Source organism: Apteryx rowi, unplaced genomic scaffold, assembly GCF_003343035.1.
Source record: "Apteryx rowi isolate R43461 unplaced genomic scaffold, aptRow1 scaffold_288, whole genome shotgun sequence".
In the NCBI taxonomy this organism is placed as follows: Eukaryota; Metazoa; Chordata; class Aves; order Apterygiformes; family Apterygidae; genus Apteryx; species Apteryx rowi.
The window spans coordinates 285,535-357,623 of record NW_020449285.1 but is presented as its reverse complement, the minus strand read 5'-3'; positions in this window follow the sequence as shown (position 1 = coordinate 357,623).

The following is a 72,089-nucleotide window of genomic DNA, read 5'->3' as shown; positions in this document are numbered from 1 at the left end:
GACTATTAAAACTGCTTTTCTCTCAAGAAAAATTGTTTGAGGATCTGTCAGCATCAGCTGTAAGCCAACATACTGATGAAACCTGACATGAAATGTCAAATACCATGATGTACCAGCTGGGAAAATGAGAAAACAAAACATGCCTCTTCCTGAAAAAATGAGGGTGAGACAGAGACAAAGCTTCTCTGCTCTCTGACTTACAAGCAGTGTACAGAGACCTTGCCAGACTTGACACTGATTTAATTTGAAAGTGTGGATTGAAAATTAAAGTATAATAACACTTTGATTGCTGATATCCTGGTGTCCTTATAAGAAAAATGCACTATACTACATTCACAGTTTCAACTGTGACATTATCATAGGATAATAGGCAGATGCTTTATGATGTTATAACTCACTTTACCCTGGGATGCCATCAAAGCAGCAGAACTTGCAAGGAAAGGCTGCCACAGCTTCTTTTTTTTTTTTTTTTTTTTGGTTTGTGACATATTAAGACGTAATGTCATTAATTTGTTGCGGGGGTGAAAGAATTGTGACTTCCTCCTTCTCACTTTTCATCCCTAAAGCACATATTTTTGGAGATTAGAGATGCTGCTCAAAGTTGTCTTAAAATTGGAGGCACATTTTCAAAATACGGTCAGCTTTTCCTCTTCTTAAGTTGTGTCATCAGCTTCTATTTTCAGTGGTACTACTGCCTCTTTTTCTTTTACCCATTCTAGATATTTGAGAAACACTTTGTAGTGTGAACTGAAATAGAAATGTTTAAAATCATACTGATTTCTTTGGGAAGGATATAGTGCAGTTTTGCCCTGTTGTCTTAGGGTTCCCCTAACAGACATGGAGAAATTGTAGTTACTACAGTGCCTCATTGCAGCAAAGGTAGCCCTTCAGCTAGCACTGTATTATCTCTTTGAATAATTTCTAAATCAATACCAGAAGCAACTTCATTACTGAGTGGAAAGCTAATGAGAAAGATAATCTCCTTATATTTAATGTGGTATTTTTCATACGTTGCTTAAAATATCCCTGCTCTGTAGAGGACAAACTGGCTCAGGTACTTCCTAACTATTCCACATTGTACTAGTTTCAGTACATCATTCTCTTAGAAGGCAGAGGGGTTGGAAGGGATAATAGTCTTGGTTTCTCCCTAGCTCTGGGACTGATAACATATTTTGCACTAAAGAACTAACAGATAAAATATAGCACTGGAAAAGGGAATAAGGYGCCAAACACTGGAGTACTATCACTCTTTGATTTTGTACATCTTGGGTTCCTTTGCACAGCTTCAAAGATGAATGGTTACTTGGATAGATAAACAACTCCTTTGGGAAATACAATTTTTGACCCCCTGGCTTTCAAGAGCATGGAAACTGGATCAACCCATTCGTAACTGTGTAAGTTTTGTGTTTTGAAGGAAAGGAGCCTGTCAATCAGATGTATTACAAAGAACAATTTAGGAGCCAAATACAGGAAGAGTCAGGCTGTGATTCCTGGACTCAAGAAGTCGCTTTTAATTCAGTTTTCACCCACATCTGGAAGAATGATAAAATTTCAGAAAAAAAAATCTCTTTTTAGTATTTCTTATTGGCCAATTTACTTGGCTAAATTTTTCAACTCCATTCTCTCTCTCCCTATTCAAATATTGATTCCAGTCCTGTCTCTCCTCAGTCACTGTATGTGAAGTGCCTGCACCTTTGAATTCCATTTTCTGGGGAAAAAGAGATCTTTGCCTTAAGTTTTAACTGCTGTAATGATAAATCTTTTTTGTGAACCTCAGGTGTAAGTAAGTCATGGAAGTCTGGTCATTGTCAGAAAACATGAATTAGTAACTAAGAGCAGAAGGAAGYATTCTTTCTTTCATCATATGAATAGTGTAGTATATTAACAAAATGTGCTTTTCAGCATTKGCTGGAATCAAATACTCATGTCTGTTTGGAAAGTGTGTAAGTGTTTGCCAGATGGAGAACTAGTACTAGKAGATGTAACAAACAAAGGTTCACCAGTGAAACTGATAACTGTTAGTTTGTATGATGAAGGAAATTTCACCTCTAGTTAATCTGGATATTATCCTTTCAGCAGACAGGAAAGGACATCATCTTTGAGTTGGTTGAAATGTTATAGAGCACAATCTAACACAATCTTACTTTGAAAACAGCACTTCCCTAGTTCCTGATATGAATGCTTCAGAGAAGCACTTTTTCCAGTCTGTATTTGGGCTGCATGCAATAATGAACATTCTCTGAATGAGACACTTATTTGTTCAGCTTGCAATAAATCAGTAAAGAGAACATCAATTAAAGCTTGATTAAGTAGTTGAGGTGTACATCAAAGGAAAATTGGTGTACTAAAAAGATTAAGGTCTATTCAATTGACTCATACAGTTTACATGTATATAGGTCTTCAGATGGATTAGTCATGTGTGTAATATTAATATTTGTGCCAGCAAGAAATCATAATAGCATCTGTGGGACCTATTAATGGTACAGTGTTTCTTTACTGAAAACCTGAGCTCATATGTATTATTTGCAATTAATATAAGTATTTTTAGTACTTATAATGCCACACGGAAATTTGAGCTGCAGTCATTCATGGACTTCTGGTATGAAATAATTTTCTAAGCACAGTGAACACTAGGACAATTAGGAAGTGATGTTTAGGGAAATTAAGGCACCTTAGTATGTGAACAAAAGATGTCAAATATTCAGTTCTCAAATCAATTGGGAATTTTTAGCTATGCTATTTTTTAGAAGGTTTTGGGGCTGCTTCAAGTTTCTTTCAAAACAAAAAACAAAAACAAAAAAAAACCTTACCAATGTATATAGAATTTAACTTTTGAACTATGAAAAAGTAAATCAAAGACTCTTTATAAAATCTCTTTTATAACCTTAAAAAATCAGATATAACACCTAATAGTATTTTATCAATAGAATATTAAAAAAGGCCTTTTGCTCCATTCTTTTACTGTCCCAAACATTCTTTGTTTTCCTGAAAGCAACCAGATAGATTATTGGTGAGAGCATTTACACTGTGTTTTACCAGTTGAACAATGAGTAGGTATTACAATCTTATAGCAGCTTTTATCATTTTTTGCTGTGCGAATAAGACTTGTTTCCATTGAACCTAAGACACCGGTTACTGGACTAGAGTTGTTTTCCCTGACGTTTATTTTAATGACATTATTCAATCTAGATATTCATTGCCTATTTTGTTTGTTATACATAGGTCTGAAGTGACTCTACTGGTCTCTCTCAATATATGTGTTCCACTTCATGGTTATCCTTGGAGATTAAATTGCTGTTGAATAAAAGTAGCTGCCATTCTATCTTGCAGGTCAAATTGTATAGGTCATGGATTAAAACAAACAGACAAACAAAAAGCACTTTGTATAACCATCACAGTACAAAGTCTTTCTGTTTTCTTCACCTTCACTTGAAAACTACACTTTAGAAAAGAATAATAAAGAACTTCGATGGATCTGAGCTGAGAACTATGTTCCTGAGTTTATCTGAAATACAGCAGCATAGACTCACAGCTCTCCTTTTTCCATACCTTATGCATCACCTGGGTAATTTCTACCTATCTGAGCTTCCTAGATACATTTTGCTACATACCTTAGTCTCCTAGGTTCCCGTTAATACCACAGGCAACTGGGAGCTGCAGTTTTGGGGGTGGAGGGGTAAGGAAAGGGGCACAGATGGAAAAATTTCATTTAATTCCCTGGGAATGAAAAGGCTGAAAAATATGGTCTAATTCAATCTTTTGGGAGCTGAAGGAAGGCTGGAAAATTTACTTTTTTTCTTTTAACTTTCATGTGATGCTGTTGCACTCTTTTAAATGCAGAAGTTTGGTTGCCTTCTAAAAACCAGAACACTAATAAACTAACTGAATGATAAGCTGTTTTAAACAATTTATGACATGGAAAACTAAGATTTTGAATATTTCTTAGCAATTTTTGCCCTTTTATGTGGTACATAAATTCACTAGGTAATCACTGGAAAGAGGTCTGTTTGCCTTGTCTAGTCTCTTATCAACATTTACAATCACAGCTTATTTTAAATAAGCCAATAATTGCAGTTTTGAGACATTAGCAAGCTGCACAGGAACATTTTTGCGTACTGGTTTCACTGAAGATCTCTAAACATATTCCTTGGGTAAGAGACAATTGCAGATCCCCGGAATTTTCAGCATTCGTAATTAAACATTTTAGCATTCAAAACTGACTGTTTTGTTTAATCAGGACTGCTGTGACAAGAACTCAGGATTCAAAAATGATTTCCACCGACGGGACAGCGTAAGAGACAAAATGCACCACTGTAATTTCTGGCTGTGGCCAAAAGGCGGCAGCACAAAACAAGCTGGCTAACAGTTTTTTGGGGCTGCCAACCTACCAGTCTAATATCTAATTAATACAGAGAAGACTCATTAATAATACAGTTAGAGCTATTACACACACACACACACAAACACACACACACACACACACACACACACACACAAAAAAAACCTGTCAAATCCAAACACCCTCTCCTAATACTTACCTTTTTTATCTTTTTTAGTAATACGCTCCCCCATCCAGTGCTCCTCAGGGTCCCCAGCCCAGCATTTCAGTCTCCCTTGAGGACACAGGTGGAGGCCAACCCCAAGTTTCCCACCTCTTCGTGTTCCCTCACCACAAGGCATATGAGGTCCATGGCGTGGGTTTTTTCCTGTCTTTTGACAAGAAAAGCACAGCTTCGGTACCACCTCTTGCTTCCTCCTTGSCTTTGAGGTCTGCTTGGGTTTCTTATGGCAACCCACCTCCTTTCCCAAGGCTGCCAGGCAGCGGCAGCCACGATGTGGGCAGCAGGGTGAGCAGGTGGCAGCGGTGGCAGCCATGATACCAGCAGCAGCCAGGGCTGCCAGGCCTGTGGAGAGCCACACRGCGCCAGCGGGCTTTTACCGCAAAAAACACATCTACAGGGTGACAGCRTTCAAAGTTTTTCGTAGGATGATAATTAGTCCTTTTTATGTTTTGTGAAACTGAGGAGCGACACGTCTGCTTTCTACTTTCCTGTTTTCTGGGTGACCACGCTTGCCGTCCTCCCAGCACTGGCCTCAGCGCAGGCGGTGCTCCCGCTCACATTTGTCTGCTTGGGCCTGCAAGGCTCCCGGTAAGTGGATTATGCGGGGACGTAATTCGCTTACTCAAGGTTGTACCGTCTCTCGGGTGGAAGCAGGTAATCTGCTGGTACAGGGCCCATGAACTCTCAGTCCAGTGCTGAATGCATGGATTTCTGCTTCCACCTGTTGTAATCCCTGACCTTGGTGCAGAGAATGCAATTTAAAAGAAAATGACATCATCTGAGTGAATGGAAATTCTTTTTTTTAATTTTTTTTCAAAAGGGGAAAAAGGATTAGATTTGGGGGAGGGGGGGGACCTTCACGGTTGGGTCACAGTGTGTTTACATTTTTCACAAGCAAACTCTTGCTGTCTCTGACATCTTGTTTCAATGCCAAATTTATTCCTGAAGGATACCTCCAGGAGTAAATTAAGCATTGCTTTGAGGGAGTCCACCACCTGAAATATGCATGTGACTGCTAAAGCTCCATTTAGCAGGTGAAAAAGGTGAAGCATAGTATTCTCAATTGTTAAATTTAGGGGGTTTTATCGAGAGGTTTTTGGCAGTTGACTGGCAGGTTAATGGGTAGAGCCAGCATGTCAAGCAAAGTGAAACAACTCATAAAGGGCCGGTATTTTGCATTATCTAGTCACTCTCCACATGACTTGGATCTGTGTTCCTAGCACTCTTCTCTCATTCCTTTTTGCTCTCTTTTTCTACTATAMAACTTTCATCTGAAAGGTCCATTAAAAAAAACAAACAAAAAAACCACCTCACTTGTCAAAAATGGCATCGAAAGAACAAGATGTAGTTCAGGTGCAACTCTAGGTCAAGGGTAATAAACATTTACCAACAGAGACCGTTGACACACCTGTGCGGTGCTGGTTGTCCCCAGCCAGGAAATTTCTGGAAGCTGAAAGCACCTGTTAGCTCTGCAGAGTGAACCCCTTGCATGAGTTAGCACATTGCTATAGTTTTATTCAGCAAGAGCTGTTGTATGTCCTCAATTTTACTTCTTAAGGCTGCACAATAGCCAATCACTCTAGAGATTTTTAATGTATTTTCTAGTAYGGCTAACCTTATTTTTTTGTGTACAGAGTTTTAGATCCTTAATACAGTATTATCACATATTTTAGTGTGTCTGATGTAGTCACATCTGCTTGATAGTGACCACTCCACAAAAAACCTTCCATTCCTAGCATTTTTACCAATTAACTTTCTATCATCTCATTGAGAATTAATCTAAAAATTCTTCCCTTTCAAATGTTCCCCTACAGCTGCTTCTGTTGCATTACTGGGCTGTGTAAGCTCTATGCCATCCTGTGAGGTGCTTAATGGGAGCTTGGGAGTCCAGTTAGCCTTGATGTACTACACCTGCAGGCTGTTGCCTAGGGAAAAAGCAGATCTGGGCTTCCTTCCCTGTTGGTGAAGGGACCTGGTTAGGTGTGGTCAGGTACTAGAGGTGGCTAGGTAATCATGAGTTCTCCTGTACCTGTAGAAATCATCTGAAAAAAATGAAACAAATCTGTTTGAGTATGGAGTCTCAATTGGAGAGGGCAACTTTGCCAAGTAACTTCAGTTTTGGGTTTTCTCAGTGTTTTCTTCCTGAGCAAGAGTATTTTGCTGGGTTCAGGTTGGAAGGGACTTTAGGAGGTCTCCAGTCCAATCTCCTGCTTAAAGCAGTGTCAGCCAGATCAGACTAGGCTGGACTTCCCTGGCAGTTGTACCCAACAACTGGAGGCCCTGAAGCAGGGTAAGTCATGTTTCACTGTGCTGGAGAGGTCTGACATGGAGAGAAATGGTTGCTGGTACAGGTTTTTGCTGCTGTGTTAAAGGCTGCTTGCTAGCGACTAATCTGTTAAATGCTTTGGTACTTACAACTAAGAAATAGCACTTTTTGCAGTGATTAAGAATCCTCACTGTTACTGTTTTATTGTAAAATTTCTTTACATGTGTTTTTTCTTTAAAACTTTTGAGGGAATGAAATGAGAGTGATTTAAATTAAGCCATCACTGGTTTTAGTGCTTCTACTAGTAATAGGCAATAAAGCAGCTCCTGTAGGAAATGTTTCATCGTTTTAAATAAAGAGAATGTTTGAGGTAGAGCTTCTTAATAGATCCTGGATGTAACTGAAGAGTAGAAAAAMAAGGCATAAGTCTTAGTTCAGTAAATTGCTAATGCTCTCAAAAATGCTATTTAGGAGCTTACAGGCTTTGAAATAACCAAAGATCCAAATAACACTTGCTAAAAGAATTTAATTATTTGATTAAAATGAGTGTAGCAATAACTTTCTTACTCAAGTATTTGAGTGTCAACTCCTTTAAACCTTGTTTTAAGCATTTTTAAAAGTGACATCTGACTTTGTTTCAGTACAAAATTAGTTTTTCAATTCAATCATCAGTTGCATTTCTATTTTTGCAAATACACAAAAACATTAAAGAAGTCAGCTGTGGATTTAAAGCACCCTAAGGGCCTGGTGGTGCTGGTATTTTTCCTTCAGTAAGTTGCATTTTACTATGTTTAACTAAGAAACTCTTTTCTTTCACTCTTTTTCTGAGAAAAGTTTCATTGTCTTCTTGTTGCTTTTCCACTTGAGTGAAGGCAAACTTCTTTTGAAGCTTTTCCTCAGCAGTTTATTAAGTACCTTGCTACTTACAGTTTTTGGAGAAGTGGAATAAAATTGCTAATGTTGATATTCATTCAAAGGGATGTCAACAGGTAAATAGGGGTCTTTGTAAAATGAGACAGGCACCGCAAACTATATCCTTTCATTTCTTTGTGATAGGCCTTTGAAAATGTTAGGAGGTCACTACTGGTTTGCTTTTAATTTCTTCATATCACAGAATAGTTGGAGTTGGAAGGGATCTCTAATGTTACCTTTCATCTTTTTCTCTTGCATGTTGAAGTAAATACTTCAAGTACTTTGTATCAATTAATCTCAACATACTTTTTGATAAAAATCAAGTGCATATAAGTGAGTGATTAAAAGGGGAGAATATTAACCTGACTCATTCAAGATCAGAAGCAAACCATAGCAGCTTTCTTCCTCAAGAGATTTGTCCAAATATCAACGCTGGAGTCTGATGTCTCAGCAGCTCAAACCCTTGGTGTGTTTCAATTACTGTTTGTTTCAGCCCATTACAAAGTTAGAGCCTGCTTATAAACTTGGAATATTTGGATTTTTTTTTTTTGGTTTGGATGCATTTCTAAATGTAACACGGTTTTATGAGCAATAAGCTATATGTTCTGTACTAAACCATCTCTCACGTATGTGAGATACTAAAAGATGAAAGTGCCTTACAGGGCCCCGTGCATGTTGCTGTCAGCATTTTCCTCCTCTTTTAAAGATGGTTTTTTTCCCTATGTCCCCTCCTTGGAGTGTTATCAAATCAGGGGGAATAGATGTAGTTCATAATTTGCGAAATTCATTTTGATGAATTCCCATCAGCAGTTTTCAAAACCTCTTACCATTTACTCTTCAAAGTGTTTATAAATCCTCTAAAATTATCATTTGTTTCCCAAGTCACTAGCAGTGATCCTTGTGATGTTTCTTTTTCAAGTGCCAATATAGCTAATTTATGCTCTTTTTGGAAATCTTCCCTTTTGTACCAATGATAGGGCAATTGTATTTTGCTAAGCAGTAACATGCTGAAAAACTAATACACTTTGTTTTCTATTGGCATTGTAAGCTATTGAATACTCCAGGCTGTAGCTGATTTTTAAACAAAAAATGTAACCATCTCCTTCTGAATGTGCAGTGGTTTATTTGCATGAAGGCTGTTAATCTGAGTTATAAAACTGGTTGATTTTTCTTACTGTTTCATATGGAATTCTTTAAGTAATAGTGGTCAAAGTACTGGCAAGGCACAAAAGGGAGAAGTGAATAGATCAATGAAGAGATATGTACTTTTCCCCCCTTCTAAGGGGTAGAACTATCATCATCGATAGCATAAAAGTTATTGTTTAGTCAGTCAGTAAAAGTCTGTTTACTGTATGGTCCTTAGGGAAAGTTAATTCAAAATCTGTTGACTGAAGTGATCCATTATGGATCTCTGAATGTTGACAGGCTGTGATTAAAGCTCAAATCAAATGGAAGAATTTGAATTTACTATTTGTAATATTTGTAAACAACAGATGAAATTCACCAAGTAACTCAATCTATCAATAAAAGTTCTTGAAATTCCACTGATTCTTCTGGAAAGGTTCATCCCCTAAATTTCAGTGTGAAGCTAGGACAAAAGAAACTTAAAAAAAAAATTCCAAACTACTTTAATGGCTAGAAACTTTCCTGCCTTTTCAGTATTTTATTTTTGAGGAAGAGGTATGTAATCATCTCTTACAACTCCAAGATTCCTTTCAACTGCTATTAGGTTTCATTCAGGGTCATTCTTTTCCCCTCTACTATATCTTTAGATATTCATGTGCTGCATGGCTTTAATTCTAATTTTTATTTCCAGAAAAAAAGAAAACTGCTTCTCTGATGATTTTCTAAGCCTTACAGTGTCACAGATGGAAAAAGGGTTTTCATTCTCTTCACTTGATCAGCTGGTTACTCTACTCTTTCTTCAGGTTGTGTTGTTGCTGGGTTTTTTTTTCCTCCTGCTTTTTTGAGATTCTATGCCAAAGGAAAATGTGAAACTGTGAGTGAGTATATTCTTCCTGCGGATGCCAATATGGTTGTTCTCCAACTTTAGTGTATGAGATCCAGAGGTTCAGAGGCATCACACTTCATTTTTTCCCTAAATCTCAGCACCTCTGAGCAAAATCTGTCAAAGTGCTAATGACAACACCGTGCCACTGGCCCTTACAAAAAAGGAACTGATGTTTGTAGCAAAACATAAGAACAAGAGACCCTGCCACTCTAAGTTTCCTACTACTTATTAGGAAGTTGCTCTATAAGCAGGAATCCTGTCATAGTATTTTATCATGGCTTCTGTCCCAGCTGCATGCAAATGAGACTTGCAAATCCAAGATRTGGCTCATGCATGTATGTTAGGAATTTATTCCAGAACAGAGGAGTTTTTTGGCTGCTACTAGAAATAAATGTATACAGACATATTTAGGCGCCCTTATTTAGGGCTGGCACTGATTTGTTGCTTTTAATTGCATGTAGTTGCCATGGTAGTTTTTTCTTTGCAACTGAAACAAGTTAATCTTCCAGCATACCTGTTATTTTTCTTGCACTGTTCTTTATATTTCCATGTGTGGTGGGGGGGAGTATGTGCTTGTATGCAAAATTCCTTGTATGTTGCCTTTGCTGTCCCCCTCCTCTCCGTGCTCAGCTTCCTCTTGGCTCCCAAACATAATCAAATGACTCTTTATTTTGAAAAGCTGAGAACTGGTAATGCCTATGAAGCTTTCTAGCTATCTGGGAATTGGTGTTACCTTTTGAGGCATATAGGTGAATTGCAGTATGTTTTCTTGTAGTCTTCTGCTGTACTTATTTTTAAGTTGATCTCTAGATCACTTGAGGTAAACTTGAGGTCATGCTTGTAGAAACAAGTATTAACTAAGGTAACACAATAGTCTTCAATTCATTATCATGTTGCTGAAAAGTGGAAAATCATCTTGGAAAACAGTAGATGAGCTATAATTGCGAAGACGTGATATCAGAACTCCAGTCCTGGGTGAAAATTTCATAGCTGTGTGAGGGCTAGGAGTTGAGAAGAGGTGTGGAGAAAGGGATAGAAGACAGTGGTGGAGATTGCTGGAGGACAGACAGAAATAGTGCTTGCTGAGATACAAGCTAAAATGGGAGTTATTTAGAATTTGCCCAGAGAAGACAAAATTTATATGACAGCTGAATGTATATACAGTTTTGCATCTGAATCCTTTACTTTGTGTACTTCTGGCTCTTGCTTGACTAGTAATATGCCACAAAATATTTGTCTTGTTAGTACAGCCAGATGTTGTCCTGCCTTAGTTTCATCTCATCCTGAATTGAGACATGCTTAGAAGAACGATGATGACATACAATTAAAAAGAAGTTTTGACCAGTGTCTCTGTCAACCATTTCTTATTATAGAATCATTACTACTAGTCTTGTTTTACAAAATCTTGACCTTAGGATTCTAGACTTCTTTTGCAAATTACATTACGCTGACCTTTGGACAGGTCTTTGAAACTCCTGAAATTCTTCACTTACCCCCTCTCTAACATTAGGAGTGTATAGTTAGCTTACTGTGTTTATGTACTGGTCTCTGTTAAATTATAATTTGAACAGATCTGTTTCAGATTAGTGCCAAAATTGGTTCCCAATGACAGCTAGTCATATGTAGTCTGCAGCAAGCACAGAAGCCATAGATGAATTTTCAACAAGCTACCTTGAGGTACAAGGATATTGGATTTACTGTTAGGTCGGAGAACATTGGTTTAAACTATCAACAATACATTTCCTATCTGACCCCGCCACTAAAAAGCAGTGTTGAGTCCTTAAACTTGTTGTCCAAAGCTATATTCAGTAACACTTTTTTCTTTCCAATGTCCTGAGATGACATTAAAATGACATTTTAAAATATTTGGAGCATAGTTACAACTTATAAATTCACCTGTGTTAGAACTTTTAATTGTAAAAATAAATACTTAAAGGGGTCCTGAAGGTATCAGAAATATTGAAAATGACATAGCTGTGCTCCTGACATATTTCCAAATATTCTGTGCCTAACATAGCTATATTTCTACAGCCTCGCTTCTGGCCTGTGTGCCTCAAAGGGGAAAACTTTGTTTCCTTCCACAAGACTTCTGCCAGCATGGTAGTTCCAGGGATTTGTTATGAAAAGGCATGGTAAGAAATAAGCTTTGGAGCACCCTTGAAGAAAGCTGCTGGCTGGGGCTTCCTGCAGGAAGGTGGCTGAGGGCAGGGCTGCCTTCAGGTTATGATGCCAGTGAGACTGCAGGAAATTCGCCCTTTCCCTCAAGAACAGSATGCAAGCAAAGGATCTCCATGTTTAGCCCTGTAAATGTAGTTTTTGATGTCCCTGGCAGCAGGACCCGGTGCTGGGCTGCCTTGAGGTTGCAGGGTCTCTGTCCCATGGCGACCAGCCAGGGCTGGAGCCAGTGGYGCTTGATGACGTGGCTGCCTGGTGCTGAGGGACTCTGGCCTCCCTGGCGTGAGCTGGGCGATGCCCTTGGGGATAAGGGTGGGAGCAGACATTGCTGCCATAGAGCCATGGCCCTGGGGCCCGTGTGGTTGGTGTGCACCTCTCCTCCTTTGCTGGTGGCCTAGAGAGGGACCAGCCATGCTGGAAGAGGTGTGGGAATAGCCCGTGTAGGGCTAGAGCTGAGGAGGAAGAAACCCCCTCCATGATGAACATCCTGTTCTTCTTGGCAGCAGCCTGGGAACCCAGAGAAGCACTGGAAAGGTGAGTAACACCAAAACAATGGGGTAGAGACTAAGCTGGGTGTTTTTTGTTTTTATTCCACACACCCCCGCCCCCGGTGTAACAATTTTAGTTGTCTTCCTGTGTTAATTTGGACTATGTGTATATTGTGAGTAGACTGGTAATTTGGGCTACTAGTCTGTTAAAATGTAGCATGTGTTACTCAAAATCTTGCTATGAGACTCCTCCTTGTGGGTTGTTTGGATTTCTGAGATCTGCTCTTTCCAACATCACAAAAGGAGCTGGCATAAATTTYTGGTAGGAAATTTTCTTTGCAGTGTGCCTTCCCCAAACAGAAAATTCTGGGTTATGTGAGCTGGAGAGAAGGTGTAAGCTTCAAAGTCTGCATCAAAAATTCAAGTTAGATGCTGTTGGAAATGTCTGTTTAGAATACTATTTTTCAGATCTGCAAGTTTAGATAAACTGTAGGCAATGCTTTGTGATGTTTGACTCATTAATCTAGGAAAACAATAAAAAAACACATAAGTATGTGAAGACTTTTTTTGACATAAGTATGGAAAGCTATGTATAGCTGATTGTTATGTGTATCTGCTGCACTGAATAAAATGCAGGGCACCTGCTACCTTCCTCTTTAATGCAAATACCTAGCTATCAGCAATGGATAGTACCTTTGAACCTTATGAATGTAACTTGTGCTTCTTGTCTTGGCATATTATGACAGTTAAGCTGTTGAATGACCTAATTTACCTGCCATATAATTTGCTTAAAAGCTATCTATTTCTTTTGTTTTGGGAAGCTACTTGTTCTGGCAACTCTATTTTGTACAGATCTATTTATATAAGCTGTTTTGAAAGTCTGATCTTGATCATACTCAGCCTTCAGTGCTGATTTTTAAGAGAGCAGAATTGGGAGTGAGGAGCTGATTGGAAAGAGTAGATTGGGAAGGATGGAGAGAATCTGAAATATTTCTCAGTAACTTCTGTGTTTGCTTCTTTTTGCATTTTTTCCAATCTTAACATACTGACACTTATCTTGGTTAGATGTGACTTATTTACTCTCCTACAGCACTGAAAACATCCTACTCCCTCCCCCCCCCCCATGACTTTGATCATTTATTCAAACTTGATTGTAAACCTATGGGATATCTTATCATTCCACCTGTTTAATGTAATGGGTTAAACTGAGTGCTGTTGTAAGCAGGCACTGTTACCACCCCTCTTCTGGGCCACTGTATTCAGGCATCTTTAGCTGGATGCAGAGAGCCTATGCAAGCAGGATATAAACAGCTTTAAAGGATAAAGCATCTGTTTACCGGTGAACACACAGGTACACAAAAGATGGTCGGGGCTTAATGAGCTGTTAGGCTAAGTGTTTGTACGCTCACCACCCCGATAAGGTTTCCAGAGAGGCTTTGCTGGCAGGCATCTGTCGGGAGAAGGGCTGAGCTGTGCATCCTCGCTGTTCCTGAGTTGCTTCCCACCACTAGCTCTGATGCTGACAGCCTGACCAGATGATTCCCAGCTAGTCTCTGTGTTATTTATTTATTGAGGATTTTAAGCCATTCCATGTGGATGCTTTCCCTCCTGAATCCTTTAGCTACTAGTGATCCCCCTTGCCAATTTAACTCTGTCTGTAGTTTTGCCTTATCTTTCTACAAACATTCTCACAGCTTTTTCTCACCATTTGATCGCCCAGAACTTTAAGCAGACAAAAAACATTGTTGTTAAATACCCACTTTTCAGTGATAGTAAGGGGGGAGAAGAAGAAGAGCAGAGAAGGGGGGAAAAAAAGAAGAGAAAAAAAAAAGGGGGGGGAGGAACTCCCCTTGCCCAAGTCTTTGGCTTTGGGGGAGATTTGCATCTATCTACTAGGTATGCAGCTTCATTCATTTCCCCTTCTATGTTGGGAGGAAGAGCTAAAGAATGTAGTGAAGTTATGAGAGGAAAAGGTGTGTGTGTGTGTGGGGGAACTGAAATGGCTGAGAGTCGTTTCAGAATAGACTCTTTTACATGTGTGTGACCCATGCTACTGCTACAGAGCAAGTAGTGTGGGTATATGTAGCATTGTGTGCAATGAACCTGCAGGCTATCAGTATGAAAATAAGATAATAAAACTTGCCATAAAATACCCAAGTCGATAATGATACATTCTGAATACATGCTTCTACCTGATGGAAAAAAATCAGCCTTCTGTTCTTTTTTTTAAAAAAAAAAAAAAGGGAAAAAGATTCCTTTGAAAGATCTTCTGCATTCATCAATAATGTCAATGAATTTGCAGGGAGGAGAAAAATTCTCTGTTGTTGTGCATAACATTCAAAGGCATGAATGATCAGACAATTGCATGTGATCTAATGTAATCAAGAGTAGAAGTCTACTGTGATAAAACTGTAATAGATGATTGTGTTCATAAAGGATACTTATAATTAGTGGATCAGTTCCTGTGTTATCAAGTATTTAAATTGCTAGCATAATTGACACTGATATAACTGACAGGAGAAAGTGGGTAAGTACCTAATAATTATCTCAGCTGAGAGTTTTTTGGCAAGTTCAACTTGGGAATGAATTTTGGCTTGTGTGCCAATGTTAATTGCCTTCTCTCCAAGTCTGTTCTTCTGTTTCTTAACCAAAGGAATAATAATACAGAAGAAAGAAGCCTTTAAAAATTTCAAACGGTGTGTTTTTAGAAATATTAATTTTAAAGATCTTGTATTTGCTCTCAGCATCATTAACAAACTCTCTCTCTTTTTTTTCTTCTCCTTGCAATAATAACACTGAAGATAGTAAGCCTTTACATTCTCAGCTTGATATAAAAGCAGGTGTTTATTATAGGGTCATTGTGTCAAAGCAGTTTACAGAGTAAGATGTTTTTCTGTAAGTGAATAGTTTTCCTTTACTCAGACTTTGATTGTTTCTATGGTGCATGTGGTTTCTCCCTCACTCCCTTCAAAGTGGCTTTTTATCTTAGGCACAGTCTTCTATCTAAACTTCCAGCTGCAAAAGATGAGAATGTATTATTACAGTGAGAGGCTATTGTAAATAAAATAGCAATATATGTTAGTTTCTCAAGCTTTACTATTTTTTTCTTAGTGTTCTTCCTCCATTGCTAGATGCAGTAAACAATGTATTTATTTATATCTGCTACAGTGTTTTGCTTGAGGATGCGTTAAACTCGTGTGGAAWTTTTTTCACTTGGATGACAGATCTCCTTTTCCCACACAGCATTCTTTCTCAAGGTCAGTAGTAGCTTATTGATTTTTGGCAGCAGACAGAACGTTTTTCCCAAAGCAGTTGAACTAATAAAGGTTCTTTTCCTAGGGAGTGTGTGCCCTACCTCCTTTAGGCTTTCTCCCCTCCTACCTCTTCTCTGAATCCTAGCTGCTCCTCCAACCTGCTGCTTTTGCCACTGGACAGAGGACAATACTGGCTCTGCCTGTTATGGATCATTTTGTGCTTATAGGCCAACTGTCCGTTGCCAAGCAACATGTAATGGCTGAATTCTTCCTGCATTTACCTCTGCAGGAGTACAAATTCAGATCTTTATTCTACTTGGCTGACTCTCTTTGTCCCTACAAAACTTGCAGGGAAGCTAATTCGCTCTTGAGGTCTTTATTGCTCTGTCAAGTCTGTCTGGGTGAAATAGGCCAATGAGTCAAAAGTTTACTGGGATTATGTTGAGTTGGAGGAACGCATTGAAGCAGTGGTAGGCAAGCAATCTTGGGGAACCTGGAAAAAATCTACAGTTTTTCATTTATCTGCACTTATTCAATAATGTTGAATAAGCAATGAAACTTCTGACATATCTGTAAGAATTTAATAGAAGACACTATTTTCCTAAATGTCTTCACGTTTACTGTCAGCCATGTATAAGGTTCCAGTTCAATAGCTCTTATAATTTAGTTTTGACAAATTGATATCTCACTTAGTATTTTTCTTATCACATCTGGTTAGTAAAGACCTCTTTTGTTACCATTTCATCACATTTTCTTCCTAAACTATCACTTCATCTTATGTACAATGATTGGCTCTATTTTAGTACCTTTTAAAATGAGTGCTAAACACAAGCCATAGATCTCACTGGCTCATATAAAAATGAGTATATTGTTCAGTATTGTAGAGCATGATTGAACCTGTCTGTGATAATTCTTGATGTGTACAAAGCCACTTCAGTGGTTGTCATTTTTGTGGTCTCTTAAATGAAAAAATCCTTATCTGTGCAGATGGCTTTTTCTATGTGCCTCTTAGGGATCTGACTCTAATTTCTTTTTGGAGTATAAATTCTACATGTTATAAATAAAAAGCTGGCTCTTATGTTAAGAGTTATATTTTAAGGAATGTTAATACAGCCTTAGTATCAGTCGTAACAAAGTTTTCTTAAGCTATACTCGGTTTTAATAGTTCAGCGCACTTCTAACCATTTGATCAAATCATGAATTCAAGTCTTACTTTAGAATTGCTTTTCCTCAATATYGTTTGGAAAACAAAGTCTTGGTGTGCAAAGTGAACTAAAAAAAGTAATAGCCTCTCTTTAACATTCTACATAATTGGACAGGTATCTGTATGATAAATGAAAGTGCTGCTTAAACCAACAAAAAACAGGAATGAATAAATAAAGCTGTTCTTCTAGCTTGCTTATACAGATCTCATGTACTGTGTGGTGCACAAATGTTAAATTGTCAGAAAACATCCTTTTGAGTTGCTGCAGATGTAGATGTCTCCGCAGTTCTTCATTCTCTGACTGAATGTCCTCAGCAGTTCTAGCTTCAGCTAGAATACAGGCTATGCTAATTGGCATGATGCGGTGTCTGCTAAGGCTTTGCTTTCATTTAAATGTGAAATGAATTTATTCAGCCAGATTTTCTGCTGTATTCAAAGGGAGGATTTTTCTGTTAGATTATAAAAATATCTGTGTTATAACAAAACTGTTTCTCAAGTAACCTTCACCTTGCATACTAGTTCTCTGCAAACTATGCTTTAGCCTTTTTTTATTTTCATAAATGCGTATTTAGAGCTCAAACATACATTTTGCTTGCTCATGTTTCTTCTGATTGCATTTATATTTCACATTTTGCTAAAAAAAAAATCTAAAAAATAATTATTCTGGTTTGCTGTACTTCAAATTATCACCTTGTTAATATTCTGTGGGGAAAAAGTAATTTGAATACCCATACTATTTTACTTCTCATGTGGAAATACAAGATGGTTCTCTAATTGTTGTCTCTTCAAACACTTATAAATGTGTCTTGGGAGAATAGGGAACATGGTCTACATGTTTGTGTATGCATGTGTGTGTTTTGTCAGAGTGGATGCATCTTAGGTTCCTCCAGTATTTCAGCAGAAAAAGTGTATTTCTATCAATTGTACGAGCAGCCAGTTTTGTCTGTTTACCTGGATGGGTAAAAAAAAATGATTTTTTTTTTTTCTTGCCCAGAAACTTTCTGACTGCATGCTGAAACTTAACTTGACCACTAGTGTGGATCCACTAAAGAGTCCCATAAATATAGTGAGATTTAGAATGAACTGAAAGAAAAGCATACTTTTCCATTTAACTTTCTAAAGAAGAGCTTGACATATCTTATTAAAAAGATTAGATCAACTATGTTGTCATTATTTTGCGACTGGGTAAAGTGTCAGGGAACTAAGAGCTTAATTCTGATTTTTGTGTGTTTTGTCCCCTGGCCCCCCAATCAACCTAAAAAGGTGTGTGGGGCATGTTAGCTACTCTGTTGGCAGACCTGAAGGGAGGAAACCCGTTTAGCTGCTCCCCAGGCTCTTGGAGCCTCTGTGGCACTGTGGTATAGCTGGAGACTTGTGTCTTCCTTCTGTGGCCTCCCCTATCAAATACACACTTGGGGGCAGGCGGGAGAGAGAATGTCCTGTCACACCACTCTGTTTGGAGTTGGGAGAGGGCGAACACTCTTACTTTCATTTGGTGGCAGCTTTGGTGACATCCAGAAAAAATCTTCCTATGTAGCTGTAGAGGGTACTTTAATCTCACTAATAAATGCATTAAAAACAAACAAAACAATGCAGTCATCAGAAGCTGAAGCAAAATGGCCATAGAGAACTGCAGATCATTAGCAGGGTAGTTGACTGTTAGGACAGTGTGCTTGGGGATGTGGTAAAGTCTCTGTTACAGAGTTTTCAAACTGAGATTGTGTATGCTTTCAAAAGATCTTTCACCTGGAAGTTGCAGGCTTTATTTGGTGAAATTGTATACTTGATTAAAAAAATGTTCAGAGTAGATGACTTGAATTCCCTTGTGTACTATATTTTGCAATCTGTTAACGAATTTCAGTATCTTTAAGTAGCTTGCTATTTCTCACCTTCATTTTGATCAGTTCAAGTCTTTGTGAAAATACTCTGATATAAAGTTACTCAGTTCTTTTCACCAATTTGTCTGTTAGATCTACCCTTGGGTCTTTTATTGTTTTCAGTTTATCAGTGTTCTACAGCACTCTTAAACCCTCAAATTTATGTAAATATAATTAAATATTATGTAGTAAAGAACACCTTAAAGCCTCCTGTGCAAAGCTGAACTGCCAAAACTCAGAATTAAAACAAATGAATAATTTTCAAGTTATTTCCTAGGATATCTAGCAGTATTTAAGCTATAACACAATATTTTTTTAATGGTTTCCTAGCCACAAGTAAGGTAGATAATTTGTTGTCTGAATGACCAGTTTAAGCAGTGGTACAACAAGCTCTCTATGTTGTAGCTTTCTAGCCAGTACTTCTTGCCTTGCATTGGGGATCTTTGTATTTCCCTGGAATGGAGTAGTGCAGCAGTATGATATCATTCCCAATTTATACCTAGTCTTCTGTCCAGGCACATCTACCATTTGTATTGCCTAAGATTGCCTGCTGTGATCTGACTTGGGCCCAGGTGTAGGTGCTGCTATTGCTGGGATTCTATGAAGCAATCTCTTTGTTTAAAAGAAATGTTCAGTAGCAAGGACCATTATGCCAGTGCAGCACAAGCACATCTGCGTTGGCATTTGAGGTGCCAGGAGCAATGCCAGAGCAAGACCAAAGGTCTAAAAAGGCAAAAGATAATGATGCTTTTTATAAGAATCATAAACAATCAAAGTTAAAATGGGTGCCAAGTACAACAAAGATAAGGAACACACAGTCTTATTCTAATCAGTAATGTATTTGGCAAAGTAAAATAACGTAGACCTATATCAACTCATTTATCTTCATAAGAGAAGTTATGATGATGCACATGACCTCAACTGAAGTGTCAGGGGTTATGAAATTGAACTATGCTCCAAGATACTGATGTAGCCTCTTCTGGATGTTTTTCAGGAGAGCAGATCCTTTAGCCAACTGTATCCTGTTTTTCCTGTCTAGGCACTCTCTATTCTCTGGACTGCTGTGTGCTAGATAACATTGTTGGGACATATTTGGCCAGATTTTGAGATCTCATATGTCAGCTCTTTAACTGCCCTAGGATGAAGTGCGACTCAGATAATCAGAAAAGAGGTAGTTCACTTTAAATATACTATCTGTTCATTTCAATGTGTAGGTTGATTATATTGCCTCAAGAGGAGCAACAAAGGAAATACAACTTAAAATCAAGTTTAAAACAGATACCAAATTGTGGATAAATATTAATAAATAKAAAATATCCTTATATGCATTTGCTTTTTTGTGTAATATTTCTGATTCTGGAAGAAGAGCACAGGAAAAACAAAATATCCAGAAGCATACAGTTTCTAGTTGCGTGAATGCACGATCAGAAAATGTATGGACAAAGATTACAAAGGGGTCTCTTCCTAATTCTTTGAAAATAAGAGAAAGCAATGGAGTAATAAAGCTTGGCCAATTTTGCAGACCTCATTAAGGATCTAGCAAAACATTTTCAAAACTCTTAATACATTCACAGAAGTATTCTGCACTGACAACTAGATTTACAGCCGTCTGGCTGAAGAAAGGAAATTGCTACTGATTCTTTTCAAAGCTGGTTTCTCTARTTGTGTCTACCTATCCTATCTGCTGAAAGCTTATTCTCTGTAAACCAAACATTTAATTTTGATGTCTATTTAAGATAAAACCTGATTACTCTGTGTTTGGATTTGGTAATCTATAGAGACATAAAATTAGAGAAGCCAGCTGATGGGTATTTGAAAGCACTTGACAGTACTGTAGACTGATAACAACACTACAAAGTTTAAAAAAAAAAAAGCTGAAATTTGACTACAATTAGGGCATAATAATTATCTTCAAGTTTTTTGTTGTGCTTGAAATTAATGAGTGAAACACCTGTCTGAAATCTGTTGACAAACAGTGTTGTATCACTTCAATGCAGAGCTGAAGTACTATGAAAGTAAAATCTTTGAGCACAGGATCCTTGATATTAAACACTGTACACATTACCACCAGTCATCAACAGTCCTGTCTCTGAGATCCAGTTAGAAGTGCAGAGGTTTACTCTGTAATGCTGTAGGTATAGAAACAAGGTACTTAGGGAGGCTGGTATCAGAACAGATTTTGGAAAGGAAGTTAATTAGCAAGTTTATTAGCTATGTATCATGTGGACAAATGAGAGTATAAGTGTTTGGTTGTTTTCTCCATTTAAGTGGTCAAGCATTTGCTTGAGGTATGTATACACGTGAAAGAGAATCCTGTTGTTCAAAACTTTTTTCTCAATGAATGTTTTTAGCAATAGAATAATAATTTGACTGGGGTAGAAACATTGCAATGTTATTAAATATCAAGTTACATGCTATCTGTCTTACAGTAGTGCTTATTTATCTGGAAAATAAAATATATGCATAATGAATGTTCCCCCCCCCATTCGTAGTAAGGAAGATAAAATTTGTTTGGAAGCATGTCTTACAGTAGCTAGCATTCACTTCATGAAATAAGTGCACAGCAGAGGGGAAAAAACCCAAACTTGAGTTAAATAGAATTCAGAGTATTACTGAGTGGCTGACTGAGGAGGGTCATGAAACTAGGTCAACTTTTGAATGAAATGGAAAGTCTATAGTGGAAGTAAGAGTGGAAAACTAATATTCTAAGGACTCAATGAAATTGTTGCATTTCTATGAGAGATACTTAAGTTTGGTAAAATGTTTGTTTTAGTTGTTCTGATATTTAACTGAAGAAATGTTCTGTCTCCTTTGATTTTCAGTTAAGCAAAACTGAAGACTTGTAGGTTTAAGACAGAGCAATGTGCCTTTTTCCTAACTGTTTCTATGTAGTTCAGAGCACTCATCACAGATATTATGACAAAAAAAAAAAGGCTGGTGTTTGTAAATATACATATAAAATCTCCTGTGATATCCCATTTTACTTTCAGAATTTCAGCAGTTTAAGTGCTAGGTATCTGCACAAAAAAATTCTTATCTACTGTATCTCCAGTTCAGAGTACAGAAGCTTCTCTCTAGGATTACAGTCCCTAATGTAGTGAACTAAAATTGCTGATGAAATAATTGAGAAATAGTCTTAAACATGTCAGCATGGAATATTAATATAGTAAAAAAATGAATATTATTTTTTTCCTGGTAATAGACCTAGTCAATGGATGTAAGTTTAGTTAATGTATTGGAGAGGATGCTTGGCCTTTACTATCTGCCTGACRAATATATGGCTCATTGTTTTTTGTATGGGGCAACTGAGTCATGCTGATTCTGAGTGACCTGTCTGTAAGGAAGAGGTTATGCTGAGGTTTTTGTGTACTCCAAGGTCAGAAATCTACATACAGATGTGTAGTTGTTAGATTTTTCTATAACCTTTCCAAACATTCTTATGTATGCTCTGTCATTACTGTTAATGAAGCTGAAAGAGTACTTACTCTTTCCTTTTTCCTGTAAGGAAGAAGCTCCTACTCTGAATTTACTGGGGAGAAGTAATCTAAGGCTGAAGGAACAATCATTTAGAATGAAATGGTATAAATATGTGAGCTTTTCTTATTTAATCATTCTAGAAAAACATTTCATTTCAGAGACAGTTGTGACATTCAGTCATCCAAAAAAGCTAGACTTTTTGAGCCCACTTCACATATACTTTGATAATTTTATGAGACTGGCGTTCTTGAGTAATAATGTTATTGTAAATAATGTTATAATGTTATATTCATTGGTTTCTGTAGTTCATGTRTGCAGCATATGGTACCTTGGTTGTAGTTTTGCTTATTCATTTTATTTATAATAGTAAATATTTTTAGCAAAGCTGGTTTATTTTCTTTCTGCAATGATGGGCTCTTAGAACTGAGTTGGAATTAGGAGTAGAGATGGATATGGGTGTGGCTTGTGTTCATCATCAGCTCTATTGACTACAGCGATTAAATCAATATGAACATAGTTAAGTTAGCCTCTAAAATCTAGGTCCCTCTGTAGCAAAGAAGGATTACTCCAATGAGTACCTTAAGATTTTCTTTCTCTCTCAATGAGGAATGAATCTGTTTCCTACCTCCAGATATTTTGGGTTTGGATTCACAAATATGAAACAATAAAATATGTTCAGTTTGGAAGGTGGACCACTGATGTCAGCGAACTAAATATGACATCAGTGGGTCAAGAACTGAACGCTTCAGACACTTTTGTTTTGAAAAGCAGTGAAGAGAGGCAGGGTTTTCTTCTGTTTCAGACTGTTGACAGTAACACTGTTTTAGTCTTTAACTTGTTAAAGGTTTTATAGCTTTCAGAATGAAAGAAACACAGATAAAATCTCTCAATACATCTTCCAAGGAGTGTGGAATATGGCAGAAATAAAAACTGAACCAAACTTCCACTAGCAGCTTAAATGCAGAACAGCTTTATTTCTGAGAAAGTTCAGTAACAAGATCCATTTTTTCATTCTGTTTAAATATAAGGAAGAAAGATTCAGATAATATTACCAGACTCTTATATTTTTGGTTTGAATGCTTATAATGTAATTATTTACACTGGGATTGAAAATACTAAATAAGTCAGGAGGTATGTCTTGATATGTATAATGTGGAGTGCTATGTATAATGTGGAGTGCTATGTATAAATCCTCATTCTGAAAAGGAGGAAATAAAGGGAATTTATCACTTTTATTAACAAATGAAATGGAAAACTGATGCACAATGATTGAAAATTCAAAAAATTTGAAATGAAGAAATGAAATTTGGAGATAGACTTGAAATGGAAAGATGCCATTTTTAGAAAGGTCAAGGTGCATGAATGACACTGCCTACTTGTCACTGATTTGTTCAGGTCAAAAAAAAAAAAAGAAAAAAAAAAAAGCATTGGTGACATTTCTCAATGCTACATGATATTGGCACCTTCAGTAACAGATCCTTTGTATTCATGTCACTAAGTCCTCTGGCTTCAGAATTATGTTTATGTGGTATCGAGAGGTCTGGTTTATTGGTGCTGGATTCTTCAGTTCAGCTGTTTCTCAGCTGTCCCTTTTGATTCAGCAGTCCAGGGTACTGATGAGACATAGCAACTGACTCATGTCTGAGAGCTTAATAGAAAATTTTCTTCAGCTTGTCTGATGAAAGAATCAGTCATTTCCAGAATGTCAAAATCATACTTCACACTTCAGAAAGTCTTTAATAAATTGATTGTGGTTTTATTTTCCACTGAAACTTCTTGTTCCTGTTGCTTACTAGCACCCTAGACCCTATACGTAATTGTAATTTCTTCAGTCTGTGAGAGGACCCCAGAATTCATAAAGTTACCAGTAAGATGCTGGCTCTGGAAAAAAGCTTCAGATTGGGGATGTTCATGTTTCAGATCTGATAATGGTTACAGGAGATGAACATCTGAATTGCAGTTCTGCAAGAGTACTATTGGCTGATTTAAAAAAAAAAAATAAACAAAACTGCAAAAGTGGCAGCTAAAAGATAGATCTGTATGTTCTTTGAAGAAGGGTTTCCTAGTCCTGGGAGTGTGTGGCTATTATAGAAGAAAACAGGTAAATTCTACTCTCAGCCTTATCTTCACTGCTGTCACGAAAAAGTGATGCACTTCCTTCGTAAGACGGAAGCAGCACTACGTTTATTGCAGTAAGACAGACTTAATGAAGTTCAGTTGTAAGTAAGAACGATTTAACAAGGTCCGATTGGCAAGGTTCACTCAGTTATTTAGTGCATGAAGGACAAGGTCAGATGCGTGTGCAACGGAGACCCTCCCGTTGAGTCACAAGGTTCAGACTGGACCCCCTTGCTCTCTAAACTCCTTCGGAGAGGAGCCTAGGTGCAGCTGGATYCAGTCCTAGTCTCAGACTTGGTCAACAGTTTGTCTAAGGGATTATGTGCACAATTAGTCAGAGAATATAACTCAGCAAAGTTTCGTGAAGTTCGCAAAAGTTCAGCATGCTATTAATYACTTACCGAGGATCTGTTGCRGGTAAGGAATCTCTCGACCTCGAGGAGTAACCATGAGAGGCGTCCCTGCTCAAGAGGAGGTTCTGCAGTGCAGCCTGCTGCCGTGCAGGAGAGCTCCATGGGCTCTGGGCTGCCCCCTATTTATGGGGGGGAGGTGATTGACTCATAGACATATTTTTATACTAGATGGGTCTTAGCTGGCGCATGCTCAATTAGTCCTTACATACGTGCTGTTTACAGGGAGGTCAGGTTGACGGGGARAGAGCGCATGAGGGTGGGGGAAAGGAGCACACTGTCACAACTGCAGGTCGTCTAAGTGTTTCCAGAGGAAGAAAATTCAGCATCATCATGATTACTGCATCTTTGAAACAGCAGATCTGATGTGTTTATTGGGTCTAATTATTCATTACAAAGTTACTGACGGCTAGTTATCCTCTCAAACCCCTTGGCAACCTCCTCCTTTTCAGTGTGCTGTGGTAGGCTATGAAGGTGTCAAGTAGTGCATTCTCTTCAATTCCATATGTTTACATACTCCTTCCCTATCCTTTTTAAAAAGATACAATAAACACAGTTTCCCGTCTTGAGATGTTAAGTATTATTATTGCACACAACTCAGTCCATCCAATGCACCTATGAATGAGTGGAAAGTTTCCTGGAACTTATAGATCCTGTGCCCACATCTAAAACCTGGCTTTTGGTGTTCTTCAAACAGAGTATCAGTCCATCAGTGGGAAACATACAGGCCCCTCTAGAAGTCAGTCTGTCTTTAAATTGGTGATAAAATCCAACAAGCTTGGATATTGTGGGAATGATACTTTTCTATTACCCTACAGAATCTTAGTAATAAAGGAACTGAATTTGGCTCAGGAGATCATCCAGACTTAGATTTTCTGCTCTTCCAATATTAGCTATATGCCCCGAATCTGGCCTAAACTGTTAATAAAGTGCAGATCAGAAATGGACAGAGAAGGAGGAGCAAATTTCTGTTGTTTATATTTGTAATGAATAAATACAGTGGCAAGCACTGGCACACATGTAATAGCTCCTGATAGGTGATAATGTGATCTGTATGATCCTTATTATAGTCTTTGAGAGATAAATGAGCCATTGAATAGTCTTTCTTGTGTAGGTATTATTTCATTAAGATTTTTATGATTAACTTGCTGACAGGCATGCCTGGAGGTGTGGAACTTCTTGCTCAGAATTAGCAGTAGCTGGTTCCCAGCTCTCTTCTTTCCTCTGAAAGTAGTTGCAGCCACCCATCAGTCCAAGGCCAAGAGCGCTGGGCAGTTCTGCATGTGGTAGGGGCAAAGAGCTTGCAACCTCCGCGCTGGATGCGGAGAAGTAGCAGCCCAGGAGAAATAAAAGCCGAGTCTTTCCCTTGTACTTTGCAGCAGGCAGTCACATCTGTCTACATTTTCCTCTCTAGCATTTCTACTTATACTCAAGCATCATTCTAAGGATTAGCTTTTCCAAGGTATTATTAACACTGCTTATAAGCATCATTTTGAACTTCTTGTGGGCTGAGGTAGCTGTTTGGTGTGTTGAAGCTGCCATATAAATATAGTTTAGAGATCCCTGACTCAGACTACTAATAAATGCAAAGACTGTAATCTTCTCAGGAGACCTGGTTACAGATTCTGGTAGCAATGCTTTGAGAGCTTTCAAGCAATGATCTGTGTCTACAGACACATCCAAAGAACTGACTATGGAAACACACCTTGTCTTGGTCATGGCAGACTACTGACTCCACAGTTATGAGCTTCTAGAAGGCACTTGCTGTTTTTTCTTACCACCAGTGAAAAGTTTCATTCAACTATTTGCTGCCAGTGGGACTATTTTCAACTGCATGGCAAGACATGCCAAAGCCTCCACCCTCCATTGGCTGCGTTTCTGCCCTCCCTAAATGTGGAAGATATTCCCTGTATAGACTAGTAGCTTCCTTGGTAGATTATTCAGATTGGTGACTGTCACTTGAGTTTCATAAACTGATTATGAGCTGCTCTAGGGACCATCTAACAGCTACTTCAACCTCCATGCCAAGAACTCACTCTATGCCCCTTCTTTCACATTTATGACAAATTGCTGAGAGGCTCGCTTGGGTTTGYCAAAGGGCTAAAGAAAGCTATATTTGTTATTTTGCTTTTAATATTATCTGAAAAGACTTCCAACAACTAACTTTTTAGATGTAATTATTTTTTTCTTAAATATTTTCTAAATAGACAAAAAATATCAAACACTTCTTGAAGATGAGAAGTGCTTCTTTGTGACAGGGCCGTTTCATACAGCACTCTAGAAAGACAAAGTCATGTTGAAGTCTCATTCCAAGTGTCAAACCAGAGTGATTTTTCATGTTCCATCCCCTTACCTTCTCTGCTTTAAGGAGTGAATCACTCTTGTCTTTCTGCTGGCTCATTCCTAGTTTAAAAACAACAACAACAACAAAAAAACTACTTCACCCTTGTGTAGACCCCTGTTATTGTATCTGTCATGTGGCCATTTGCAAGATTACCTGATTTATTTGCACCTTTTACAGAAAGGATGCAGGGTCAGGAGAATTTGACTGAACAGATTCTAATTAGATTACTTGTTGTATTTATACTTTGCTAAGGGAAAACCACTGGAAAAGTCACCATCGATTCCACCAAAACTCAAGCAGAGTTTTGAGAAATGTGCCTATAGCATAGATGTACAGGGCAACCAGATGGAATTAATATATTCCATATTAAAGTAACATTCTCTTAAGATATATCCTGTTTTCCTTTTTTTTTTGGGTTTGTTTGTTTGTTTTGTTTAATAGCCAATTCCATCAATATCTAAGCTGCCATTGAGAAAGTCGCTAGAAGAAGGAATGCCTACTTATCTTAGGGCAGCTATGGACAAAGCATGTCTGGAAGTGTTGCATGGTCCACTATTCTTCCTGCTAGTTTGGGAGACTTAAAAAAATCTGTTTTGCATATTGATAGAGAAACTGGACTATTGATTGAGCTAGCTCTTCAATTAGGCTATTTGGAGCATGAGGTCATTTAGTGTAGAATTATGGATATTAGCTGGTACTTTTAGTCAAAAATATGAACTAGAGTATATGAGATATAAGTGTAATATTAACAAAAATGTATGATGTTTTAAAAATACTGTATTTCCTGTCATGTGAATAAACAAGTTTCAAAGCTCATGCTATGAAAAAATTGCTGGAATGTTACCTTTATGCCTGTTAGTCATTGGATATGTTGCCTTTAAAACGGGTCGTAAGATGTCTATTTATAAATCTGATGAGAGTCAGTGATTCTGAAGAAGTCTCTAATAGCCATTGCAAATTAGGGCTACAGTATAACATATCAATAAAAGTCTAATCAGTCTTGGCCCTTCCTTGCAGCATCTTGTTCAGTTGGTCATGTTAGTTTAGCTTATTAGATTCTAAAAAGTTCACAGCGTTGCTTCCAGGTATAAATCTTCCTACTTCAGGATTCTTAAAAAGAAGCTTCTTCCTATATATGCAGGAGGATAGAATGATCATCTAAAATGACTTTTATACTATATGACTGCATTTATTTTTGTAATAATGTTTTTATGTTTTCTATGCTTTCTCCTGTATGTCAAGGCAGCATAGGCATATTTAGGGGAAAATGTGCAATTAAATCAGCTTTGCTCTTGGCCAGCAAGTGCTTCTGAAAAGATACATTATAAGCATTACTGCTTATTAAGGTTAATATTTCCCTAGTAATGATCTAATTTCTTACTATGCCTTATTTTCTTGCTTTTGATTTGTTTAGTAATCCCTTGTTTAAATCAAACTATTGATAAGATACCTAAATGTCTATGACAGAAACCCATTTTTCTTTTGGTTTTATAGTTGCTTGGTATTCACTGCTTGGATTTGTTTGCATTTTATGATGATTCTTTTATGAACAAATAGAAAATCCTGAAAATGAAAGTAAAGATTTTTGGATTCAAAGTTTCTTCATCTTCCTTGAGAATATGGTGTGGCATGGATAATCTAGAACAGATAGGAAGCACCCAGAAATAACAAGAGCTTCCTTCAGAAAGCTGTTATAAAAGTTTCTACCTAAGGAACTAACTCAGGAGTCAATCTAGATGTAGACTATTCTCAGCTTCCTGTATTTGGAAACAGATTCGCAAGGAGAGCATTCTCAGTTATTTCTATTGCTAACATTCATTGCAAGGAGTGGAGTATGTCTATAAAGATCCTGCGCATGTTAACATTTGCATTATATGTTCTATTGCAATCTATTTTGCATAGGGTCCCTCTGTTCTCAGGCAGATTGGAGTAAATCTGTTGATTTATATGAAGTTGCTCTGGATGTATGCCAGGAATATGTGTGTGTGTGTATGTATAATATATAACATATATATATATGAGCACATCTGTGTGTGTAACACAATAATTTTAATATTGTATTTGTGTGACCTTCAGACAACCATTACAAGTGCCATATGATGTTAGCATTTTTAGTGAAGCAAAATCTTGGATTACCTCTTCTATGGTTTTCAGAACTGCCATGTCAAATTATATTAATTGTACTTACCTAATACTACTTCACATATAAAATTTTAAATAAGAGAAAAGTATTTGAAGCAAATGCTTTTCACCCATTTAAAACATTAATGGGTTTCATTTTCACACTGTATCTGTCAACCTGTCATGCTCCAAAACTGCATTCCTAGTATAATTTACTCTGTACCATATTGCTGATGAAAGGTTTATTGCCTGATGAAACTAATTGCTACAGATGATGCAATGCTATACAGCTCTTTGAGAAATCTAGCAATTTCACATGACTATAAAATCAGTCTTTTACTGTATTATTAAAATAATAGTGTCTTTGCCCTGAATCCTTTTATGGTTTGATTGATGCACACACATGCATGCATAAAATAGTTAATATGTATAAAAATAAAACTCCCTGTGCCAGCCTTGGTCACTCAGAAATGATATATGACAAGTGCAAAATCACACAGAGTCTAGTGATTTAGAGAAAGACAATGAAATGGGAGAGAATGAGAGGGAGAGAGAATGAGAATTTATAGAGCTCATCCCTTGCTATCTATTCCTCTGGATATAAGAGGGAACTTAAAATCCACTCTGCTTTTTCCCTTGCATGAAAATACAAATAAAAACCAGCCATTTTGTTTGTGACTGCCTGAAGACAGAAATTATGCATGAGAGGGGGAAAATTTGTAAACACCATGATTTGTTGTAGGGGAAGGCACCTAGTTTTCTTGTAGGGAAATGTGTTATTGAAAAAGTGTGTGTGTGTATATATGTACACATACACACTCGCATACATGCACACAAACATATATTTTTTATGTGTGTGTGTGTATATATATATGTGTGTGTATAACATCTATGTATGTATAAATACCAGTGCACCTTACTTTCTCAGCATGCCAGTGCTCTGACCAAACTAATATTACTGCAGAATAATTAATAAAGTGCAACTGAACTTCAATTCAAATAAGATGGTTTTCCTTTCTGGGTGGTTCAGCTCTCTCTATAGCAGAATCTACACTAATAATAGCTTTGCCTCTTCCATTTGGCAAGATCAAGACTCTGCTTCTGGCATAACAGCAGGTAGGAGATACTAATGGTAACCCTCCACTTTTGTCAGATTCCCAGTAATTTAAGGGATAAATGTTCCATAGTCTTTGACCCAGGCTTTGCTGCAGTAATCTCTGCTTTCTATCAGTATGTGTGTTTTCTTGTTTTATTTTGTTTTTCCTTTCCTACTATTGCCACCATTTGCTGTGTACTCAAATAGGTTCATTGTTTATGCTGTTTTGTTTTAAGAGGTTTTTGGTTTGTTTGCTGTTTTGTTTTTGTTTTGTTTTTTTCCCCCCTCCAGTTTCCTTTCCTGGAAGTTCATCTCTTATGCCATAATCATCAGTGTTCTCTCTTCTTCTGATATCAGTGTGTATTCTCGACTGCTGTTTATATATAGTTTCTCAAAACCTTCATCTTCAAGGGTGCTAGAGTAAATGCAATSCTGTGAAGAGTTCTAAATCTCTTAATTTATCTTGAGGCTGTCTTAGTTCATGCTTAATGCTTATGTAACTTAAAACAAAACAAAACCTGTCAGGGCTTGTAATCTCCAGGTGCAACTTCCACAAAAATGCATTTTAGTTTTAATTAAAACAATAGTACCACAAAGTGACCTTAACTGCCTAGAAGACACCCTGTTCCTACACTACTGAAATGGRCTGTCTTTGTTAATTGAGGTTTCAAACTAGAGGTTTTTTTCTTTCAGACTTTTTGGTCTGAGCTTTCAAAATCTGATACTTGGCATTCATTTGAAATAATTTTGCATGGAAACATCTTCTAAATGCGTATTAAACTTTACAGCAGTTTGCTAGTGCAAATCATTTTGTTTTAATATTAAAAAAAAAAAAAAGGAAATTTACCACCTCTGAAATGGACCAAAAAACAAAAGGCCCATGAGTGTAAGCCCAGATCAGCACAGCACAGGACAGACAATATGGTTTTCTCTCCTGTAATGCCAATCGTAGTAGAAATATCTGCATTCTAGGTTATGTTTTTTGGGGAGGAGGTTTTTTTTGTTGTTGTTGTTGTTGGTTTTTTTGACATCAGCAGGAGGGTTGTGATGCTTTTTCTGTGCTTGCATGCATTGCTGTCCCATAGAAATTATTAAAATTGGAATAGTTGCTGCAACAATTCAGAAAGAGGCAAGAAAGGGGTTTCTTATGCAGTGAGTTGTATGCATCGGATAAGATGTTCCATCTGATTATTCAGAAGTCCAGAAGGAAAGAAATTGCGGACTTGCATTTTCACTTGTTCTTTAAAAGTGATGCATGCCATTTTATTTACACAGCCTGCCATTCCTGGCTGCCTTTATTTAGATATAGAAAAAAATCAACTGGTTCTTGAGGGCCTGAGCTATTCAACAGATAGCAAATGGAAAACATGCTTTTGCAATTAAAAGTAAGTATATTATACCATAGCATTTTTGAACAAAACCAGTAGCATTTAGATAACATAAATACAGTACCAATGTTTTTAATCAGTGTGTCTTTGAAGCAGCTGTGGTGTGAACCTTTGATTACCAAAGTGATAATGCCTATTTTAGAAGAAGTACAGAATCCTTCTAGGATTCTGGTTTGGTAACTGCAGTTTAGRAATGGCTGTAGAAATAATATAAATTAAAGACTGGCAAGCCTTGCTGTCTGCAACTTGATCTATCATAGCAATGGACAATTTTGTTCAGAATCTGAATGCTTTCAAGACATCAACATCTGGAGAGGCATTCATGCTGTGACATACTATGTGGCCTCCTTGTTTAGGGTAATGAACAGTTAAGGCGTCTGTTGATATCAGATAAATCTGGAGAGGTTTGCTATCACTTAAATTTTCCTGCTGGAAATTTAGTGTTTTTCTTTCTGGTGTAACTCTGAGAGAGGCTGTCATCAGCGTATATGGTCATCTTGATATTTAGGCCAGTGAACTTCAGAGAGAAAGGGTCGTTAATTTTCTAGTTCTTGGCAGTATAAGTTTGAACCTCCTCTTTCCTGTCAGGAGGGAGGAGTTTTCAATTCCCCCAGGGGATAATTTCATTTTCTTTCTTTCGGCTCCCCTGAGTAGCACAGGAGTAAGAATAAGCTTCAGTTAAATGTCTCAACTCGGGGGAGACAAAGGTACAAGACACAAATAGTGTCACAAAGCAGCAAGGTGTTCAAGACAAAGTATGGTAAATGGAAGTGTCTGATTTGCATATGCTATATAGGTTATGACAGATCTGCCACAGCCCTTTTCATTGGCATTTATTGCCCCAGATCTTAAAGCAGGAAAATGAAGAATTATCCCAGTATTCTTACTGCCTAGTATAAGTAGTCAGTCTGGTTCACTTCTCATCTATACAAGGTAGATCAGCTTATTTTGACACCTTCTAGCAGCTTAAATGATACCTCAAAAAATTATTTTTACAACATGATTTGCTACACGTGCATGTGTGTGCACTTAGAAGTGTTTGTGTGGGTTTATTACTATTCTTTCACTATATTAAGTTGACTGGATTTTTGTGGAGCCAAGTAAAATATATTTGCTTAAGTGTATATATTAATAGAAATGCATGTAACAAAGATACCTCCAAATCTATTTCTTTGCATCTCATTTAAAATACAAAGGGAAATGCATTAGATTGTTAGTCTCTGTTGACATCTAGTGGCTGCTGGAGCAATGGCAAGCTGTTTCATCTTTCTAACTTGTATAGACTGTATAGGGAGGACAAGTTCAAATTACACGCCTCTAGTATTTTTCTTGGTCTGGTAAGCAAGAAATGTGAATAGGCTATTTAAGTTTCAGGTGATTGTTTGAGATTGTCCACTATAGCTTTGTCTGTTAATTCTTCTGACTATGGATTCTTTACCAAGATCAAGTAGTGCTATTCTTGAGTAATTAGACTTGTTATCCTTTAAGACCTGTCTGAAGGGAAACTTTAATTCTTTATTCACAGCGACTTATTTCACACTGGGTGCACAGTATTATTTCATCCTTCTGTGTTTACATTCCTCTTTAGTTCTTCAGTGATGAGTTCTTTACTTCAGAGTAGACAGCATCTTAAATTGGAGCTCAGTTTCAATTTTATCCCATTTCATTTTAATGATGCAATGCAAATGATTATCCAGAATTTCATTAGATTACCCACAGGGCACATGGTAAGTGTGCTGAAAATATGTTCTGTGAAAATACAGTTTAGTAAAAAGCAATCAGATGAGTTGGTGGGGTTTTTGTCTGTACCTCTGAAAATACCCCTTTCTTAACATTAAGCATGTTATTCTCAGTTATTCTCGTTTCCTGAAAATAACGGCAGATAATAATCCTCAGGGGCTTTAGGGTTTTTTAAATTATTATTTTATTTTTTTTTTTTGAGTTACTGAGGCAACTGTTGCCTTCGTATCTTGTATATACAACTTGCATTCCAAAGCAAGAAACTTTCTCGGAGGGAAAAGCTTTTAATGATTTCTAACCTTTAATTCATTTCAGACAGCTGTGATCTTCAAAGCTATCTCTGTCTTGTCATCTCAATGTTTAGCTTTAATGTGGAGTTAAACAGATTCCTGCAAAGAACCCCTGTTGAAAATAGTTTTCTGTATTATGTGGACTTCCTGTTTGCTGTTTTGGATTTTGTTTTAAAACATAGATCTTCATGAAAATAAAAGTTTTTTTACTAAATGCTTTAATGCCATTATAAAAGCCATGGTAAAGAAGAATCATAAGCTGTTTTTAATTATCTAGCTGTTTGTAAAAGTCTAGACCCAAAAGAGAGTCTGCTTTAGGTCTTGCTGTCCTGCTGCCACCACCAAAATGAGAGTTCATTGATTATAAAATCTCTTCTTTGTAGTTAAAACTAATGGGAAAATATTAACATGCAAAATTGCATGCGGTAATGTAACAGTTTGCGGACTCTGGCAGTTTAGATATTCATGTAAAATTTAGTGGTTAGGAGCTGCCTTGCCTACCTATATAGAAGTTGAGATGATAGCTTCTGTTCATGTAACTCAACCCCTTTTAGTTGGAATAACTTGAAGTTATCTTGTCTCTCTAGAATTTAGCTTTTTTATATAATTTCTGATTGCCCTATATTTAAATTACAGTTAAGCACATTAGTAAAACTGGTACACTACAGTAAAGGGYATGGTAATACTATTAACAGAAGAGTGTGCTAAAAAGGTAGTGTACAATTTACTGGAAAAGCATGCTTAAGTAAGTAAATGCTAAAAGTTTCAAGTTTTTGCTACAGTATGTTGAGCTTTGGTTTCTGTGCTCTCTGCTTTAGCAAGGCAGTATATCTGTGTAAGAGCTGAATGACAAAATCATAGGACAAATAATGGATTTGTCACTGTCAAATGTTAGTAAGTTCATTTAACAAACAATTTGAGGAATATTCGCACATTTTTATATACTGGAACTAATGGTGATGATGTATTGGTTCTAAAGGAAAAGCAAAATTAGTACAATAAAGTGCCCCAAATACTATGAAAGCTACTGGTTAAAATGTGTGAAGAGCCTTTCAAGACAGGTTTTAAATCGCTTTGCAAACACTAGAGTAAATGTTCCTCTGTGCTTGTTTTGTCTGCAGCCCCACCCGTTTTCTAGCTTTTCTTCTAGCGCAACTTAAATATGGAATACAGCACTATTGTATAAGTATTTATGTTGAGGATATTGGCCTTTATTCCATGTAAGCCCAATTTCCTCGTAGGCAGGCATGCATGTTCCCACTCATCCAGAGCGAGAAAGCCTCTTGCATCTGTCAGATGCAAGAATTTGAAAAAAATGAGAAAGAGATGCTAGTCTCTGGTTTGGAGTGTGTAAGCAATTTATAAATAAAGGCCAAATCAGCAAATCAAAACCCATGGTTGTGAATAACGTGTGTGTTATTAGATACCAGAGAATCACACCATGGAAGAACTTGTCTGAACATGTGTTAGGTGCTACATCGTATTTCACTCCACAGACGTAGATACATTCTCAGCTTCTCTGTTTTACCTCCATACTCCTTCCTCATTCCCTCCCCCAGCCACTCTGAAATATTTCATAACCACAAATTCTGTTTCTACTCCRTGTGGAAATATTCTTACTTTTTTAAGTGCATTTCAGCCTCAGGTCTGCTCTTCAATGAAATACGTCCCAACGGCATAAGCTGTGCCCTCATGCAACTTGAATTTGGTCTGGGCTCTGGGCTAGTAGTTTAGCTCTTCAGCATTGCCATAGTGCTGAGTACAGCAAAAGGTACTATGCATGGGAATCTAAAATAAATTCCTTCTTACCTAAATAAAAAAGCATTTCTCTAGACATTTTAGGAAGCCTTAAGAACATTTGCCTACCTGAGTTTTTTTAATCCCTCTGAAGCATTTTTTTGGTCAGGTTTTTCTGAAACTTTTAGATACTTTTTCCAGATTTGAGATAATAGGCTGCAAGGCAAATTCTCAAGTCATTTTGGCCTATTTATATTGGTTTCTTTTGTTAAAAAGAAGATATGTTCTTCTTGTTTTCTATTTCAATTCTTCTGTCTTGTGGCAACTAGGATCCTTCCTGTCAGGCAAATCACAGTGACCAAGATTATTACCTTTATCCACGTCGCAGTATTGGTTTTTACGTGTGTTGCAGGGAGAGAGGACAGCCCCTTTTCTCCCCTCATCCAGTCAGGTAACCAACCTGCTTGCAGTCACCCGCATCCTCTGCAGGTCTCTCCCAAGCATCTCACATAGCAGAGCGCTCTTTCTTATTGGGCTGCTGCGTGCAGATCCCAAAGCAGTTCAAAGTTCCTCAAGCTCAGCATATGCTTTGACTATTTCTGTTGCTTGGCTTGCTCATTCTATGACCCTCCAGTCAGATGGTTTTGTTACCTGCAATCACACTGTTTGGCAAATTTTTGCAAACTCTATGTACTGACCTGGAGCTTCAGATCCAGCCTGTCAGATCATGACTCCCCACTTCATAGTGTTTAAGGCAGCAACCTCCACACTCTTCAGTGCCACATTTTGCTTGTCACAGATTTCCCTCCCCCCCCCCACCTTCCCTCTCAGCTTACTCTGGCCTATTTAAGGCTGGCACCAACACCCGGGTTACTTTGTTTTGCCATTTATTTATTTATTTGTTTTTCTTTTTTCCCCGAGAGGAAGGGGAGGGCAGGGATGTGTGTGTTAAACTAATCAATTTTCCTGAGATGCTTCTGAGAAATGCTTAAGCTGTATATGGGTTCTCCCTATGCTGATCATCCACTAAATCACAGTGTGCACAGTCATCAGTGACTGTCTTCAATAACCGGCAGGGTTCATTTTTTCAAATGGATCAGAAAGCTGCACAAATATTTAGTTAATTACTTTGTTTCCCTTAATGATATAGGTATTAATAAATAAGCATAGCTTCAAATAGAACCTCATATGTAAAGTAGTGTTTTAAATAGCCTTAAAGTAGCCTTTTAAACTTCACCRGTTTAATTGTTGAGAAATTATTTATTTAATTTGGATTTTTAAGATGTTTTGTTGGAGTTAATACCAATACAAGTAGTTTATAGCCTCTCCTTATCCTGAGGTCACACTTCTTGGTCATTGGGGTTAGATGGTAAAAATAAACCACTGTTAGTTTTCTGACTCTTTGGGTAGTCAGTCTGTGCTTTATTTTATCTCTGTAGACCTTGTACTCTTCATGTATTTAGGACAGAATTATTCTACCTTTACAAACATTTTGAGGCTGTTTGATGTTGCTATAAGTTGAATAAAATTTCAATCAATTTCAGCRTTTTTATTTTTTATTGATAAGTTATGTATTTCATTCTTCTGTAAATATTCAAAACCTTTATAAGCAATATTTACAAGCAATATTTTATGAAATAAAATGAGTTAAAAATCTTTTTTTTCCTTTTTTCTAGTATTGCTCTGGATACCAGTATTTTAGAGACAATGGATCAGTGAAACAGGTTGAATAGTAGTTCATGCCTGTGATAAGAAATAAAGTAAATGATATTTAATGCAGTCTCTGAAACTTAACATAGGGCCTTAGTGTGTGCATTTCCAAAGAAAAATATTACATCTGACTTCCAGAGACTTAGTAAAAGGGAGAGTGTCTTTGCAGTGTTACCAAATGAAGAAAACTCTACAAATGATAAGAGAAAAATGCAGTGAATTCTTAAAGCTAAGTGTAACAGCTTCCTTAATGTTGAACTGAAAGTTCCACTAATTTTCAAAATACAGCACCATTTTATTTATGGGATGCTAAATGTAATAAGAAAATTATGGAAGAACTTTTTTTCTGTACTCTGTATTACTCCTGAGTGATCAGTAGACTGAGACAAGTAAAGTAAAAAAATGTAAAACAAAAAGAGATAAAATTATTGTGAAATAAATGTTTTCCAATGTTGTCTGTGGCGGTGACATTTCATTTAAAATACCTTTTTGAAGGAAGAAATCTTTAGTTTTATAATATTTTTAAGTGGAGGAATATACCGATATTTCGGGGCCTTGGTAGACTTTTTTAACATCAGATTACTTCAAGGTACTTCAAGGTTCCCCAGTTCCCCTTTATTTTGAGCAATGATAAGAAAACCATACAGAGTTACAGTATTATTTCACTTGGTCAACTTAACTTTCATGCTTGGAAAGACTTGTTTTTATACATTTCATACTCCACCTTGTAAAAGGTGATAATGTTTCTGAGCTAAGGGCAAACTTCTTCAGCAATCAGGCTGCATGCAATTAGGTACCCTAGCTAGCTTTCTTAGGCTCTTTTCCTTTGCAGTTAGCTATGATTTTACTCAATGTTTCACATACAGTCAACTTTATGCTCATCATCTACTTACTGGGTAACTAGTTGGTACTTGCATTACTAAGATTGCCAGCTCTGTATCAGATTGAGCTCTSTATCTGTCAAGGAAAAATTAGGTACATCTGGGATCAATAAAAGCACTTGGAAAAATGATGGGCTAGTCAACACCAGACACACTACACTTATCCTTGTGGTATGCTATGATAGTCTTGTTAAGTTTGCCAGGATCTCTGTTTCTGTAACTTGAGGAACAGATATTTCTATTCCTGTTAGAAGATGAGTGCAAAAGCACTTCCTAAGAACATCTCTGATGAGTTGGTTGATGGAAGATGAGGAAGAAGAATAAGAACTGCTGCATATGGTAGCAAGAGGACATCAGTGCTTCTTAATGTCTGCTATTACAGTGGAATGTGTACAGACTGAGCAAACAGAGGTACAGATATCTGSCATAAAATGATATCCTAAATTCTTCAGCATTCTGATGACTTTTTGGATCAAGCTAGGATTGCCCATTTAGCATCCAAAATACTGATCAATATGGCATCATATGGTTACCAAAAAAAAAGGATAGATCTAGTATTTCTCTCAAAAAGGATTTCAGCATTCCTGTACCCAGGTTCCTGGTTACATTTCACAACACATAAGGAATTAAAATCCAAAATAATCTTTGGACATTAATTTTTTAAAGCTGGCTTGATCTTCTCATGATAAAATCCTAACCTTTGGTCGCTGTTCAGCAATTGACAATGTGCTACCTGTCCCTGGTCTATCTTTAATACCTTAGCAYATGACACTTCTTTAAAACTCCCCTCTGAGACTGGAGAAGTACTGAAAAAGAGAAAGTTGGAGAACCATTTACTAACTAAAAAAGCTCCATTCACCYATTGCAGGAGTATCTGTGGTTAATGCTCTAGTAATGTGAAGAGTCTAAGTAGCTTTAGGCCCTGAGTAACTGCAGAGAAAAAGGCTGCAGTTGAAAAATCTATGCTTAGAAAAGATAGAATTATTCAGTGATACAGGTGCCTTTTCCTGTTCTCTAGAGCAGCAGGGGAAGACTTCCTCTTGCTCTCTCAACTAGATAAATTTCAATAGAGCATGGTTTTTTTTTTCCTCTGTAACACATGATAAAGTTGGGATGAGGTTTGTTTGTCAAAAGAACTAGAATATAGATTGCATATTTAATGTTAAGAGAATGAAAATATTGTATTGCTTCTAGCATGTGTGTTGTTTTATGAAATAGGTTTAAACAGCTAGTTGTCTTTTTCAGATCCTTTAAAATGGTATCTGACATACAAGAGAAAATTCACTTCATCATATGCATGTTGGCCTTTCTTGGGAACCAAGGACATACATCACCAAAGCACAAGCAGTCTAATTAGTCTGAGAACTACAAGACAGAAACACAGAGTTTTTCCCAATGTTATGCACTTAAAAGCAGTCAGGTCTTAATGCCAAAACTGGGAGATCAGTAATTGGTTCTTGCTGTTGAAACTTTTTCCATTGCCCAGAAAAAAGATACACCTACCTATTCTCCTTTAGGATATCATCTCTGAAGAATGATCAACTGTTTACCTATCAAAAGGTTTTGATTCTTTAAGATGTGCAGTGCAGCTCTGAACATTATAATTTTTTGTGAAATCCTGAAAAGTAGGTGATCTGGGAGTTTGCACAGTTGTCGCAACTGAGTATAGGTATACCTATATGCATATCAGGGAATTGGAGATCACTGTGATAAGTATTTAAAAGACTGACAAAGGTGAGTTTCAAATTTCAGAACAGCACTCTACTGGATTGACACTCATTAACACATTGCTAATGATTAGTTCTTACACATTATCCATTATTATAACTACATATAGAAAACAATTAGTTGATAATAAGTTTATCTTACAATTACCTTTGAGTACACTACACTAGGGAGCTGATGGTGATGGTCCTTGATGGTCTTAGCTGAGGAGGTCAGCATAAAAAGGAGGTAAAGGGCTTGAGGGCTCTCAATGAGGGAACTGCAGTGGACTACTTTTTTCTTCCCATCTTTCCGGTTTCACTGGTTTATGCTCCTCAGCCTCCTCCCCAAAAGCAAAGAGCGGATTTCGTCTGCTTCTGACATAGTTCATCTTAATTCTGGACCCGGAATCATTCTGGTTTTTGTCAGTCACTTTTCTTGCTTGTTCTGTGGGATTATTCTGGTTCCAGCAGACACTCTTCCTGCCTATTCTGCAGGATAATTATGGCTTTACCAATTACCTTTCCTTAGTTTTCGTCTTGCAGATTTTACTACCAGCACACATTTTCCTGTACCCCTTTTGGAAAACTATACCACAGGTTTCCATCTGCCTCTTAGTGATGACATGTAATTTATATATTTATGCTGTATTTGTTACAATATTACAAAATGCTTATGCACAGTCATGGGTTATGCTGTCTTAGTGTGCTTATGCCTGGGTTCAAGGCAAACAAATATTAAATATACCTTCCTTAGTCTGCTTCTACTTCATGGATTCACAGTGCTTATCTAGGGAACTATCTACTGCAGACTTGAGACAAAAAAGTCATGATAACTACATGTGGAAAATTAGATGAGAAAGCAGTGAGTGGAAAGACCTGATTCATTTCCATTGTCCTGAGCTAGGACAGGAAAGGTGAGGAGGAGCAGAATTTGGTGCAAGTGCTGTGGTTCCTACTTAATCTTTGTTTTATCTCTGCTTAGAACTCCTAAGCTTGAATCCTGAGGAAACTGGGGAAGGAAGAAGTATAACCACTCCATATCTGTGTGTCTGAGCACGATGGCAGGGGTGGGGAGGGGAAGACTCATGTATGACTATTTTAACAAAATGATGAAAAACACATAAGGGACTTCTGAAATACTAAGCACCATGATGAGAACACCTCATGTAGGACTTCCTTGTACTTCTGTATAGATCTAAGAACAAAAATAAACTACAGTAGTCTTCTTGGGCTACTCAGTTTTACCCTACAGTATATTCCTAACTGAGATTGCTGTAAATCGTCAAATCATTCAGAAAACAACTACATTTAAAAATAGAGAACCGCATTAAATGTTTGTCCCAACTCCTCATTTATGTTGTTAGAGTTCTGTGTTTATATTTTATCATATGCTGTTGAGCTCTCAAATTAAGCATTATGAATACAGGTTTATCACATGTGATTACATGCCTTCTTTATCACTTCAATGCTATCTGAATTAAAGTGATTTCATCATTGTTATAATTATGCATGTGATGCTATTTATTCACCAGTCCTTCATATGGGTGTTCTTGATTTCAACTGTACTGAACTCAAGGGACTCTTTTTTTTAATCCTATGAAAACAAGGGTTTATCTAGTCATGTGCAATACAGCATTCTGTCCTCTTTGTCTACTAAGTGCCTTTACAATCTGTGAAGAATCTGTATCTGTTGGGACTTGTTCTGTTGGATTCAGATGTAGCTGTTTTCTATTCTGCCTTGAATTTGGACCAGATATGCATCTAGTAGCTATATTCTTATGCTATAAATAGAAGCAAAAAATGACTTCGTATTTTTAGTTTTAGTTTCAGTGCATTACTATTTGTTCAGTTTTTCCCTTCAGTCATTTTCAGACTTCCCTTAGCAACAGTTTGATTCTCATTAATGTTTTTAATATTTTAATGGAACTTGTGGGGAGGTAAACCTTTTCTATTTATTTTCCTTAAAGCAAAGCAGGTAAGGATGTCAGATGCTTTTGTCATGAATTTAGATAATGAATGTAGTACTTTCAGTTTGTATAGTATGTTCTTTTCATATATCTATGTCTGCTTAGGCATTGTGATAAAGGAAACAAGTAAAACTCAGAAAAACTTTACAACATGAAAAGAAATGCATTTAAATTATCAGTCATTCACGAAGATTTTTTTTCCCTAATCACTGCTCATTAGAAACATACTGCAAGACCAAGAATATTTGCTTTTCAGTTGGAGTTTGAAGTTTAGTAAGAACCTTTGTAGTTAACCTAGCTTTCCTGAATAAGCCATGAATTTGAGCTTCATACCCCAGAAGAAATATTTGCATCTTAAAATGGATATAATCCATTTACTAGTGAGTATAGCAAGCTCTTCTCTGAAATTGCACTGTCCCATATACAAATCTAAAATTTACTTGCTATTCCTTTGATGTTGTTATTGGAATCAGGGAGGTATGCTAAACTTGAATCAAAGTACCATGACTGTAGATAACCGGAAGGTGGCCAAAGCCATTTTGGAATAGAATAATGAAAGGTAGTACTCCATATGTGAAAGGTTGAAGAGAAACATTCTAAAAATACTTTTTAACTCTGGAGGGAAGGACCTGTCTTCAGTTATTTCAATAAAATTAAACTAACTCTCAGCCCTAAACATTTAGGGGGCTGGGCAGGTACTCTGCAAAGGTACAATTGTTTACCAGTGTATACACAATTTCATTATGACAGCCTGAGTAAGATGACTTATTATCATTATGCCCCTGGGGTCTAATAATAATCCTTGCAATTTCCTTCCAAAATGTTTTGAAAATCTTCAGAAATCTGCTGCTTGTCTTTTTAACAGAAAAGTATCTGTTTGTAGAAGGACACAACTGTACTTAGCTTGGAAACTGAGAAAACCTGAAGAGCCAGCCACTTTGATTACTTCACTTTTGTAAATGCTTTAGCCAGTGTGTAAAATAACTGTTTTAGAAATTGTACAATACACAAAATACCTGTTTGACAATACATTTGTTGGTAATATTTCTGATGATAGAAAAACTAACTACATTTTTTATATAGTAACATTTAAACCTGTAGATTATATAGGAACCTTTAAAATAGATTGCTAGTTGAAAATTAAGTTTATGATAAATTCTTAGAAATCTGTTGGACACAGACATCATGTCATTTCCTTTTCCCTCTTCTCCCTGCCTCCTCTCCCCCCCCCCCCCCCACACACAGTTTTTTGCCTGCTCTTTTAGGGTATATTCCACAGTTTGCTAGAGAAAATTTTAGATGCTTTTATCATGTATAAATGGGTCCAGCTTACTTGTTTCTTTGTACACACAGAAGTTTAAATCAGGTGAGAACTCTGTGTGATGGCTAGTCCAGGCCCCTTCTGTCCTGCCTTTCCTCACTCATGAAGAATGCTGCTCTTACTTGCTCTTACTTAATGAAAATTGTGTGCAGAAGAATTTCAGTCCTTCACAGAGTACTCTGTGACCTAGAATGGTAAATGCATTGAAATGCGTATCAGAAATGACAGGAAGATTATGAGAGGGGGAGTATGTGAGAACACAGGGAATATATTAATCTTAGCTTCTCTAGCACTGTTGTTTATTCCATGCCATGTAGGAATAGTTTAGATTCAAATCAAGTCAGAACTTAAGGCTTCCTTGCTCAAATAACTTTTGCTCAGATTCAGAACTTAACAAATGAATAGAAAAAATATATATWTTTTTAAATTCTCTAGTTTGTTTTGTCCATTAGTTCAGCATCAAATTCTGTTAGATTAAAAAGATTCCTTTTTAGGCTTATCTGAGTCTTCATTGCTATACCTTTGCCACATTATTCAGTGTTGGCACGCTATACTTCTGGTTTCAATCTGTCATAAGCAATGCTGAGAATTCGTATGATTTTTTTGAGCACTATTTGTCATTTTAAGTAAGTATTGATGCTTCCTATTGACTGATTGCAGTAACTGTGACAAAACATTTTCTTGATAATCCTAGTAGAGAAAGTATGGTACTTAATRAGGTCTTATGAGTGCTATAAATTAAACATCGATGTATTCACAACTGTTCTTCAGACACCTGAATTCCACTGGGGGCTCTTGAGGCACTTACAAACTGACTGTGTTTGTCTCTTGACTGCAGATTGCATCATTTCAGAGTAAATATTGTGTATGCTATATTTAAGTCACAGGTATACTTCTTCACTGTTCTAATAAAAGCTTTAAGGTATCTATGGGTGACTTGCTTGTAAACCACTTTACGTTTTATAGCAACAGCAAATACTGAATAGTAATATAATTGTACCCATAAATACGCAGAAAACAAATGGATTTTTTTTCCGAAGATTTTGATAAAGATTCTTGGGTGGGGAGAAAAGAAACTTTGTATTATGTGCTAGGACAAGAACATATATACTTCTGCATATTTTGAGTGTATTTATTGCAAAATTATCGCAAACAATTAAAATTCTAAGTTTCAAATATTTAATTATATAATTATTTCAAACTGAGAATTTGAAAGTATGCATGTTTAATGGCTCATACTCAAATCATTCCAGAACCCGCCCTGCTAAAATATCTTGCTTTAGTGGAGTTACTTTCGCTAGAAAAYACCCAGTTCACTTAAAGTGGGTGGAATACTAGTTTGTTAAGCCTATGATCAAAGTGATAAAATCACCTTCCAGAAATACTTTTTAATCGCCTGACTTTCTGCACTTTTTTTTTAACTATTATGCACCATATCCCCGCTAAGAAATATGAAAACTACTGAGGATGCTTTTAGAAAAATGTTTTAAATTAAAATATTAATTCATCATTTAAGTATTTTTTAAACAGCTAATACAGGAAAGAACACTAAAGCAAGTGTGATGGACTTTTAGCCCACATAAAATAGTATAGGTATCAGCCAACTCCCTCTGGCAAAGACTTTGGAATAAAAGGATCTGTTTCTGAAATGAACATTTGTAGCAAACAGAGATGGCTGAAGGAATGCCTTGTCTWTCCTTGCATCACAGCAATTACTTTTCTGTCCACCTTGATATTATCTGTGAAATAAAGAGAGAAAACTGGTTRTCACATCAGTAACCATCAGTTGGTTTGAGACAGTGGAATAAAAGACTTTCTGTGAGTCAATGACTAGGCAGAGAAATTGAAGAGGAAAGCAATATCAGCAACTAGAAGAGCAAGCATAAAGTTTACATAAAGATTTGGAAGTAAGAAAATATGAAAAGTGTTACTGATTACATGATAGAAAACAAAGAGGAGAATCTTCTGATTCTTCAATTGGTGCAGGATACTTTCTTGCATTATATCTTCCTTTTGTTTGCTAGTACAAGACTGTTCTTTTTTGTGAAAAGATTAATTTGGTAAAGGCCAACTTAATGAAAAAGATGACTGTTTGCGCATGTGCAAAAAAGTGTATATTGCACATCAGACTTTTTTTTTTAAGTTTTGCTACCTTAGAAATATGTTCTAGGAAAATATGAAACCTGTAATAAATAATAAAGAGTTGCTACCCATTTTTATATGTTTTCTTAACACTTAAATGATTTCTGTAGCTTAGTGGAAAGCAGTGTGTTCATTTGTCTTTTTGTCTTTGTTTTAAATAATCAAAATGGAATAAACAATTTTAGAAGGGTTTTGGGATTTTTTATTTTTTAATAACAAAATGGCAGACTTCCACAGTTTAGGGCTGGCAACTTTTTGAGAATGCTCCTATGCACTTGCTATTCTGGAAATACTTTTTTTGTTACAAAGATATTACTGACTGCTCCTGAATTTGCCAGAGAAGATACTAACCTCAAACCAGGAGTGGCACTATCATAAAGRGTGTGATTCATTTGCTCCTCTAGAGAACTGAGTCTGTTTTCTCTATAGTGATCTGAGGGTTTTTATACTATCCATGTATGTATGTATGTATGTAGTGAGTGTATATATATAGTGACCTGAGGGGTTTTATACTACTTCTCTCTAATCACAAAATCCTTCAGGTTGAAAGGGATCTTGGGAGATCATCTAGTCCAACCTCCTGCTCAAAGAGAGGTCAACAATGAATTCAGACCAAGTTGCTCAGGGTTGTGTCCAACCTGAACTTGAAAACCTTCAAGGACGGAGACTCCAGGACCCCTCTGTGTATGTTCCACTGCTTGACTGTCCTTAGGGTATTCTTTTCTTTTCTTTTTATCAACTTGTATTTCAATGGGTGATCATTGTCCCTCCTCCTGCAACTATCCCCTTCTCTAAAGAGCTTGGCTCCAGCTTCTCAGTAACTCCTTGTAGGTATTGCAAAGCAGCTAGTAGGCCTCCCTAAGCCAAGCTGAACAGGTCATGGTCCCTTAGCCTCTTCACACAAAGCAAGTAATCCAGCCTCTGGTCAGCTTGTKGGCCCTCTGCTGAACTTGCTCCAGTTTGTGGATGTCCTCTGTACTGGGGGGCCCAAAACTGGATGCAGTATTCTAGATACAGTCTAACAAGTGCTGGGTAGAGGGTTCTTGAATAATTCCTCCCCTTGGCTTTTAAGGCCAAGAAGGCCAATGGTATCCTGGGGTGCATCAGGAAGAGTGTTGCCAGCAGGTCGAGGGAGGTGATTCTCCCCCTCTACTCAGCCCTGSTGAGGCCACATCTGGAGTACTGTGTCCAGTTCTGGGCTCCCCAGTRCAAGAGGGATGTGGCAGTACTGGAGCAAGTCCAGCGAAGGGCTACAAAGATGATTAGGGGACTGGAGCATCTCTTTTATGAGGAAAGGCTGAGAGAGCTGGGCCTGTTTAGCYTGGAGAAGAGAAGGCTGAGAGGAGATCTTATCAACGTGTGCAAGTACCTGAAGGGAGGGTGTCAAGAGGATGGGACCAGACTCTTTTCAGTGGTGCCCAGTGACAGGACAAGAGGCAACAGGCACAAACTGAAGCACAGACAGTTCCATCTGAACATGAGGAAAAACTTCTTCACTGTGAGAGGGGTGACAGAGCACTGGAACAGGTTGCCCAGAGAGGTGGTGGAGTCTCCTTCTCTGGAGATRTTCAAAASCCGCCTGGACGCGATCCTGTGCAATGTGCTCTAGGTGACCCTGCTTGAGCAGGGGGGTTGGACTAGATGATCTCCAGAGGTCCCTTCCAACCTCAACCATTCTGTGATTCTGTGATGTCGTGGCTGTGCCCCTGCGAGGATAGCCCAGGAGGCTGCTGGCTGTCTTTGCAGCCAGGGCATGCTCCTGGCTCATGCTTGGCTTGTGCCAGCCGGGTCCCTTCCCACAGAGCTGCTCCCCAGCCAGGCAGGTGCCAGCCTGTGTCCATGCATGGGGTGCGTCCTCCCCAGGGGCAGGGCTTGGCGTTTGTCCTTGTTGAATTTCATGAGGTTCCTACTGGATCATTTCTCTGTCCTGACTAGGTCCCTCTGAATGGCCTCGAGTGTATTGACTGTTCCCTCTAATYTGGTGTCATTTGCAAACTTGATGGTACATTCTTTTGCTCCAGATCATTGATAAAGGTGTTAAACAGGAAGGTCTAATTTTGCATTTCATCACATTACTGTCATATGTGGTTCCTTCATCATTGTTAACAGTAGTTATCAAAATCACGTACGGATACATCATGGAGTTAGAATATTGTCTTGGGACACTTTGCAAATGGGAGAAGAAAAATGCAGTCTTCCTCCCAAACTTCCTTTTTGTTTTTTTCAGTTTTCTCTCCAGTTAAGGATTCACAATGAAACTGCACTTACTTTTATTAGGATTTTTGCTGCTCCAAAAGATCTATGTATCTGTATCCTTCCTTTGACAAACTGAATGGTTATATATTTTGATGTGTATGATTCAGATTGTGAATATAATTGCATAAACTTGATTGTACGACTGGCCTAATATAACAATTAGAATTTCCCACTCTAGGATAACTATGGCAGTAAATATATCCTTTCAGTCAATGAAGTTTTAAAAATAAGATCTACCTGGGATCTATTTCTTTTGTCTTATTAGTGATTCCAATAACGGTAAGTGATAGTTTCTTGTGTATAGTTAAAGACGTTCTCAAGGCCAAGAGCTGATTTACCTTTTAAATGTTTTTTTAAAAAAACCTTGGGCACATTCATTCATGTTTGTGTGTGAAAGGGAAAATCACCTAGGGCATGTCAATATCTGTGAGGCTCAAAAGAAGTTAGTCAGTCTCCCAAAAGATGAGTAAGAGGCAGATTTCTGTCTTCCTTGCCCTCTCATTTTCCTGATGCTAGCTAATTTCTCATAACATTTTCAAAGTGTCTCAATTGAAAGGTTAATCCCACTGCAGAAACAGTGACCAATTTAGATGTATTTGAAATGTAAATGTACTTTAATATGTTTTTCTGTGGGGAGAAAGGTCATATTTGAAAAAAGTTCTTACAATAAAAAAAAGGAAAAAAAAATATTTCTAGTGCCAGTTTTCCAAGATTTATTTCTGTTGGTAGAAATCCAGAGTTGAAAATTTTGACAGGAAAAAAAATCACCATTACTTATATGTAGAAGGATGTTTCAGGTGCTGGGCTAATTTGCCTTGAAAGCCTTGGGTTTAATTARTTAAACTTTGAAACTGCCACTTGACCCTTTATTGCAATTAGCAGGGCTCTCTTATTACTTACTGCTAGCTATCTTTGGTCTTTGACCAGAAGCAGCAACTTTACTAGAGTACCTCTTATCAATAATTAATTTGCTGGCTATATAATTGTGAATACAATGGCAGTATGTTCATTTTACTTCCCAGTTTGTCTCCTTGTTTGGGGAATAACACAAGTATCCAAATGACCAAGCATCTGACTACTAAAGGTAGGAGATTTTGTGTTTTTGCATGTGTTTGCACACATTTTCCCCCTTTTTAATTCCTGCAACACTGACATTTTGCTTTTAGTCTTTGGTTTTGCTGACTCTCTTCTAGCAAAGCTCTGCTTATGTGAGATGCAGATTAATGGTCTGAAGACCTAGGGGAAAAAAAAAAAAAGAAAACATTTTTCCTCCTTGCAGCTTTTCAGTTAGTTAGTGTATGACACACAGATACCCAAAAGATGACCRGTGACTCTTCTTTTATGATTGACTGTTTTGTATATATGAAGTTAGAAAGGAAAACTTCTGCATCATTGTACTTTAGCTTCTTATACCTAGACCGTGGTGTTGGATGCTACTTGACTTTCTGCTGTTGTGGAGGACTTAACTAATTTTTTTTGTGGTGGGAGAGCATCCCACCTGACTAGTTCTGATGTTTCATTTGAATTTAGTTGAATTGAGTTCTGATATTTGCATGTTGAATTAAGAAAGTATAACTGATTTCAGTGTGGTTCTCAAATCTGCATCCTCCATGACTTCATGCAATTTAAGGTTGATAATATGGGTACTTTGAAGAAGGCAACGTGACAATGGGATTGACATAGCTAAGAAAGCTTACAGTCAGTCCAAGTTTCAGGATGCACTTATTTGATTAAAATATTGCCTTACTCTTGAATGTTACCAGAAGGAAAAAAAAAAGCATGTAAATTCTAGTGTTTGGAGTTTTATTGTGCACTGAAAATCTATTTTACAGGACAGTCAGGGGTCTTTGATAGCACCATGTGAGGTATTGCAAGAGAAGGCCTAAGTGACTGAAAAAGTAAGGGGGATTTTCAAGAAGTACTTTAAAGAACAAATGTGTATTTGTGATTACTCTTATGTTTTCTTTATAAACAGAGTAATTCAGTTAAAGTATGACGTACCTTGACTGAACTGTGAAGTCAAGGAAATACATGTATGGTGTGGGGGAAGGGAGTGGTCTGGGCTTTGCTACATGGAGGCCTTTAGTCTAAAGAAAAATGTTTCTAAGGTTTGTTCATAAATTCCTGCTGTACTTTGTGAGCAATACTTAAAGTACCTATTGGTTCATTAGTGGGATCAAAAGAATTTCTGGAGGTATATTGGAATTTGTATTTCTTTTGGTTTTGCTACATGCTGTTCTATTTTATTAAGAGCTAAGTTTTGAGAAGTGAGCACGCTAGCAGGAAAGAGAGAAGTTACGGTTCCTTGTGGACTCAAGAGAAGATAGTAGAAGTCTGGCTAACCCCTGGACAGGACAGAAAAACTTGGAGAAACAGTTAAGTGTCTCTTATCTCTATGTACCAGGCAAAGGAAGCATTTCCCTTCAGGTGTGAAAAAGAAGCAACATTTTACTGATGAATTCATTTCAAACTGGTACTGATAATTTATTGTCCTAAAAAGTCTGCTGCAGCATTTCAGTTCTATTTTTTTTCCCAGTGTCCCTGAGCAATCCCTATTTGTAGTGAGAAAAAGAAGAAACAAAAATATATCTCAAAATGTAAGTTTTTTATTTTATTTGTTACTTATGTGCGCACACATGGCGTAAYTGTTTTTCAGAAAGGTACCTAACAAAATACATGAGAAGCAAAAGAGGAAATAATAGCCACACGTAAGTGAAACACTAGAGATACTGTTATTCAAAACATATGTGGATATTTAAATCTATTCTAACAGAGGAAGTTAGAAAAAAAATCTGAAAAAAAAAATCTTTAAAGGAAGCTAAAGCTTAAAGGATTAAGGAGATGTGCCTTACTGGAACTGCTTTAAAGAAATACTCTCTCTCTCTMTATATATATATAYACACATATATATATGTATTATATATATATTTAAAGTATTATTATTAAATTTAAAACTCATAAGTAACTTTTTCTACATATCATAATTTACTAGTGCCATCATCAGTGTTGCTTATTATTTTCATGAAGAACATTGCATTCTTCTAACTGAAGTACGGTGGTATCCAAAATAAGCGACTATTTGACACTGTTTAACCTGAGAGAGGTTTTCTACTTCCCTTTTAACTGGCACCCAGGAATTTGAACAGTAATTATTTTAACTTAAATATAGAATTTATTCTACAAACTGGGAGAAATCATCCTTGGAAGTATTCCGGCACACAAGGCTGAGAGTTGTCCTGTTGACAAGCCCTCACATATTTCCAGGGTGGTCCTACTGTACTCTGTCCAGCTTAGTAACAAGACAGTAACAAGACAAAAGTAGTAGTTTTGGGCTTCTGGACCGATAGGGCTTTTGAGAGAGAACAATGACAAGAGGATGGTAGCCATAAACCAAAATTGTGTGTGTGTTTGTTTTGTTTTGTTTCTTTTAATGGTAGGCTTTCTTTTAATGGTATTTAGACATTAGAGGTAGCTTAAAGGCCAAGCTCCTTAAGTATTGTTGCTGAAGTGGTGGTGTTCTCTTGCAAAGAATAAACTCTGCTACACAAGCATTTGGGAAACAGTGCCTGAAGCCTGCTTTAGGAACCTTGCAGGAATTCTTCTATGGAGATATGGATCCATAACAAGACATGTCTCTTGGCAGGTTTACTACCACAACTTTAGGAAAAATAGGCTGAGGAAAAGGATCTTATGCTTTCTAGAAAACCCTTAGTACCACAGAAATGGATAGTGTTGGATGTTTGCAGAAGCAGTGTCCCCTGTCCATAACTGGGGAAAACTTTTTTTGTCTGGGGATGAAAATTGGTAGTGCAGATAGAAACATGGCTTATATCTTGTGGATTAAAAATACTCTGCCTTCAAAACTTCTGGTAGATCCATGTAGGACCAGCCAGATATTGTTGACTCTGAATCAAAGATGAAGCTGTGTTCAGAAGGAATCAGATTTTGTGCTGTTTTAATCTTCATGGTATCTAGAACTGCCATTTGAAAGACTGAGTTAATTAAAGATACAAGAAGTAGAGGAAGCATCAGCAAAAATTTCCCTTTTGTGTGTTTATTACCAATGGTTACTTCTAGACTGATAGTTCTGGAAAGCACAGATAGGTATTTATCCATGGAACAATCATCCTGGCTGCAGATTCTTCTACTCTGCTACACTGTAGTGTGCAATTACGTAGGGAGATTTTCAGGATTAAAGTCCCTGCACAAAATACATCTGAGATGATGCTGACATAAAATCCTATTTTTTCCTTCATGCAACCTCTGTTCCTTTTTAAGCTTAATATATTCTGCAGTAAACATACCAGCCTCTGTAAGATTCAATACTTCCATTTTATTTAAAAATATTAATGGCTTGATGGGTTGTTGACAGAAGCTTTTATTGGATTTTCTACTGATACATAATTTATGCTAACACTATATACAAGAGATGTGACCTGACTCACTATCCAAGGAGAACTACAAGATTATGCTGCATATTAGCACTTTAACAAACCTAGTTTAATTGAATTGTTTGTTATTTTTTCTTGCAACCACTTTTCCCCGAAAGGATGGAGTAATGGAGGATGATAAGGTACAATTGTTCTATGAAACATGATAATAAGCTGTAAAGGTCTGACCTTTCCATCATTTAAGCAATAAGACACTCCAGGGTGTGCTGTTGAGGCATAGTATTAACACAGATCACCTACACTGAGTTTAGTATGCATGCTGATATCATACAGTAATGGGCACCCTGGAGTGTTTTATGAGAGTATAAAATGTCAGATGAATTGTTAGAGGGATTTTCCTATGTCTGTAATGTTTTTGAATGATTAGCACAGTTATATTAAAACAAACAAACAAAACTGCCTTCCCCCATGAAGTTCTATGAAGCAAATGGTATACAAATTCTAAGCTTTTCTAATTATTATTAATTATATCTACTTGTTGGTATTTAAAGGCCAGCTTCGCTTAGGGCATGTTGCCATAAGCCCCAGTATAAACACATAATTGTAGAGAATCCCTGCCTGGAGAGACTATAACTGAAGTAAATAAGTCATACTTTTTTATTTATGTGTAATTACTAAATATGATTAAAAGTATATATAATCACTTTCCTTCCAGGTCTGTATATTCTCAAACTACTGAGTATCTCAGTAATACTGAGTTATTACTTCCCAGGGCTTCTAGGCTTCGACAAAAATATGTATATTTTTATCTCTTCACCTCATTCCCCCCCAGTTTTCCTCCTTTGTATGCACTTTTCATCTAAGAATTTCTCTTGACTCTGTCTTCTACAAGTACATTAACAGGAATTAGAAACAAAAATAATGTATTAAAGAGATCACCTAATAATTTCATAGGGAATTTGCACCTGACATATTTTCATCCTGAAGCTGCTCCCACATTTGCAGACCTGACTTCTAAAGGAGTATAATTTACTGAATTATAGAAATTGTTCAGATTGTAGGTAGAAATATTTCTAAGTATTTCTAAAAGAATAGTAGAACAGTAGGAAACCTGTTGTTAAAACTATCATAGGAGTTTGCATGTGCTCTTGTATGTTCTCACAGCCTTTCCCCTACCCACATGTCTGATAGTCTGTATTAAAAAAAAACAACCAACTAACCCCCCCCCCCCAAAAAAAAAAAGCAAAGCCCACATACAAACATTTATTCTACAGGTGAACAACATTGGAAGTGGCTGTCACTTTAATCTTTAAATTCACACTTATATGTGTAATTCTCTGAGAACATGGTGACAGAACTTGAACTATAGGTAGATTGTACACCTTTTTAACCACTTCTTGGGCCTTTAACATTAGCGGTGCTGCAAGAAAATTCTACAGGGATGCACAGAGAAGGCTGCTGGTTAGGCACAGTATAACATAACATACTGGTGAGCAGCTTCTGGATAGGGCAAAAATAAGAGAAGTTTCATCTGTGAAGCTGTATAAGGAACCGAAAAGCAGACTGCTTCAGAAGTAAGATTAACTGCTTATGGTATAAGCTTCTTCTTGTCTGTGCTTTTTCCCCGAGGCAGCACAGGAATGTGGGAGAGATGGGAAATGATACCACATTCAGTGATACTACAACATTAGTAGGACTCCCATGAGACAAAGTGTGTACAGGTGATCTAACAACACAGTGTAGAATGTGCTAATCCCTTTGCAGTTGTGTTAGACTAGATATTAATAAATGTGTTTTTTTTTTTAATTGGATGTCTCTCTTCTCTCATACAAACATTTGGTAACTGAAAACTTGATCTATGTAATATATTATCTGTACAGTTACTTCTATTATTTAAAAGCAAAAAAAAAAAAAAATACATAGTACATTTTGATAGATTATTGACTGCAGTGCAAAAGTAACCCATACAGATATTGGAGCATCTAAGCACCTTCTAGTAATGACATGTATAGTTCATATATCTAAAAGAACTAGCAGGTGCAGTAAAGGTAAGAGATGCTCTTATTTTTTGTTTCCTTTATTGACTGATTGAAGTAAATTTGCAATTGAAGCAGAAGGCAGTTACTTGCTATTACTGATTCTTAGAATAGAAGCCTACAGTCTCAGGCTTGCACTCCAATTGCAATGGAAGAAAACTGGTTTTGCTGTCCCATAAAAACTTTAAACTTTCTTCCCAGTAAGCGAATAATCATTGTTAATAATTAGGAATTATCTGTACTGGTAACCCCAGACCATTCTTTTTCTTTTTTTCCCTCATGATTCCAAATATATATATATATTTTTTCTTCTGACCAGAAATTCTATTCAAACTTGAGAAAGTTTGTGAAATTTGATATATTCCTAGAGGGAAATGCATAGGCTTCCTCTATTATTTAGTTCTGAGTTCCTGAAACCTCAGTGTTATTGTGTCAAATAATTTCTACTGAACATAAAAAAATGTGTTCTCCTGTATTGATGAATGTTACCTGTGTGGAAGTCACATTTTGGCCTGAAGAATGTAGCCTGATCACAGGGTTCACTTATTTTAAATTACTGGCACCAGCCAAATATGTGCTGTGAAAATCTCACTCTTGTTCACCGGTGGAGAGAAGATTAGAAATGCAATGTTTCTGAGGCCAGGGAGGGAGAGATTCAGAGCAAAAGCTTACATCTTTCTCCTCTCTGTTTTAGCTTTGCCACACAGCTGAGTGGTCAAAATAACTGACTTTCCTGTAAGTTTGATAAAAAGATGTTTTTTGCAACATTAAAACTACTGTTTCTTTCAGAAGCCTCTGTGAGACAAACCTTTGTAAAATGCATATCCTGAACTGGATATCTTGTTTAATATTATTCCCCTTCCCTAGCCAAGGTAGAAGAAAACAGTTTCTGATCAAGAAACCCAAAGTTAGCATTGAGGCTGTTTGTGTAGTCTTTCTTGATCCAGTGCATACATACAACCTTTAACTTCCTGATCACGTATTGTCCCTCCACCCCACCCCGGGAAGGGGTGAGGAGGGAAGGGGGAAATGTTTCTTCAACTCGTGTACAGAAATGGCACAGATCGTTCAATGGGAAATGCTCCATATTGGTTTTTGCTGAGTTGCTCACTGAGTGGCCCTGAGTTGCCTTTGTATATTGTTCAAACCCTGCTGGGAAGACAGAATTATTAGTTCACATATGGATCTTTGGTGTCATCCCTCTTGTACTTCACATACGTTACAGAAGCTTATTTTCCTGCAATTCTTGCTAGACAAGAGAGCTGTACTAAACTTACTGTATGGAAGAGACACTGAAGCTCATTCTCCCAACTTGAGAAATTTCACATGATTAAGATGCATAATATTTTTCTTAGTGAGAAATATCAGGTGATTTTAAGAAACTCAGCGTTTTTCTTGGTGGTTGGCAGTTTGTTACTCTCTACAAGAAGGTGGACTTAAATGAGCTCTAAGAAAGTTGGTTTTACAATCCTTCCTGCAGTTGCTGTATAATTGGCTACATAGAGTCCACTTCAGACATCTGTATTTAGTTGTCTACATGTGTGTTAGAAGTCTAAGATTTTTAACTTAATAAAAATCTTGTCAGTGTTGTAGATGGAATCTAGATAGCAATTCTGCTTACCCTAAAATAGACACTTTTACATTTGGCCAGCAGAGCTTCCAATATAGTTACTAAACTTCCAGTATGTTCACCTGTACTTCGGTGACCCAAAGTTTGGCTTCCCAGACTGCCTTCACCTCCACTGTTGGTTGTCTTCCTCCCCCACCTGCTCCCAGTTCCTTGAAGATCTTAAGTCAATTTCCCCAAGTCAAAGTGTTGGTCCTCCTATCAGTCTTACCTCCTCCCCCTTTGCCATCATTGTCAGTTAATGTCTGTCTTCACATGCTTAATACACCAGATGGTTGTGCTGCCATTTGGAAGGACCTCAAGAGGCTGGAGAAATGGGCAAAGGAATCTCATGAAGTTCAGCAAAGAGAAGTGCAAGATCTGCTCTTGGGAAGGAATAACTCCATGCACCAGTACAGGCTGGGGAGGAGCTTTGCAGAGAAGGACCTAGGGGTCCTGGCTGAAGAAGTTGACCGTGAGCCAGCAATGTGCTCTTGTGGCAAAGACCACCAATGGTATCTTGGGCTGCATTAGGTAGAGTGTTGCCAGCAGGTTGAGGGAAATGATCCTTCCCTTCTACTCAGTCCTGGTGAGGCCACACTGGAGTGCTGGGTCCAGTTCTGGGCTCCCCAGTACAAGAGAGACATGGCAGTACTGGAGTGAGTCCAGCAAAGGGCCACAAAGATGATTAGGGGACTGGAGCATCTCTCATATGAGGAAAGGCTGAGAGAGTTGGGACTGTTTAGCCTGCAGAAGAGAAGTCTTAGGGGCGATCTTATCAATGCATATGAATATCTGACGGGARGGTGTCAAAAAGATGGAGCCAGGCTCTTCTCAGTGGTGCCCAGTGACAGGAGAAGAGATGGTGGGCACAAACTGAAACACAGGAGGTTGTCTGAATATAAGAAAAAAGCTTTTTTACTGTGAGGGTGACTGAGCACTGGAACAGTGTTCCCAGAGAGGTTGTAGAGTCTGCTTCCTTGGAGATATTCAAAAGCTGTCTGGACAGGGTCCTGGGCAACCTGCTCTAGGTGACCCTGCTTGAGCAGGGGGGTTGGACCAGGTAATCTCCAGAGGTCCCTTYCAACTCCAACCATTCTGTGAATCTGTAGCATATATACATACATACATACATGCATGCGCGCACATACACRCACACGCTCTCACAAACATATATATAAAATAAATTGAATGGGTACCTGCAAAAATTTGAAATGAAAGAAATGAATGAGTGAAAGAAAATACTTATATGAGAAAACACATGCTTAACAAAATGAAGCAACGCCATTAAATTACCATGTTAATAACTGCATAAGTTCAGCAGAAGTGAATATAATACCTGACAAACATTATTGTATAGCTGTAGGAACATTGCATTTGTGTAGGTAATATGTATGTATCAATTAAATGAATGCAAGTTAGGAAAGCATGAGCAACACAGAAACAGAAAATTACATATTAGTGTGCATGTAGTTTAGCCTGCTGGTACATAGAATATACTAACTTTTGTTCTTATTTAACCAATCCTCTTATTAAGTGGAAGCCCAAGTGAGAGTAGAGTTTAGGCTGAGACTGTGAACCTGGAGGCTGTAGTTTGTTTGTCTGGTTACCTCAAATGACTGCAAAGGCTATGAAGCTAGAGATGAAGATATAATAAATGTGCCAAATACTGTGGAATTCCATTTAAAAATACTGTGACATACCAATGACTGAAAATGGGTTATTAATTTCATTAAAATATATATTTATTACAGAAGAACAGACCCCTATCTAGGTCAGGTATAAGCAAGGAAACAGTTAATTGCCTGGAAAAAGTAGGAAGGTCAGACTCAAAGCTAATAATTACAGGGACAAGACCTCTTTAAATGATAATGAGAATGAAGATAAACATGAAATTTTATTACTAAGTGATAAATGGCTTATGATTGATTTAGTTTTCACTGCAGTTACACATTTCAAAATGTCACATTTACACTCAAATAACCTTTCCAGGGAAACAAGGATCTGTGCGGATGTATACATATTTTGCTAAATGGTCTTATGCTTCACTGAATTCTCTCCATTTGCAATTCATTATTTTGTTCATTTAAGAGACAAGTGGTGTACTAGCTTTCTTTTAAAGAAACCAAACAAAAATCCCCTTTCTTTTAAAATATGAAGATTGCTTCCTGCTTTAATATAATGCCAAATATAATTAATCCTGAATGAAATACATAAAATGTTGATTCTGAATTGGATGCTTTCAAAAGGTTTTTATATTTATTATTTAGAACTCCTAGCAACAGATTTTTTTCTCCTCAAAGATAATGCAGAACTCTTCAAAGAAAGTGGTAGAATATTAATGTAAAACTACTTAGTTCAAATAAGTTTGAGTAACTTTTAAAAGACCTTTCAGCCTGCATGCAAATTCCTCGCCATCTTGTGATGACATGTCACCGAAAGATCACTGAGTCTCTCTGACAATTGTTCAGCAGGTTCCTCCATGAGCCTGCAGCATTCAGCCTCGCAGGGCACCACAATAATAGAATAATGTACAAAAGTGTATGTGTGAGAATTTCTACAAGCTAATATATATATATWTTTTTTTCTTCTTGTGATATTCATTTGCTTGCTAGCAGCAAGTCCAGCACTGAGCTTGCAAGGAATTTCTGGTGTGAAATTTGAAGATTTAGTATTATTTTACAGAGGCAGTAAACTTTTCAGGTTTTCAGCTATGATGGCAATAACGCCACAGATTTTGAGAACCTTTCTGTTTTGACAAGTTAGGCAAAACGTATGCCTGCCCTCGCAGAACATGGAAGTTTTAATAACTGAAATTAGTGAAACCATTACGCAGGACTTTTGCGTGTGTATGTGTTGCTTTACAAGGTTTTCCTTCTCCCCACCCCCAACCACAAGAGTGTCTTGTTTTCTCTTTTGAAGTGTCTGCAGTTGGAATTGTTACCGGTTCCCTGACTTGTCCTCCTAGAGTAGAATATTCCTCTTTAAAAGTCCTTCTTCTGTCTCAGAGTAAGAGCATTTTAAAATTCTTTTCTTCCATCTATATCTCCTGGCAAAAATGGTTTTCAAGGACAGAGCTTTACAGGAAGTTGGTCTTGGAGCAGAAAATACTTTGATAATGTAACAAGAATATTCTCCTATCTCACTCCCAATAACGTTGTACCAACTTTCCCACTCTATAGCAGTGTTGGGAGGTACACCTTATGTGTGTATATGAACAGGTATTAAAGTATGTTTTTGTAACATTTTTCTTTAAACTGACCTCTTTTTCCAGTTCTGTGGGCTAATTCCAAATCATAAGGCCCACTTGTGGAATCACATTTATCTGATTCACAACTCCTCGATTGTTTTTATAGCTCAAGAAAATTTTAACCGCAGTAGATGGCTCTAACAGGCTGTTATACTGGAGTTCATGTTTTCATTTCTGAAGTTATGAATTCAAGCCTCTCACAAAAACAAAAGGGAAAAATCCAAGCAAAAACATTTTTAACAGCAACAACAAAAAGCTCTCAACCCCCTCTTCTCTTCCTCCTCCCCCCCGAAAAACAAGCAAACCAGAATTTGCATAATCTGTAGGTCTTATCTGAACTGGAAAAATTTAATTACTTTTCCTTTAAAAACATTTCTGCTTTTGGGTAGAACGATAGATAATTTAGGAAAGGGAAAAGAGAGGACTTATTCTTCCTTCAAGACCTTAAGAATGTCATTTGGTATATATTAATCTGAAAATGTTTTTTTTTTTTTTTTTTTTAATAAGGAGTGCCTGCTATATTCACTTATGGGAAGTTCATGTCCTTGTACTGCTGTGCCAACAGTCATTCTGTTCCTTCTCATCAGCAGTGACCATTAAGTGACAATTCTGGGTTGTATGCTGCACTTTTTTCTTAGAGATACCTTTTCCATTTTATTCCATGCATTAATTTATTTAATAGGTTCCTTTTGAAACTCTTCTCTGATAGACATGTGTTGGTTTTGAGGTGTTTTGTCTTCTATTTCTTTTTCCTTGTATTCATTCTCTGCTGGCTTTTTCTTTTATATCAGGACTTTAGGATGTTACATCTAACACTACCAGCTCTTAAGAATAATTGCCCTTCCAGTGAAATGTTGCTCTTAGTTAATGGTAGGTTCAGAAAATGCTTTACAAATGTTTATTTACAAGCGTCTTAACCCAGGAAGCAAGGTTTTCAATTTCTTCTTGACCAATCTATCCAGGCATGCATCTACACGTAAAATTGTAATGACAAGAAACGCTCCCTATAATCTCAGTGCTAATTATCTCTTGTAGGAGTCTCCAATATAAAAGTGCTGAGTAAAAGAAGCATAACTTCTCCTTCCACAGCAGAAATCAAAACTATTCCCACACGCCATAGTTTAGGCTACAAACGAGAAATAGTTCCTGTATGAGATACTTATAGCAACCACCTAATACCAACTGGTGATGGTAGCTTGGCAAAAGTGATTTGAAATATGCAGTAATTGGCATCACAGCAGTATCACTTGTGTCAATACAGTAGGTTTTTTTGTTGTTTGTTTTTTTAATTCCAATAACTATAATGGTTACCAAGCCAATAAATAATGAAAACTTCAACTCTAAATATGTGTACAGGCTATAGACTCTCATACAAATTTATGTGGCCAGTAGTTGTTATGAGATCTATGTTATGGAGGATTTTGAGGCCAGTTGTACTTTACTGTTTCAGCAGTGCTGGCCTCCTACATAGTAGAAAGAAAACAGTAGTTTTGGATCTTCACCTAGGGCTGCTGCTTTAAGTTTGCTCTCTGGAAATGTAATTCTTTCCTCCTCCTGCAGTTACCAAAGAAATGATGAAGTATTACATCATTTTAAGTTCTATGAACCTTATTTTTAAGTATAGAAGTTGTGAAGGTATATATGTTTAGATGACCTTCTCTATGAGCACCTACATGCTTGGAGTGTTTCAAGGGGGAATTCATGTGCCCAGAGGTAAACATGTGTACCTGAGTTAATTTCTTTGGCTCATTTTGCAGTCAGTGGAGAGCAACAGATACTTCCTCGGTGCAACTGATCACACTCTGTAGTGAAGATATATATGAGATCTGATGAAACATGTCCTAGAAGTGTCTTTTCTCCACTAACTATAAAGGGAAGGTGGATAATAAATTCAAATGAGCAGTCTAAACTGCAGACACCTAAAACAAGGTTAGATGAACTGTACCCCAGTACCTTATGGCCTCATAAACATCTGCTTAAATATAAAAGACAGTTCAAATTCACACTTGAACACTGGTGTGTGACAACTGGTATCTTTAGAAAAAATGTAAAAACAATCCTAAGATAAAGAACTTTATGTAATGGTCACAGTTTCTACTTGGTCTCCAGCTGAGGTAATGATGTTATTCACTTTAAGGTAATGACAGGGAGACCCAAGCATAAGGCGGAGAATGTCCAGATTGCTCTAGATCCTACTAGCAGGTGTAGAAAATGGTAAGGTAGGTACTTAAAATCTGTGCTAAGAAGAATAGCCCTTCCAAGCAATGAAGAACTATTAGAACAAGAGTGTCAGGAAAGAAACCAGTTGTCACAGACTCAAAAGCCAAGAAGGCAGACAGTGCACTGTACTCCTAAAAGTACAATGTCTTTTTAGTTGTTGTAGTTTAAAATTAAAGAAATATTGCTGACCTAAATTGAACTCTGTGGCAGCTCTAAATTTTTATCTATAGGGACCTACTCGCTCAGTACAATGTTTTTAAGTTATTTATTTCAGAAATTATTACTATYGACAGTAGAGCAGAGTGAGGAGCAATTGGTTAGTAGAACATTTGGTAGCAATGCTCGATGGTAGAGTCCATTAGCAGCATCCAAAGCAAGAARGGTGTCTATTGCAAAGCTAAAATCTTGAAATAAAGTTCTGTTTGAAGTGGACAATCTCATCCTTTCTGAAGGTTACTTCAGCTAAAAAATGAATGCCTATCACATCTTGAAGGATTCCTGGGGTTTGCTTTGTTCTCTTTTGTCTAAAATTAGATGACAAACTCCTGTTAAAGATTCCAAAAGGTAAAATAAAWGTATAAAAACTTCATACATTCACATCATTGTTTTCTTTATCTTGAACTTACTGCATCTGAATTTTTTTTTATTTGAAATACAATAGGTTAGAATTTCATATTTGCTCTAAAACTTTTTTGGCAATCACTCTTGCTTTATCATTATGTTAATCAAGCACACTCATGTTCTGTGGAACAACAAAATTCCTTCAGTTTGTAGTCAGTGCATTCAAAATGGGTATTGGGACATAATCTAATTGATGGTTATATCTAAAACTGCAGTATACTGTAAAAATGACAATCTAGTACTCTGTTCTTCTAGTACTTCTCCTGTTACATATTTAGTATAGAAGTTGCAAAGTAATACATAAATTAAGGTTTTATTCTATTGTGTACTAGTATTAGTACTTTCATAAGCAGTTTTGTGCATGCAATACACAGATTTAAAGCATAAACCCACAAAAAATTTCCAACATGCAAATTAAAATTTGAGTCTTTACTTTGCCCTGTTGTCATGTACTGAGACACTAATGATTTTAAGGCACAAAGACTGGATTGTAAACAAAGCAGAAATACTCTATTTTAAGAGTTTTGAGAGCTGTTTCTAAATCATCACCTTACATGCTGATTGCACACCAGGTAGGTAGACAATAATTAACAGTAACTTATGCACATTAATAGAGTGTGTAGGTTAAGCAAGCTGAGGTGGTCTTAGACTTTTGACTTGCTTGCTCCAGCTGTAGAACTGTGACTGTACCCAATTAAGGGGGGTGAGGGCCTATAGTTTACCCAAATAAAAGCACAAATTCTGAAGCCCAAATGGGCTTATCTATGAGAATGCAATCAAAGATGCTCTGGCTCTAACAGCTGAATATGCATTACAGCATCGTAGAGGTCATTTAGATGAGAAATGCAGGACTTGTAATGAAGATGAGTAATTTTATGAATAATTCCCAGATCCTGCAGCAGTTACGATAGTTTAGATTGTGACTTGCTATATTTGGAGCTATTTTCTAGTAGCAACTCATATCTTACAGTTAGTAGATATGCCTATTAAGTATTTTTGCCCTTAGTACAGAGGCAGAAGCAAGCTGAAATGCATTATATATGCACAGCTCTGTTTCCTGTCTATCCCATTACTCTTAGCTTCATCCCTTCCCCCCCCCMAAAAAAAAAGAAAAAGTGCTTATTATCTGGTGACATTTAGAAGCTAGCCCAAAATGAGATTATGTAGGATTTGGGGGCATTCACTGTAGCAGACATTAAGCATCCATTGTAACTAYCATGTATGTGGTCTTTCTCAAACACTTGCACAAGGATTCAAATAAAATTTTCCTTCGCCTGCAGTCAGTAAGCACTTCTGCTAGTTCCTTCTCTTTACAGAGGCCAGGGAAGTTTAAAAGCTCCTTTCTCTCCAGGGGCATGAATTAATTTTAAGTTTGCATTGAACAGTTACCAATACAACTCTAATACAGCCATGTAATCTGTGTATTATGTATGTATAATAGGAAGGAAAAAGGTAGGATGAAATACTACAGTAATTTTAAAATTTTGTTCCAAAATACCTAAGGAAAAGATTAAAGTTTGGGGGGAGGAAGGGAGAATGGGGAGTAGTTAAGACATACACATTTAAAGTCACCTGCAGGTTTGGAGTGTTACCCTATATCCTAGAAACAGGAAAGGGAAAGGGGAGACAGCTGCAAGTCCATGATGATATACTCCTCTCAGTACAGGTATATGTATTATTCATACCTCCATACAGTATTAGCCTAAGAAGCAATAAAAAGCTAGCCACACTGCAGAGATAGATCTTTCTAAACCTTTCTGTAGTACTAAGTTCCTCAAAGAAACCTAAAAAGATTTTGAAAAACAAAAAGTAGGCTTTTTCTCAATATAAGCCAGCCTATTTCTGATAGGATGACTGTGTAACACCAAATGGAATAATAAGCATCTATATAACTCTCTGTCTGTCTTGTGGGTCACTGCAGGGTGGATCTTGTTTCCAAGTTTAGTTTCAGTTTAGTTTCAGTCTGTTGAGTGGATGTCTGGTTTACAGCAAATTCTGCAAAATCCTGTTTAGCCTTTTTTCTTGCCTGCCTGCCTGCCTGCCTATCCTAACAAAGGCCTGCCGGTCTGCTTCCTGCTTCTTTCAGCAGTCTCTGTCTCTGCAGACTACTTGCTGTAGTCAGCAGCATGGAAACTTTTCCTCTAGAGCGTGTTCACTTGGTCCACGGTCAGAGCTCTCACTGCCCTCTTTCCACATCTACCTTGTCTGGTGACACTCTTCTTGAAGAAACAAAGCGTGCAGACAGGAAGCCAACAGACAGCAGAAATACTGTTCACCGTTTCAAATGCTGAGTCTGTTATAGCTGAGTGTTAGAATTGCGAAGAACAAGCTGTACGCGTGAAGCAAGCAAACAGAAACCTACCAGATGTTAATTTGGGGCAGAATCTTGCAGCAACATTGGCAAAAGTTTGATTGGAGTGAATCAGGACAGCTAGGATCTGTCCTATCATTGTCAGTTTTCCAAGCTGCAGTTTGTGGGATGCGGAGAATATAGGTCTGAAAAAGCATTTAAATTAGAAACCAGTTTTCAGGGACTGAAGCCACTTCTGGCAGTATTAACACAGGAAATTTATCTCCGAGGCTGTGGAAGTTTTGCCTGTATAAGTCCATGGATTTAGATTCATAATGTTTGTGTCATATTTTAGCATATAATAAAATCACAGAATTGTAGAAAAGGTCAAATATTTTTTAGGCTTTGGCAAACCTGGTATAACTAGGAAAATAATTCTTCCAGCCAGATAGGCTCATCTGCAACTATACTACTGCCAGTGGAACTGAAATGTGATGATGGCGCTCTCTGTAATATAATTAGCGAGAAATATTGAGTATGTTACTGAGGGAAAGAAATCTTCTTAGTAGTGCATCTTCAACCTGATAACACAAGCAGCATTTGGACATTTTTTGTGGGACAACTAAGATGGATGCAAGGAGAAAGATGGATGGGCCATGGAGTAGTATGCACACAGATGATACTGTAGCACATTGTGCATTCACTGTAATTATTTAGAAGTAGTACTGTATTATGTCAGAACAGTAATACCTTTATATTGTCTCAATAAACTTTTTTTTTTTGGTCTAGATTAAAATAAAACTATTCCAGGTATGTAATAATGCTGCTTTTCATAACTTGTTTGGATTCCAAAATAACTGATAGATCTTGGGCTTTGTCATTCATAGTTTATATGCTCACTTTTTTGGTTACTGGTCTGATGCCCTCACCCCATGGAATGGGCATGGACTATACTGGAAATAGAAAAAAGATGATGGCAGCACTTGTTCTTGGTCTGTCAAAATGTAATATTTGTCAGTGAATCCCTTCTAATAATTGATGATTGTGCATGTGCACTGCTATTTTCTATCATTGCAGATTAGTAGCTGATAAGGCAGCATAATGCTCTGACAAATTTTTACAGGCTTTTAAAAAAATATCAGGTTAGCTAGTAAAAGTGTCAAATTACTTTAGAAGACTCATTTTACTCTTGGTGTGCTTTTCTTAGTGTGCCGGTTAGGGATTTTTTTTTTTTTCCTTTGGCGATAAGTTACACTGGAAGTGATTTGCAGGGAGTTGTTTGATTTCTTATTTCTTTTTTAATAGGAATTATTTTAGCAGCGTTCAGGTAAAATATATTTGAGCCAGAATAAGACTAGCAATATGGGAGAATGATGGAATGTAATCTACCATAACACAATACTATACGCATGTTTCACGTGTTTCACAAAACAGATGAGATGGATATAAAAAGCAATTCTCTTTGGTCTGAGATTTCACAAACACAGCAATTACGGCCTCATATTTGTCTCATGGACTGTATAGTGCTTTTCGCCATTGATTTTAGTCTGCATTAGTCATGCTACAGTTTAGCCTTCAGTTTTTCCTATGTTTTTCTGTTAGTTGCAATTATTTTTCCCAGAAGATAAATTTATGTTATAAATTTATTTTTTTCACTGGAAGCAAATCTGCTGACCTTGGAAGATGGCAAGAAAACATGGACTGCTTGTTTTGCCACCAAAAAAAATTACTTGATATATATATAATGTAAGTAAAATTTCTATGTAAAGTATATATCAAGTGTGTGTGTGTGTATTTTTTTTTCTCAGAGAGAAAGAGAGAGAGAGAGAGGATTTGATAACCTAATGTGTATATGCAACCTACCTATAGCTATTGTATTTGAAATGCTAGACTATCAAGATAACTGGCAGAAGTAGATGCAAGACAGTGCTGGCAACTGGCAGACAGTAGAAGCAAAACACAGTATAAGATGCTCTAGTGCAACTGAAGTAGGGAAGATGCAATGAATTTAACTAACTGCTATTGCTTGAACATGGCTCTAATCTATGCAACCATTTAAGAGTAATTAGCCAACACAAAACGAATTCTTCTCTTGTTGAGGTAATTCTGCCTTTGAGGTATAATAGTCTTTTACCTAGTAATGTGGCAACGTATCTCAGAGTCTTGTCTGACAGAGGTTTGGAGCATTCTCCGAGTTGTACGAGTTCTGAATATAATTCATTGTACATACAATTTGTATCTTTCTTTTCTGGCACRTAACTGAAAATGAATTAGTGTGGGAGTGTTTGATACTTTGCTTGAAAAGTTGTATCTGTTTCACTTGCTGTTACCAGTTTATATGTTATAAACCTGCAAGAGGGAGTAACTGAGCATGTCTTGGATGAGATAAACTGCTAATCTGCAGTGGGGAAGGCAGAGAGAGATAGGAAAAATGCAAATTTGGCAAGGAGAGAGCCTGCAGGAAGGATCCTTGGAGAAAGGAGCTGCGAGGACTCATGGACTGTGATCATAGCGAAAGAAGTTCCCTGTGGACCTGAGAGTGCTGTGTCATATTTGGTGCAATCCAAAAAGCCGGTGACTTGACTGGAACCAACACCAGAGGCAAAGTTCCACCTGTGAAGTGCCCCTTCTGGCCTGTGTGCCTCAAAGGGGAAAACTTTGTTTCCTTCCACAAGACTTCTGCCAGCATGGTAGTTCCAGGGATTTGTTATGAAAAGGCATGGTAAGAAATAAGCTTTGGAGCACCCTTGAAGAAAGCTGCTGGCTGGGGCTTCCTGCAGGAAGGTGGCTGAGGGCAGGGCTGCCTTCAGGTTATGATGCCAGTGAGATTGCAGGAAAGTCGCCCTTTCCCTCAAGAACAGCATGCAAGCAAAGGATCTCCATGTTTAGCCCCGTAAATGTAGTTTTTGCTGTCCTTGGCAGCAGGCCCTGGTGCCAGGCTGCCTTGAGGGTGCAGGGTCTCTGTCCCATGGTGACCATCTGGGACTGGGGCTGGTGATGCTCGATGCCACAGCTGCCAGGGTGCCAAGGGACTCTGGTCTCCTGGCATGAGCTGTAGTCGGTGATGCTGTCGAGGGGGTGACAGCAGGAGCAGCCATTGCTGCCATAGAGCCGTGGCCCTGGGCTGGGGGGTGGCTGGCGTGTGCCTCTTGCCCCACACTGGCAGCCCAGAGAGGGACCAGCCGTGCTGGGAAGAGGTGTGGAAATGGCCCACAGTGGGGCCAGGGCTGAGGAGGAAGAAAGCATCAACATCCTGCTCCTTCCAGAGAATAAAAGGAAGATACCAGACCTGTTAAATCCTCCTGGAAAGACCTTACTTGCCATAAACTCTTCTGCCTGCCCACTGCTTTTGGTTGAGCAAGACTGAAACTGTCAACCTTGGGACTCGGAAGGACATTGGCAGGGTGATGATAACACCAGGGAAAAGGGGTAAGTATTAGCAGTTTTTCTTGTATGATGACTTTAGAGGTGGCAATATTAATACATTTTTTCTGTGTTCATTTGGACTATAAGTATTGTTATTACTGTAACTGGACCAATTGTAACTGTTGTATTTTGATTAAATTGCTAAGATTTTAATTCGGCTAACAATAAATTCTTAGTTCCACATATGTGGTGTGCTCCCTTTTGCTAATAACAAGATTTTGAGCATAACACTGTTTAGTCTAGCTGCTTTAGTTTTAACTAACAATTTACATATTCTAGTTTATATTCTAATAAAATCTGACTTTTGAGTTTAGAAGCTTTTTTGTGTTTAGTATAAGAAAGTGAGTTAAATGGATTTATTTCAGACTACCGAGTCCCATCACACCAATCATTCAGAGTTCTAATGAAACTTGTCCATTGTTCCACATCTGTGTGGTCCTTCGTACTTTAGARGAAAGAAAAAAAATCAGAATTTATCTAATATTAGAAAGCTTCAGAGTATTTTACAATTTAGATTTGACCAAATTTGTTATTCCTCTCTTTATAAAACTGAATGCATTAGAGTGCTCTGAAATGTTCTAATGGAGGGGAATTAGTTTCAGTATCCTGAAACAAGGGATACTGATTATACATTTCTCTCCCCCAATATAAAGCTCCTTTTTTCTTGTCCTGTGGTACTACGAGAGGTCACATTTTAAATCTGTGCAGGACTGAGTCTTGTTTCTTTTTGCCTTTGAATCGATGTCATCTTATAAAATATATTCATAGTTAGCATACAAGAAAAATTGCTTTTACTGGGAAGTTGAAATCTAATCTGTTTTTTGCTTTTTCTTTTCCGAATTATCTTTTTATAAATTCTGCTTTACCATGAAAATAAGCCCTGGGAAGAGGGTTTGGTGACCGAATAGCAGGTGATGTAATTTCATAATCAATTTATTTTATCATGAGGCTATTGTCAATGATTACACGATGCCTGTTTATGGTATGTTACACAGAGTGAAACCAGCTCATGTGGTTAAGGAAGGGAACAAAAAAGATGCCAAAACCCCAGGTGTTTTTGTATAAGTATCTACTGTCTTATGTGGAGAAGATGATTTTTTCACTAGAATATAGTGTGGGGGAAAGGCAAATGACTTTAATAGTTCTTATCCAGAAATGCCAAAAACTTTTTAAAGTATTACCTGGATTTTGCATCTTCTCCTAGTAATTATCACCTCAATCTCTTGTAGTAGTCTGATAATCCTCAAAATAATTCTTTTTCAGACAAGGAAATCCTAGTATAGGTTATTTCCTCTACAGCATATCCACTTAATATTCTTCAAAAATAACCTTTGGTAAAGAATCTGATACTGTAAATAATTTCATTTAGAGGCTTGTTAGAGGCAAATAGTTAAGCCTACTTTGGATGAAAAAATCTGCATGAGAGATGTGGTACTAAAACTGTAAAAATGCATCTTGGGGAACCTGGAATCTATCTGAAAATTTGGGTAGGGGGGTGTGTTCTTGTGAATCATCCTATTTCAGTTTATGATTTCATCTTTTGTATTGTGATCTTTTTCTCAGATAGTGTGCAGTTCAGGTCCCCTTAGCTTTCTGGTGTTCTAATGAAATGTTTTCCTCAAGTGAATACATTCTTGAACTCATTAGTCTGTTCTCGTTCACCATTCTCTGGGGCTTTGATGAATTATATGAGGGTTCACGGCAGTGTGGCCTTTGGGAGAACAGTTTATTATATTTGTAGTCATCTATTTTTAATAACCTGATGGATGTGAGCATCTCTCATTCTTCTGCAAAACTCTGTCAAGGCAGTTCCAGAAACATCCCTCGCTTCTTGTCAAAATAGTGGCTAAGGTTAAGTTCAGGAGCAAAAGCATGAATATAGGACCTACAACAGCAGCTGGGGGGAGTGGGGGGACGACCCCCAAAACTTAATTCTAAATGTATATTTGTTAATTGGATACCTATTTAGATTCCTTAGTAAATGTATGAAGGTCATATGACTAATTTCAGGCTTGGAGAAGCAGTGATTTCATAGATGCTCTTCAGTGGAAAGTGAAATAAAGCATGCCCTTTCAAAAAGGGGCAYTTCAAAAACTGGAGAAGCAATCATCTTGTCCAGGAGGTATCCTAGGTATAAGTAAATTTTCAGTGGTACTGAAAATGTGAGGGGACACAGGGAAAACCACTTGTGGCCTGACAACTGCTAGGGCCCTTGTTAAGAACAGGCTACAGTGTCTGGAGTTTTCTGTTGTGGATTGTCTGTGTAAAAAGGATCTTGCAGGCATTGAATACTGTCCATGAATAAGTCAGTAAGTCTTTTCAGGTTGGTGTTAGGCTTCATGGCATACTTGCTCACATTCRACAATTTTACTAAGTGATTTGTCTACACTGATTCTGCAATGAAGTTATTCCTGGTGGAATAGGCAGTATTTATTGTGAACTTTTAGACTTATCTTTTTCTGACCCATAATGTCAAATTCATTTTTTATTTGCTACTGGCTGAATGACCTAGAATTTCAAGAAGAAATGGGAAGCATTCAGATCCTATGTAGATAGATGGTCTTCTGCTGACCTCTAATRGAAAAGATAAAACTGAATCTACCTTGTAGCCAATTTTGTGTTTGTAGCTGAGTGAAATAAGAACACATAGTGATAATGCTGTCATCCTGTTAAAAACGTCTATGCTGTATGAGGGGATGTTTGTAAAGAAAATGATGCTGAAAAATAATAGTTCAAGAATTGACTTGCTCAGACCTGCTTTGGTTTGAAAAATCCACATCTGCTTTTAAAACTTTGAAGTTTTAGAGAGAAATGGAGAATATATTTGCTTGTGAATCTGGATGTTGTGCTTGAAAGCCTTACTGTGAAGTCTGGGTGAAGGGGTACAAGTTGTTATTACAGAAGAATAACTACTCTGTGAGTTATCACCAGTGTGGAGTTAGAGTCAAGGACCAAAGAATATATGATTTATGTCTTTCAGGCTGCTGAAGTATATGAGTTACACTGCCAGATTATGCAAGAAGTTCTACATAAGGAGTCTTCAACATTTATTTTGGAGGAATAATATTCCCCTTTGCTTTGGAGGAATAATATTCCCCTTTGCTTTGTCTTTAATTGGTAGGCCTAGAAAATGGTTCCTGAGGTAATATGGAGTACCAATTTTAATTTTTTAGAATTTGTTTCAGAGATCACAAATCAATATAATTTTAGAGAAACCCTATAGTTAAGTCAGCTCTGTGTGTATGGTATTTTAGAATCACAGAATAGTTGAGGTTGCAAGGGACCTCTGGASATCATCTAGTCCCAAACTGCAGCTAAAATCAGGGTCACCTAGGTTGTTCAGGGCATTGTCCTGTCAGGTTTGGAGTATATTCAAGGACAGAGACTCCACAACCTCTCTGGGAACGCTGTTCCTGTGGTTGATCACCCTTCCAGTTTAAAAAAAAAAWTTTTTTTCTTCTTTTTAAATGGAATTCCCTGTGTTTCAGTTTGTGCCCACTGCCTTTTGACTTGTCACTGGGCACCACTGAGAAGAGCCTGGCCCATTCCTCTTTACTCCTCCACATCAGATATTTAAACATGTTGATAAGATCCCCCTGAGCCTTCTCTTCTCCAGGCTAAACAGTCCCAAATCCCAAGTCTCAGCCTTTCCTCATATGAGAGATGCTCCAGTCCCCTAATCATCTTTGTGGCCCTTCGCCACTCCTGTAGCTCCATCACTGTCTGTACTGGGGAGCCCAGAACAGGACACAGCACTCCAAATGTAGCCTCAGCAGGGCTGAGTAGAAGGGGAGGATCACCTCCCTCCACCTGCTGGCAACACTCTTCCTGATGCACCCCAGGACACCATTGGCCTTCTTGGCCACAAGGGCACATTGCTGCCTCATGTTTAACTTGTCCAGCAAGACCCCCAGGTGCTTCTCTGCAAAGCTGTTTTGAAGCACAAATGATTAGTATATCAGTTTTCCTTTCTAATTAGGTACAGCTTACCTATTTTATGCCAATTGTTTTTGGACTAATATCCTAATATTACCTAATAAGCTTGAATTACTTGCCAAACTCCCAGTAGCTTTTTAATTGGTTGGACAGTTTCAACAAAATTTTCTGAGTCTTTTAGCCATTCCAAGAAACGGCTACCAGTTTTCATAACAGCATGTGTACTGGTTGACTACACATAGCTCTGAACTAGCCAGAGTGTGAGTAGCTATTGTCTAGTGTAAAGAAACCCTTCCTTGAAGGACCTTCTATGAAGAGAGCTGTATGTCACGCTGCAGAGGAAGGGAGGCACTGGTGACACAGAGGGAGCTGGCAGGGTTGGGAGTATTATGTGCTGGGAGAGACAGTACACAAGTCTGTTTGAAACCATGCTTCATTAGTTACTCTGCTCACAGAACAATTTGCTAAACTCGTTGCATATATAAACATTCATTTAACTGAAACGTAATGCTCTACTTTCACAGGAAAGAGTTGTAAATRCTTCAGTTACTCCAGAAGATGGTGCTCTCTGCATTTATTTCAGAATTGATTGTGACAGAAACAATTTATATCCAATTCAACCTTTGAGTTGTAAATTATTGAGGATACCTTTGCAATGGGAGCTGTTAATGCAGCCTTGCTCCTGAGGCTTTTGCATTTACAAATAATTTGCATAACATTTCCACATGAGAGATTAGGAAATGCACTACTTCTCCAGTAATCTACATTAATGTAACTTGATATATTGAAGCCATCTCAGTTATTTTTCTACCACGAGAACAAACAGATTAGATTAAAATAGAATAATTAACATTTTTTTC